At 33.6% G+C, this 72,089-nt stretch overlaps 6 long non-coding RNA genes and 1 pseudogene across 10 annotated transcripts in view; all 7 read left to right on the plus strand.

Annotated features, from left to right (window-relative positions):
- LOC115968199 overlaps positions 1-1,989 on the plus strand; it is a 5,196-nt gene extending 3,207 nt beyond the window's left edge. The window contains exon 2 of the long non-coding RNA XR_004086700.1: positions 1-1,989. This exon is cut by the window's left edge and continues 224 nt beyond it. This is a non-coding gene — a long non-coding RNA (uncharacterized LOC115968199).
- Positions 1,990-10,354: 8,365 nt separating this feature from the next.
- Positions 10,355-16,117, plus strand: LOC115967936. 2 transcript variants are annotated; one of them, XR_004086595.1, is made up of 3 exons: positions 10,355-14,189; positions 14,311-14,492; positions 15,780-16,117. It is a non-coding gene; the product is annotated as an uncharacterized LOC115967936 (long non-coding RNA). The 2 variants fall into 2 exon arrangements; XR_004086594.1 differs by having other exon boundaries at positions 10,355-13,795; positions 14,123-14,492.
- A 5,724-nt stretch (positions 16,118-21,841) lies between these two features.
- Positions 21,842-24,766, plus strand: LOC115967756. Of its 2 annotated transcripts, XR_004086544.1 has the most exons (3): positions 21,842-23,173; positions 23,659-23,786; positions 23,897-24,766. It is a non-coding gene; the product is annotated as an uncharacterized LOC115967756 (long non-coding RNA). The 2 variants fall into 2 exon arrangements; XR_004086543.1 differs by having other exon boundaries at positions 21,842-23,786.
- A 5,967-nt stretch (positions 24,767-30,733) lies between these two features.
- On the plus strand, positions 30,734-34,706 carry LOC115968007. Its single transcript, XR_004086637.1, has 6 exons — positions 30,734-31,437; positions 31,808-32,130; positions 32,230-32,320; positions 32,405-33,972; positions 34,494-34,548; positions 34,658-34,706. It is a non-coding gene; the product is annotated as an uncharacterized LOC115968007 (long non-coding RNA).
- Positions 34,707-34,781: 75 nt separating this feature from the next.
- Positions 34,782-40,261, plus strand: LOC115969595. Of its 3 annotated transcripts, XR_004087009.1 has the most exons (5): positions 34,782-35,739; positions 35,977-36,059; positions 36,181-37,200; positions 37,317-37,367; positions 38,530-40,261. It is a non-coding gene; the product is annotated as an uncharacterized LOC115969595 (long non-coding RNA). The 3 variants fall into 3 exon arrangements; XR_004087007.1 differs by having other exon boundaries at positions 36,181-38,639; positions 39,269-40,261; XR_004087008.1 differs by having other exon boundaries at positions 36,181-37,367.
- Positions 40,262-40,732: 471 nt separating this feature from the next.
- On the plus strand, positions 40,733-45,645 carry LOC115969596. The gene is made up of 3 exons (XR_004087010.1): positions 40,733-41,922; positions 42,080-42,119; positions 45,126-45,645. It is a non-coding gene; the product is annotated as an uncharacterized LOC115969596 (long non-coding RNA).
- A 2,381-nt stretch (positions 45,646-48,026) lies between these two features.
- Positions 48,027-55,625, plus strand: LOC115966825 (annotated as a pseudogene).
- Positions 55,626-72,089: the final 16,464 nt, after the last annotated feature.

Here is a 72,089-nt window from a genome sequence, read left to right on the forward strand (position 1 = left end):
TATTATATCTTGCTATTTGTTGGTAGTCAGAATTCTTGAATCTTGATGTGTCTACAGATTGGGAAATTATGATTTACAATCTTGATGTTTCTACAGCAGGGGAAATGGTGATTTAATTGCACAATAAAGTGCATAAAAGTATTGAATTTTTATATGAGGATCTAAGGCAATAATTTCTTTTTATCAATTTATCTCATCATTCTCTCCCCAACATGTGAAGATTAGTTTTTTTGCTTGAATGTTTCTCTAGTTTGTGCTAACAATGGAGTTTTATTATGTCCTGCTATCTATTGCTAATTCAAAGACTTTAATCATGATGTGTCTACAAGTGGAAAAATTATGATTTACTTTTTCAGCAAGAGTGTTTAAAAGTCTTTCAATTATCCTTCTCTTTTGATTTCACCTTTTTTTACCCTTGAACATGATCTTGTCTCTTGTTCAATTTATTTTATGGGCTTTGTTTCTTTGCAGATTTTTTAAGGCATGTATGTTGGATCGATGTCTGCTTTTCTAAATTTATTTGACCCTCTTTATTAGGAGCCCAAATATGTATACTGTCTCTTCCCTTATTGTTGTCCAGCAGGTTATTATTTATTTATTGATAAATAACGTAAGAACTTTTTATTAGGGAATAGCCCACCCAAGTACACTGGAAATGTACTATATTGGCAGAAATTAGTAACCCAAATTACAATGATCAAGAAGAGCAGGGAGGGACAAAGAAGTGCATGGAGGTAAAACTAAGCACCATTCAAGGAGAGGGTGGAAGAAAAAGGATTGGCAGGTTATTATGTGTTCCAAGTATTTAAAATTCAATTTGTAAATGAAAGTTGCTGACTTTAATAAACTCTAGCATTGCTCATCATGGTTGTCCTGGTTCCTTTTTCTATTGCCATCAACTTGCACTCATGACAACTTTAGAACTTAAGATCATTTTTTTCTATTGCCATCAGCTTTGGTCTATATTGTGAAAAATAAATAATAAATTGTGATTCATTATTGGGAAATATTTGCATTCTTTAAACATGGATGCTCTTTAAATTCCAGAACAGCATGTGTATGCTTCCTTGTGTCTTCTGTATAGGTTTTAAAGTTATAACTTCTATGGATGTGGTTTGTATAGTTGGATTGTGTGGGGGTGATGTTTTGGGGCTTATGGCTCTGTTGCCCCAATTCTTGTGTTTAAAAAATTTCATGCTGTATATCTACTTGGGTGGCAAAGTTTGATGGGGGACCTCAGGTAATAAGCTCTCTTTATGTCTTGATTTCATTATTATTTTTCTTAATTTGAAGTTTTCAGTATTGGAGTTAGAAAAACAATTTGTTGGACTGACATTGGGTTGAGAACAGGCTTCTATTGCAGCTGTGTTTTAGTTGTTGCTTTTGATCCTAATACTCCCTTAACTACTTGCTTGACCCTTAAGAGGTTTTTGGTTTTCTGTTATATATACAATGATAATAATGACTAATTATTTTAATCTACATTTTTATTATTGGAGATTGGATATCTTGCTTGTCTACTTTGTCAGTTTTTTTAATTAAAGTGGTGATGCATTTGTGGTACTTAAGCTAGGTTGATTTTGTTTGGTTGCTTCTTGATGAAATATGCTTTTGAGTAGTCTTGCTCTTTATAAAACTTTTTAGATTTTCCTGTAGAAGTAAAATCTTATAATATATAATCATTCCAAACTATGTAGCTGGAAATCTGTTTTTCAGTTTGCTCGTGTGGTCATCTTTCGCGCTTGTACATTTGTCTTCTTGTCTTGTTTCTATTGATGTTTTCTTGCTTCTACTGGAACCTGGTTTTGTTGTGCCAGCAGCTCTTTCTAATTTGGACTGTCACATTGTCTGCATGCAGTGAGCAAGATGTTTTTTTTTTGGGTGCTTCATAGCTTAAGCAGCTGAGTTTGGCGATAAACTCCCTTTTTCTTCCCCTTTTTTTTTCTCTCCTTCAAGCATAATAATTTTAAGGATACATATTTCTTTTAATTCTGTCTAATACTTGGGTTTGTGACTGAATTTCCTAGGTTTCATTTTTGAGAAGAATTATAATTCCAAGTCTTGCAAAATGAGGGTTTGAAATTTCTATTGCAAATTTTCTTCCTTTTTCTTGTCGTCTTATTTTATTTTTGGTCATTATGTGTTGGCAACATCAATAATGAATTCATAGCTTAATCTGGCAATGCTAGTCTACAATTATAATCGTAGTGTGTCTTGAATATGGTTTGTGTCTTGAATATGGGTTATGAGGGAAATCTTTTGCTTTCTCTTCTCCTGGCATTTGTGGGCTTTCTGGGAGTTACAGTGGTATGCATCGTAATTTGTTAACTTGGATTGTTGCTACTTGATTTCCTTGTCCCCCAATATCTGGCTTCAGAGAAGAGCTTGGCTTTCTGAGTTAGAAAGGATTTATCTTTATATTTTTGCATTCTTTGAAATATAGTTGTTTTTTCATTTGTTGTTTTGCAACTCCTGTGATTCTCTGTGCATGTTAAATTCTATTACCTATATGTATATAGAACTGTTTTTTTTTTTCCTTCTGCTGTACTTGGCAGTTTAAGCAGCCAAGTTTGATTAGGTTGATAAATTTTCTTTTTCTCCTGCTTTCATCTTTCTCTTTTGCAATCATGAGAACTTAAAAAACTTTTGGCTTGTTTAATTTCTTTTGAAATATATAGTTCTTTCATTTTTTGTTTTGCAACTTCTGCAATTCACATGTTAAAAATCTATTCTTTGTTTGTCTACAGGAACTAGGTTTTTTTTTTAATTTTTTGTGTTTGTGCTTAGCAGCTTTAATAAACTGAACTTTTCATTTGGTGATAAGCTCTGTTTTCTGCCAGCTTTCATTATTCTCTCGCAATCATAAGAATTATAAATTTTTTGTATTGTTTTAATTCTTTCTGATACTTGTGCCTGTAAATTCTTTTCTTAGGCTTTGGTTTCCTTGACAGCCATAAATTCATGTCTTACCTAGGGAGGGCTTGAAATATCCCTTGCAATTCTTCTTGTTTCTTTGTCTTCTCTTGTTTAAATGTTGGTCATTCAGTTTGAATGTGGTAATGCCTGTTGATGTTGAGGGACTGGTAGATTAACAAAGTTTTTGACCTTAATATGGTTGCCAGTGAAAAAAAATTATACAGCTTTTCTGGTTCATCCTATAACACGAGTTAGGCTTTCTAGGAATGACTTGGTGCATGGTTTCTTTTTAAGGCATTTGTTGAGGGACAGGTAGATTAAGAGAATGGTCCAGGTATGACTTCATTCCATTTATTTAATAGATTTGGGTGCGAGGTTTATTTATTTTTTTAAAGGTGTTTGTTGCAGCAAGCTTCTGTAGATCAATTTGTTTCTTCTATTGGAGTATAATACGTGAAGTTTCCTTTCCCTTATTGTTGGCTGGCTGGTAATTATGGGTCTAAAATTTAAAGCTTTTTTCTTGTTCTCTTGATTTCACCTTTTGCGCATACATCTTTTAATATATTGTTCCCTCAAAAGGAATCCTTGTTCCTTGTTGCACCAAACTTCTATAGAGATTGATTGATGCTGAATGTGGTTTAATTTGGGGCCATTTTATGTTTGCAAGGTCATCGCTTATTTGAATGTGGTAATTTCTCTTATTGGTATGGTGCACGTAGATTGATGCTGATCTTGTGATTGCCCAGGTTGAGTTCTTCAGGTTATTGGTTTGTCCTATGATTGGCATGACATAGGCTTTTTGTGAATCGAATTCTTTTAACTTACACATTTGGTCTTAGCATTATTATTTGTAAAAATTCTGTGAATCAAATTCTTTTAATCTATGTATTTGGTTTTTGTATTATTATTTGTAAAAATGGTATGTTGATTGATTGATTTCCTGGTCATAGATGTGTTTGAGTAGATGCCATCCATGTCGAACCAAGACTTCCCCCCCTTTCCTTATTAAAAACTGCAGTTTAAAATGGGGGAAAAAATTAAGCACAAGGCATATTAGTTCGATTGGTGGGAAAAAAAAAACATTAAAAATAGCATATTTCTATTATTACACTTGGGTAAGTTAGAAATAGTGACAAGTAAAAGGATTATGAATAGAAATCTTCTTAAAAAATACTTCTTTTTTCCTATAGATAATCTCTCGATGAAGCTGGTTATCGTTTTTTTGAGAATTTTTTGAGAAATTGCAGAGGGAGACGGTATTGATTTATTGCTTTATTGTGTCTGCCTCTTGGGGAAGAGAGTTTTCCTTTTCGAACTATATGGACTTATCTTCTATTGCAACTAAACTACAAGAATTTTCTGTGTCCATGACAGGGTTTGATTTGGCGATAAGCATGTTTTTTGTTATTTTAAAGAAGAAATATACTAATATGGGGATGGTTTTCTGCTTGTTTTAGTCCATTCTAATACTTGACCTGTAACTTCTTTTCTAGGCTTTGGTTTTCAAGAGGACTATAAATTCTGGTTCACTCAGTAAGGGTTGATACTTCCATTGCATCTCTTGTCTTGTATAATATTTCGTAACACTCTTATTGGTGTGGGCTTTCTATGAAATAAATATCATAATCTGGTTGCTGATTGATGTCATAGAAAGTGGGTGAGAAGACACCGTTCTTAGTCTGAACTATTCTGGATTCATATTTATCAACTGAGGTACATATGCTTTTTCAAAAGCTGGAGATGTACGTTTTGTGGTTTTGTGAGGACAATTCTTTATCATTTTGATGATCTTGAAATTTATTGTAATTTGGAGTTGGGCTTTATTTACTTTAACTATTGATTTCACGTTTATTTATTTTATAAGTCTTTCAATATATTGTTCCCTACAATACATTCTCTATTCCATTTATTTTATATATTTTGGTCTTCAGCAGCTGTTTTAAGGTGTTTGCACCATAGGTTACGATTACCAAGGAGCTAATTTGTTCAGAAAGGTTTGCATCATAGTTCGTAACCTTAGATTGCTGCTGATTGATGTCATAGAAAGTGGGTGAGAAGATAGTGTTCTTAGTCTGAAGTATTCTGGATTCATATTTATCAACTGAGGTAACGTATGTTTTTTCAGAAGTTGGAGATGTTTGTTGTGTAGATTTGTGAGGACAATTTTTTATCATTTTGATCTTGATATGTGTACAGCAGTCAAAATTGTAAATTAAAAAAAAAAAAAAAAATCTTTATGTAATTCTATTGATGTCAGGTGTTTTTTTTTTGTCTTCAATATACTGTTCCCTACTATACATTCTCTATTCTATTTATTCTATAGATTTTGGTCCTCAGCAGCAATTTTAAGGAGTTTGCATCATAGTTCTTTTGATAAAAGTTTGAAAGGTTTGCATCATAGGTTTCAATTACCAAGGAGCTAATACCTTCATAAAGGTCTACATCATAGTTTGTAACCATAGATTGTTGATAAATAATTTCTTAGTTGTAGAAAGTTAGTGCGTAGATACTGTCATTGTCCAACCAAGTCCATTTTCAGGCTGAAGTTTTTGCCATTTTGGACTCATATTTGAGCTGATGACGTGCTCTGTATAAGTTGGATTTTATTGTTTTATGTGGACAATGTTTGATTATTTATCTTGATCTGTCTACTGGAGTGGAAACTGATTTGGACTTTCTTGTACTTGAGCAGTTGTGTTTGTGTAGATGTCTTAAATCTTTCTCAAACTTAAACTGTGTGGACTACAACAATAAGAAAACTCATACTGTCTTGAATTTTACATTTTGCTTATAAGTCCTTTGATATAGTGTTCCCAGTTCCCACTAACTGTGATATTATACTCTTCCTTGTTCAATTTATTTATAGGTTTTGGTCCTTGATAGCTGTTTTAAGGCCTTAGTTTTGGTGAAGTTGGCTTTCCTCGATTGATTTGGTTCTTGTCTACAGGAGCACGATTCCTTACTGTTGGCTTGCTGGTAATTATGTGTTCTAAAAAGTTAAAATAACATTGTAAAAAAAAAAACTGGCGCTTCCATTATGTGTATTTTAGGATCCATTTGTTTGGCTTTAACTAATCTCAGCATTACTTGGCATTTTTGTTCCAGTTCCTTTTTCAAACTGCCATCTACATGCACTTATTACAACTTTTAAGAACCTAAGATTGTCAATTTTGTCATTGGGCAGTCATATAAGATAAGAGCTGCCAGCTTTAAAAATGGTTGTTTGAATGCTAGAAAAATATAAGATTTACCTTGTATGGAAGAGTTCTTCTATTTGTTATGCAACTTTTGCAATTGTAGGTGCATGTGAAAAGATCTCATTGGAATTTTTTTTTGGTGCTTTGTTAGCTTAAGTGATGGAGTTTAGTTTGGCGATAAGCAATCTTTTCTTTCCCCTTGTTTTCTTTATTCTCTCCTTCAATCATATGAATTATAAGGATATTTTCCCTATTGTTTTCTAATATTAGGCAATATATGCTTTTTTTTAGGATTTGGTTTCCTTGAGGATTATAAATTTCAGTCTCACTCAACGAGGGTTCGAAAGTTCCATTGAAATTCTTGTCCTTTTGTCCTACTTTCTAGTTTGACTTTAGTCATTCTATTTTGGCAAGCTTGTATCTAATTCGTATGTGGTAATACCTTTTATTAGTGTGGGTGGTTCCTGTGGTGATTTGCATGAGTTGGGCTTTGAATTTTCATCATAGTCAATATCGATTTATTGTCATTGGCAGCCAATATGATATAAGATCTGGATGCCTTAAAAATAGTTGATCTCTAAATACAAGGGAAGTCTAGAGCTGCTTCCTTGTACCTACTCTATAGGTTAGTTGGTTGGGTTTCAAAGTTATGTAGTTTTCTCTTGTATTGTTGTGATTTTGTTACCCCTAATTTAGTCTGTTTAATGTGTGTAGGTATGGTATGTCTACTTGGGATGGAGTTTGATGAGAACCTAAGGCAATCTCTCTTTATCAATTGATTTCACTATTCTCTTCATAATAGTTGAATGATAATGTTTCTGCTTGTGTGTTTTTTTTAGTTAATTGTCCTGCGGCTTCATTTTGTTAATTGAAGTCTTGCTATTTGTTGGTAGTCAGAATTCTTGAATCTTGATGTGTGTGGCGAAATTGTGATTTATAATCTTGATGTTTCTACTGCTGGGGAAATGGTGATTTAGTTGTTCAAAAGAGTGCATAGAAGTCTTGAATTTCTATATGAGGACCTATGGCAATAATCTCTCTTTATCAATTTATCTCATCATTTTCTCCCCAACACATGAAGATTAATGTTTCTGCTTGAATGTTTCTTTAGTTTGTGCTAAACACCGGAGTTACATTATGCCCTGCTAGTTATTGCTAGTTCAAAGACTTCGATCATGACGTGTCTACAGGAAGAAAAGTTATGATTTACTTTTGCGGCAGGAGTGTGTAGAAGTCTTTTGATTATCATTCTCTTTTGATTTCACGTTTTTTACCCTTGAACATGATCTTGTCCCATGTTCAATTTAATTTATGGAGTTTGTTTCTTTGCAGAATTTTTAAGGTGTGTATGTTGGATCGATGTGTTTGGAATTAACTTGTGTCCATGGATTTTTATCATAACTATAATCTTGAATTGTTGCTGATTATTTTGTAGCCATCAAAAGTGAGCAGATACTGTCGAACCTAGTCCGTTGTTAATCTCTGCTACAATCATAAGAATTATAGGGATAATATTTTTCTTGTTTAATTTCTTTCTAATACTTGGGCATGTGAATGCTTTTCTTAGGTGTTGGTTTTATAGAGGTTTTGAAACTTCCATTGCATTTCAGTGTGGTAATGCATCTTAATGGTGTCGGCAGGTAGATTAACTGAGATTGTGTCCTAAATATGGCTGTCGTGGGAAAGTAATTCTAATATTTCTTTATCTCATAGTGATGGGCATGGGGAGTGCTTTCTGGAATTAACTTATCTCTCTGGATTTGCATCATAATTGTAATCATGAATTGTTGCTGATTTGATTTTGTAGTTATTGAAATTGAGAAGATACTGTCAGCGTCCTGCCTAATCCTTTGTTAGTCCGAAGGTTTTGCTATTTGGACTTAAATTCACTAAACAACAACATTTTTATTTATAAGTTGCCAATGTTTGTTTTGTAAATTTGTGAGGGTGATGTTTGGTGTTATTGATAATAATATGTCTACAGGAGGGGAAAATTGTGATTTGGACTTCAACATACCTGAGCAGGAGTTTGTGCTGTGTTGACTACAACAATAAGCAATCTCTTCCCTTCTCTTGATTTCTCCTTTTGCTTATGAGTCTTTTAAAACACTGTTTGCCCAAACATGATACTATTCAGTATTTTTGTTCAATATTTTTTACGGATTTTGGTGCTTGGCTGTTTGTTGCAGCAAAATTGACTTCTCTCAATCAATCTGGTATACACCTTGGGAAATAAAGTTTGTTGGGGACCTAAGGCATTAATTAAGCTCTCTTTATCTCTGTATGTCATTATTCTTATCCTAAAATTTGAAGATATAAGTATTGGATTAAGATATTTATTAGTGAGGAAAACAAATTGTAGGACTGACATCACACTTTTCTTTGGTTTTTGCAATTAATTCATATTGCTACTTTTCCCATTATTCTGACTTTAAAGTTTGATATATTGATTATTGTTGTTTATATAATAACCTTTTTGCCACTGTGTTTTAGTTTATACTTTTGATCTTTATTGTTCTGTACCTACTTGCCTGACTTTTTTCTTCAAATAATACTGTTGGTTTTTTTATTTTTTTATTTATATATATATTTTTAATTTTTTTTCTAGATTTGATTTTGTGCTTCCCAGGCTGCGCACTATTAGGGTTTATTTAATTCTAGGTGTGCTGAATTTGCTTGCGGTCGACCTAAGGTGGATTTGGTTTTTTTGCTTTTGAATGGGACATGCTTTTAAGTACTATTATGTAATTTAATATTGCCCTGAACTGTGTGGTTAGGACTTTGTATTTTCCAGTTTGCTCATGCGGGAAGTCAATGCTAATGCCATCAAGGGTGTGAGGTCCCTACATTTGTCTTCTTGTCTTGTTCCTGTTAATTTTTTTGGCTTTAAGGGGAGCTGATCATCCACCATATCGAATTTGGTTTGTGACTTATTTTGTTTATGCAGGAAGCAGGTTATGTGTGTATATATATATATATATATATATAATCTTGTGGTACTTTGCAGGTTAAGCTGTGGAATCTGATTTGGCAATAGGCTTTCTTTTCCTTCCTTTTTATTTTATTACTGCTACAATGATAAGAGTTTGAAGGATAGTTTTTTATTTTCTTAATTCTCTCTAATACTTGGGTCTGTGACTGGCTTTCGTAGGAGGATTATAATTCCAGTCTCCTTGAGTGAGGTCTTCAACTTCTATTGTAATTCTTGTTTGTTTTTCTTGATGGGTTATTTAAATTTTTGGTCATTCTGCATTTGCAACCTCAATAATGAATTCACAAGCTAATCTGGCAATGCCTCATATTGGATTGAGGAAAGAATATTACTATGCGTGACTTGGATATGGTTGTAGAGGGAAAACAATTCAGGTTCTGCTTTCTCTTCTCCTAGATTAGTTGGACTTTTTGGAATTACATGTAATTAACATTATATTTCTTAATTTGTGTCATATATTTTGAATTGGATTGTTGCTGATTAATATTGCTGTCATCAAATATTTGGCAATAGAGAAGATCGGGGTTTTTAGAGTTGGAATAATTTATATTTATAATTATTGGTTTCTACTGAAATATTGTAGTTTTTTATTAAATGTTTTGCTTTCTTTGTGCATGACAAAAATCTGTTCCTTATATGTCTACAGGATTTTTTTTTTTTTTGGTCCTTAGTCTCTTGCAATCATAAGATCTATACAATTTTTGGCTTGTCTTAATTTTCTAATTCGTGGACCTATAACTGCTATTCTTAGGCTTTGGTTTTTTGGACTGCTATAAGTTCAGTCTCACCTAGTGAGGATTTGAAATTTCCCTTGCAATTCTTGTTCCTCTGTCTTGTTTTGTTCAATTTGAATATGGTAATGCCTCTTTTTGTTGTGGGACAGGTAAATGACAAAGTTTGTGACCTTAAGATGGTTGCCGAGGGTAAATAATACAAATTTTTGCTTTATCTTGTCTTCATTTACATGATTTGGGATTCCTTGGAATGACATGGATCTAACTTATGTCTTTAGGTTTGCATTGTAGTTCTTTTGATAAAAGTTTGAATGGTTTGCATCATAGGTTACGATTACCAAGGAGCTAATTTGTTCAGAAAGGTTTGTATCATAGTTCGTAACCTTAGATTGTTGCTTATTAATTTCCTAGTTGTAGAAAGTGAGTGGGTAGATACTGTCATTTCTGAACCAAGTCCATATCCAGGCTGAAGTTTTTGCCATTCTGGACTCATATTTGAGCTCTGAAGTTTTTGCCATTCTGGACTCATATTTGAGCTCTGAAGTTTTTGCCATGCTTCTGTATAAGTCGGTGATGTCTATTTTGTTGTTTTATGTGGACAATGTTTGATTATTTTTATCTTGATCTGCCTACAGGATTGGAAACTGATTTGGACTTTCTTGTACTTGAGCTGGCGAGTTTGTGTAGAAGTCTTAAATCTTTTTCGAACCTAAACTCTGTAGACTACAACAATAAGAAATCTCACAGTGTCTTGATTTTTCATTTTGCTTATGAGTCCTTTAATATAGTGTTCCCACTAACTGTGATGCTATACTATTCCTTGTTCAATTTATTTGTAGGTTTTGGTCCTCGCCAGCTCTTTTAAGGCATTTGTTTTGGTGAAGTTGACTTTCCTCAATTGATTTGGTTCTTCTCTATAGGAGCACAATTCCATATTGTTGGCTGGCTGGTAATTATGAGTTTTAAAAGTTAATTAACATTGTAAAATAAAAAAAAAGTGCTTGCATTATGTGTATTTTAGGCTCCATTTGTTTAGTTTTAACTAATCCCCGCATTACTTGGCATTTTTGTCCCTGATCCTTTTTCTAACTGCTGTCTACATGCACTCATTACAGCTTTTAAGAACTTAAGATTGTCAATTTTGTCATTGGGCAGTCATATAAGATAACAGCAGCCAGCTTTAAAAATGGTTGTTTGAATGCCCAAAAAATATAAGATTTACCCTGTACCATTCGTTATGCAACTTTTGCAGTTGTAGGTGCATGTGAAAAAATCTCACTGGGAATATTTTTTGGAGCTTGGCAGCTTAAGGCTTGTTGTTGTTGTTGGCGGCTTAGGTGATGGAGTTTAGTTTGGTGATAAGCAATATTTTCTTTCCCCCTTGTTTTCTTTATTCTCTCCTTCAATCATATGAATTATAAGCCACTAAAGGTTTGAGCTTTCTACATCCGTTTGGTCATCCTATGTTGGGAGTTTCATATCCAATTTGGTTTGCCACTTATTATCTTTCTACCGAATGCAGCATTTTTTTTTTAATTATTATTTTTGTGGTATGCCACTCAAGCAGTGGAGTCTGATTTGGCAATAGGCTCTCTTTTCCTCCCTTTTTATGTTACTTCTTTTCCTCTACTACAATCAAAAGAATTTGAAGGATAATTTTTTCTTGTTTTAATGCTTTTCTAATAGGGTGTGTGAATGCTTTTCCTAGGAGAGTTACAAGTTCTAGTATTTATAAAAAAAAAAAAAAGTTCTAGTCTTCTGAATGAGGTTTTGAAACTTCTATTGTAATTTTTGTTCCTTGCTGTCTCATTTAAATTTTGGTCATTTTGTGTTGGCAACCTCAGTAATGATATCCAGTTTAAGCCAGTGATGTCTCTTATTGGTGCGGAGCAGTAATAAAGCCATGTGTAACCTGAATTTGGTTGTAGAGGTAAAACTATACAGGTTTTGCTTTCTCTTCTCTTAGCAGTAGTTGGACTTTTTGGGAATTACAAGGAATTCACTTTATATTTCTTGATTTGCGTCATAATTTGTTAAGTTGGATTGTTGTTGATTCTTTTCCGTGTCACCAAATATCTGGCAACAGGGAAGAGCTAGGCTTTCAGTGTTATAAGTATTTATCTTTATATTTGTTGGATTATTTTTATACTGAAATATAGTAGTTCATTTTATTCGTTGTTTTGAAATTCTTGGTGCATGTTAAAAATCCATTCCTCATAAATCTACAGGAACTGGTATTTTCTTTTTGGGTACTTAGCAGAAGAGGTTGAGTTTGATATAGTGATAAGCTCTTTTTCTGTCCCACTTTCATCTGTCTATTTTCATAAGAATTATACAATTTTTGGCTCTTTTAATTCTTTATAATATTGGGGCCTGCTTCTGTTAGGCTTAGCTTTTTTGGGCAGCCATGAATTCAATGTCCCACCTGGTGAGGGTTTGAAATTTCCCTAGCAATTATATTTCCTCTGTCCTGTCTTGTTTAATTTTTTTCTCATTCAATCTGAAGATGGTAATGCCTCTTATTGTTGTGGGGCAGGTAAATTAACAAAGTTTGTAACCAATGTTTGCCAGGGAAAAATAATTCAGGCTTTTGCTTTATCCTGTTATGATTTGCATGTGTTGGGCTTTGTAGGAATGACATGGATCAAATTTTTGTCTCTAGAATTGCATTATATCTTGTAACCTTAGATTGTTGCTGATTGCTTTCCTTGTCGTAGAAAGTGAGTGGGCAGATACTGTCAATATCAAATCAGGTTCATTTTCAGTCTGAAGTTTTTGTTATTTCTGGTCTCATATTTGAGCAGTGATTGACATGTTTCTTTATAAGCTGTAGATGTCCATCTTGTTGTTTTGTGTGGACAATGTTCATTATTTTAATCTTGATCTATCTACATCAGGGGAAATTGAGTTGGACTTTCTTGTACTTAAGCAGCTGAGGTTGTATAAAAGTCTTTACTTTTTTTTTGAACTTGGCTGCGTGTTGACTGCAACAATAAGGAAGCTCTTTTTTTTTTTTTTTGGGTTCTTGAATTTCACATTTTGCTTATATGTCCTTAGTATAGTGTTCCCACTAACATGATACTATACTATTCCTTGTTCAATTTACTTATAGGTTTTGGTCCTCGACAGCCCTGTGAAGGCATTTGTTTCTGTGAAGTTGGCTTTTCTAGATCGATTTGGTTCTTGTTTGTTGGAGCACATTTCCTTATTGTTGGCTGGCTGGTAATGATAAGTTTAAAAATTCAATTGACATTGTAAACGAAAATTGTTGCTTGCATTGTGTGTTTTTCAGGCTTCATTTGTTTGGTTTTAACTAATTACAGAACTACTTAGCATTTTTTTCCTGGTTCCTTTCTCTATTGCTGTCTACTTGCACTTCTTACTACCTTTAAGAACCTAAGGTCTTCAATATCATCATTGGGCAGTTGTATAAGATAAAAGCAGCCAGCTTCAAACATGGTTGTTTTGAACGTCATCAATTCTAGTCGTTTTTACAACTTTTGCAATTTTGGGTCCAGGTGAAAAAATCTCACTGGATTTTTTTTGGTGCCAGGCAGCTCAGGCAGTAGAGTTTGGTTTGGCGATAAGCTTCCTTTTTCCTCCCTTGTTTTCTTTATTCTATGCTACAATCAAATGAATTATAAGGATATTTTTCCAATTGTTCTAATTCCTTCTAATGCTTGGGACATGTATGCATTTCTTAGGATTTAGTTTCCTTGAGGATTATAAATTCCAGTCACACTCAATGAGGGTTTGAAACTTTCATTGGAATTCTTGTCCCCTTGTCCTGCTGACTCATTCAATTTTTAGTCATTATGTTTTGGCAAGCTGATATATGATTTTTTTGTAGTAGTTACATTTATTGGTGTGGGCAGATCATGTGCCGTGGTGATTGGCATGAGTTGGGCCTTCTGGGCATTACATGAAGAATTTGCATCATAATCTGTAATCTTAAGGTAATTGAAGATTGATTTCCTCATCATAGAAAGTGAGTTGGCAGATCTTGTCAATATTGAACCAAGTTGTTAGTCTGAAGTCTTTGTTATTCTGGACTCTGTACTATTTGGGCACCGAGTAACACATGCGTCTTTATAAGCTGGTGATGATCTCTTTGTGGTTTTATGAACACATGTTGATAATTTTTATTTTGATTGTTTACTGGAGGCAAAACTGATTTTGACTTGTATTTATCTTGTAGAGATAATTTCTTTGAAAGAAAGTTTTTATGGTAACTTCTGCAATTTTGAGTGTGTGTTGAAATCTCAATCCTAACATGTCTACAGGAAGCAGAATTTTTTTTTTGGACTTATGGGGGAAGTTAGATTCTGCAATAAGATCTCTTTTCCTCCTGTTAGTGTCTGCCTCTGATGGTTTGAAACTTCCATTGCAATTCTTTTCCTTTTGTAATACAGTCTTGTTTAGTTTTGATCATTCTGTTTGGGACAACTCATCTCTTTTTTGTATGGGTCAGGTAGATTGACAGTGATGGTGATCCAAATTTGGTTGTGGAGGTAGAATAATACTGGTTTTTGCTTTGACCTGTGATTGGCAATAATTTGGCTTTATAATATATCCGATCTGCATGCTTTTTAAAGACTTGCTGTTCTCTAAATGCCTGAGAAGTGTATCTGCTTCCTTATGTACACTCTATAGGTGAGTTTGTAAGGTCTCAAAGTTATATAGTTTTCTCTTGTATTGTTGGATCGTGATGGATCCAAAAAAAGAAAAAAGAAAAAAAGAAATAGATACATAGACAAAGTAATTGTAAGTAAACTTAGTGTTTTATTTTTAGGACCCAATATAATAATGACTGTTAATATATATATATTTATTTTAAGTGAAAGTATAAGTAAATAAAGAGATTATATTCTTATTAAAAATAAAGCAATTAAATGGTCTTTTTTTAAATGAAGACATATTGGGTATTTTGTAAAGTATGAACCTTGAAAGAAGGTTCCTATTAAATTACTTTTACTATTCCCAATCCCATCCGTGATTGATATTTATCTTGCCTCTACTCTTCCTATTAAATCACTTTCCTTTCCTCCATTACTCTTCTTCAGTTCTTTACTTCTTCCTCGTTAGTGGGCCTTTGTGAACTCCCTTCCCATCATCTTTTCTTTTCTTTTTCTTTTTTTTTTTCTTTTTTTTTCCTTTTCACTGTTCTTCTCTGCCAACATTTTCAAGTTTCAGTGTTTTGTTTTATTTATTTATTTATTTGGTCTCATCAAAAAATGGCACATGAAAAATATTCTCACCTTTCGACTTGCTGCTGTAAATCCAACGACTTTCTTTCCTAAGTAAATTATTTTTGCAGAAGAGCATAACCTTAATTTGGAACCTTTAACACTGTTTTCGCAGGGAAAAAAATGGTTCAAAATGGAAGATGGCTGTTGTAGTTAATTTCACAACTACTTAGGATCACGTTGTTTCAGATTTTTATGAATTGGCTGAAAGAATTTTAGGCAGTGTTTATTGATAAAAGTTGGCAGCTAACAGTCCACTTAAGCGTTTTTTCTTTTAATTTAATGGTTTGCTAAAGCATTTTTCTTTCAATAGGGAAGGGGTGCAATGCTTGATTTTTTAAATCTTGAAGACCCGAAAGGCAAAACCTTTCACTTTTTATTCCGCGTTTTTTGACTAGTAACATGGCAGATTTCTAATTGGGTTTTTTTCTTACATGTCAGCACATCCTTAATTGTAGGGCCTTACTCTCTCTTAGATTCTGCTATTATATATAGTATTTGATATGATATAATATGATTTTTAGTTTTTCAGCCTGCAATGCATTTCTTGGCATTGGTTTATGAAAGGAGTAGATAGATTTAAATTTTCTTCGTCATTTGACTAGTGGAGGTTTAAGTATTAGATTAAGGTATTTTTGAATTCCTATTCACCGGGTGACATTAGATTTTGATCATGCTTGTTGGTATTGGACAGGTAGATTCCTCTTATTGGTGTGGGGCGAGTAGATTGATGCCGACGCTTTTGTTGCCAAGGGAGAATTATATAGGTTATTGGTTTGTCCTGTAATTGCCATTAGTTGGGGTTTTCTGTGAATGAAATGCTTTTAACTTACGTATTTGAATTTTGCATCATTATTCATAAAATATGTTGCTAATTGATTTCCAATTCAAAGAAAATGAATGAGCAGATGCCATCAAGACTTCTTTATAAGTTGATGTTTATTTTGTGGTTGTGACGACTACTTTCCTAGCTCCTACAATTGTTTTGTATGTTGAAACAAAAATGTTTGATTATTTAAACTTTATATGTATGCGGGAGGGGAAATTGTGATTTGGGCTTTCTTGTACTTAAGCAACAGAGTCTTTGTAAAAGTCTTGCTTAAAGATGGTGCTTGAGCTGTGTAATTGAATGCGACAATTGAAAACTCCTTTTTTTCTTTCGTCTTCGTTCTTCTCTTATTAATCTTTTGATATACTCTTCCTCGAATGTGTTTACTATTCCTGGTTGTTCAATTTGTTTTATAGATTTTGGTGCTAGGCTACTTTTCAAGGCATTTTTTGCAGCAAATTTGGCATCTAGGTCAGTTTGGTTCTCTTGTATAGGAGGGTAAATATGTGAAATTTCGTTTCCCTTATTATAACTTAAAAGGCTTATATATTTTTTTGTTAAGTAACTTAAATGGCTTATATTGACTATAGTTATTTATCATTTAACCTTTTTGCTTTTGTATTTTCGATTGACAGTAATTTACTCTTTAACTCGCATTAAAAAAAAGGTAATTTCCTCTTTAACTACTTGCTTGACTCATTTTTTTTTTTCTTCTTCTTCTTCTGGACACATATCAGTTTGTATTCTTAGGATTGTGTGTATTGTCTGTCTGCATTATGTGGATTTATTTATTTGTTTGGGTATATGATGTATTTCAGATGCACTTGTGGTGCCTTAACTAAGGCTAATTTGATTTTGTCTATTTTCAATCATACATATGATTTTGTGTTCTAAGTAGTGTTGCTCTTTTCTTTTCTTTTTTCTTTCCTCTTTGAATTTTTTTTTTTTATAACTTAAGAGTTGTCCGGAATTGTAGCTTTGGAATGCAAGTATTTTCAGTTTTCTCTTGTGGGAAATTAATGCCTGCACAACTGAGGGATTGCACTTTCATTCAGTGCTTGTGCATTTGTCTTAGTGTCTTATTTCTGTTGTTAATCTCTGCTTCTAGTGATACTTGCCCTATATCTAATTTGTATTTAATCTGGCATTGCTACTTATTGGTTACAGGAAGTTGGATTTTCCCCCCTTTGGGCAGCTTCAGTAGTGGAGTTGATTTGGCAATAAGATCTCTTTTCCTCCTGTTTTTGTTTTTGTCTCCTATAATGGTTAGAATTATAGGGAAGAACTTCTTGATTTAATTCTTTCTAATATTTGGGCCTGTGATTGCTTTTCTAGGCTTTGGTTTCCGAGTGGATTATAAAGCTTTCTTAGAAGTACATGGATTTAACTTTTGTCTCTGGATATTGTAGATTTTTTTTTTTTTTTGATTGATATCCTTATAACTGAATAGGAGTCGCCAGATGCATCCCATGTTGAACCGAGTTTTTTATTAGTCTGAAGATTTCACAACTATATACTGGAGCAACAGATGTTGTGTAACATCTTATGTCTTTCTTGTACCTTTTCACCTTTTGTTTATAAGTATTTGAAGTTTTTCCCTTGAATATGGTCGTATTCCATTTTAATTTATTTTAGTGATTTTGGTACTTGGCAGTTTTTAAGGAATTTGTTGCTGCAAAGTTGGTTTTATAGATTGATCTGGTTTGTCTTCTTTAGTGGCACAAATAAGAAAATTTTCCTTTCCCTTATTGTTGGGTGGTTGATTCTTGTATTGTGTGCATTTCAGTCTGCATTTCTGTAGTCATAACTAATTCCAGCAGTACTCGGCATGTTTGTTAGTGCCATCTACTTGAACTTTTTACAACTTTTTAGAATTTAAGATAATTGATAAATTCATTATTTATTAAAAACCTCTTTTGTGGTTTTGGGAGCTTTGGTTGATATGGTGATTTATTGTCTCTGGTTAATTATGTAAGATAGCTGTAGCTTGGTTTAAACATGTCTGCTATTTAAATGCCTTTAAAGTATAGGTTTATGCTTCTGTATGAGTTGGGCTTTCTGGGAATTATATGGAGAACTTGCATCATAATTTACAATCTTATGTTATTGTCAATTGATTTCCTCATCATAGAAAGTGAGTGGCTTATCATGTGAAAATCGGACCAAGTTGTTAGTCTTCAGTCTTTGTTATTCTGGACTCTGTATTATATGAGCACTGAGTAACACATTCTTTATAAGCTGGTGGTGCTCTCTTTGTGGTTTTATGAACACAATGCTGATAATTTAATTTTGATTGTTTATAGGAGGCGAAACTGATTTCGACTTTCTTGTATTTATCTTGTGGAGATGAGTTCTTCCTTTTTTTTCTTTTAAAATTTTTTTTGTCTACTTCTGCAATTTTAGGAGTGTGCTAAATCTCAATCCTTACATGTCTACAGGGAGCAGAATTTTTTTGGACTTAATGGCGGAAGTTTGATTCTGCAATAAGATCTCTTTTCCTCGTGTTAGTTTCAGCCAGTGGCGGTGTGAAAATTCCTGTGCAATTCTTTTCCCTTTTTACCACAGTCTTGTTTAGTTTTGATCATTCTATGTGGGACAACTCATCTCTTATTCAAATGTGTGAACTCATCTCTTATTCAAATGTGCGAACTCATCTCTTGCTTGTATGGGACAGGTTTATCGATGGTGATAGTGACCCATATTTGGTTGTGGAGGTAGAATAATATAGATGATTTTGCTTTGTCCTGTGATTGGCAATAGTTTGGCACTTTGGCTTTATGTGAATTGGTTTTAACTTGAGTCATGGTATTTGCATCATAATTCATAACGTTAGCCCTCGTTCCTTTTTTTACTACCATCTACTTGCACTTGTCACAACCTTTTAGAACTTGAGATTTCAATCGTGAATTTGGTCATTTGCTAAACCTCTTATGATTTTTGTAGCTTTTGTCAATATGGTGATTTATTGTAATTGGCAGCCATATAAAATATAAGATATGCATGCTATAAAGACTTTCTTTTCTCTAAATGCCTATGAAGTGTGGGGCTGTGCTTCCTTATGTCCGCTCTATGGTTGAGTTGGTAGGGTTTCAAAGTTATAGTTTTCTCTTGTATTGTTGGATCATTATGTCCTGCTGTTTGTTGTTGGTCTGAAGTCTTGAATCTCGATGTGTCTACTACAGGGGCACGATTCCTTATTGTTGGCTTGCTGGTAATTAGAAGTTTTAAAAAGTTAAAATGACATTGTAAAAAAAATACTGGTGCTTCCATTATGTGTATTTTAGGATCCATTTATTCAGCTTTAACTAATCCCAGCATTACTCGGCATTTTTTTTCCAATTCCTTTTTCTAACTGTCATCTACATGCGCTTATTACAACTTTTAAGAACCTAAGATTGTCAATTTTGTCATTGGGCAGTCATATAAGATAAGAGCTGCCAGCTTTAAAAATGGTTGTTTGAATGCTAGAAAAATATAAGATTTACCTTGTATGGAAGAGTTCTACTCGTTATACAACTTTTGCAATTGTAGGTGCATGTGAAAAAATCTCACAGGAATTTTTTATTGGTGCTTGGCAGCTTAAGGCTTGTTGTTCTTGTTGGCAGCTTAAGTGATGGAGTTTAGTTTGGCGATAAGCAATCTTTTCTCCCCCCCTTGTTTTCTTTATTCTCTCCTTCAATCATATGAATTATGAGGATATTTTCCCTATTGTTTTCCAATAATGGACAATATATGCTTTTTTTTAGGATTTGGTTTCCTTGAGGATTATAAATTTCAGTCTCACTCAACGAGGGTTCGAAAGTTCCATTGAAATTCTTGTCCTGCTTTCTAGTTCGACTTTAGTCATTCTATTTTGGCAAGCTTATATCTAATTCGTATGTGGTAATACCTTTTATTAGTGTGGGTGGTTCCTTTGGTGATTTGCATGAGTTGGGCTTTGAATTTTCATAATAGTCAATATCAATTTATTGTCATTGGCAGATTGATAAGATAAGATCTGCATGCCTTAAAAATAGCTGTTCTCTAAATACAAGGGAAGTTTAGGTTTGTGCTTCCTTATACCTCCTCTATAGGTTGGTTGGGTTTCAAAGTTATGTAGTTTTCTCTTGTATTGTTGGATCATGCTCTGGGATAGGAGGGTTTTATTGATTTTGTTACCCCTAAATTAATCTGTTGAATATGTGTAGGTATGGTATGTCTACTTGGGATGGAGTTTGATGAGAATCTAAGGCAATAATCTTTCTTTATCAGTTGATTTCACTATTCTCTTCATAATAGCTAAATGATAATGTTTCTGCTTGTGTGTTTTTTTAGTTCGTTGGCCTGCAACTTCATTTTGTTAATTGAAGTCTTGCTATTTGTTGTCTATTTCACCATCAATGTCATTTTTGTTAGCCTACAACTAGAGGTTTATTATATCTTGCTATTTGTTGGTAGTCAGAATTCTTGAATCTTGATGTGTCTACAGATTGGGAAGTGCTTAGAAGTCTTGAATTTTTATATAAGGATCTAAGGCAACATTTTTTTTTTTTTATCAATTTGTCAATTTATCTCATCATTCTCTCCCCAACATGTGAAGATTAATGTTTCTGCTTGAATGTTTCTCTAGTTTGTGCTAACAATGGAGTTTCATTATGTCCTGCTATCTGTTGCTAATTCAAAGACTTTAATCATGATGTGTCTACAAGTGGAAAAATTATGATTTACTCTTTCAGCAAGAGTGTGTAGAAGTCTTTCGATTATCATTCTCTTTTGATTTCATGTTTTTTTACCCTTGAACATGATCTTGTCTCTTGTACAATTTATTTTATGGACTTTGTTTCTTTGCAGATTTTTAAGGCATGTATGTTGGATCAATGTCTGCTTTTCTAGATCAATTTGATCCTCTTTATTAGGAGCCCAAATATGTATACTGTCTCTTCCCTTATTGTTGTCTGGCAGGTTATTATTTATTTTTTGATAAATAACGTAAGAACTTTTAATTAGGGAATAGCCCACCCAAGTACACTGGAAATGTACTATAGTGGCAGAAATTAGTAACCCAAATTACAATGATCAAGAAGAACAGGGAGGGGCAAAGAAGTGCATGAAGGTAACACTAAGCACCATTCAAGGAGAGTATGGAAGAAAAAGGACTGGTAGGTTATTCTGTGTTCCAAGTATTTAACATTCAATTTGTAAATGAGAATTTGCTGACTTTAATAAACCAAAGCATTGCTCATCACGATTGTCCTTGTTCCTTTTTTTATTGCCTTCAACTTGCACTCATGAAAACTTTAGAACTTAAGATCATTTTTTTCTATTGCCATCAGCTTTGGTCTATATTGTGAAAAATAAATAATAAATTGTGATTCATTATTGGGCAGTCATATATGTTAAATATTTGCATTCTTTAAACATGGCTGCTCTTTAAATTCCAGAACAGTACATGTGTATGCTTCCTTGTGTCTTCTGTATAGGTTTCATAGTTTTACTTCTATGGATGTGGTTTGTATAGTTGGACTGTGTGGGTGTGATATTTTGGGTCTTATGGCTCGGTTGCCCCAATTCTTGTGTTTAAAAAATTTCATGCTGTATATCTACTTGGGTGGCAAAGTTTGATGGGGGTCCTTAGGTAATAAGCTCTCTTTATGTCTTGATTTCATTATTTTTTTCTTAATTTGAAGTTTAAAGTATTGGAGTAAGATATTTATGAGTTAGAAAAACAATTTGTTGGATTGACATTGGGTTGAGAATAGGCTTCTATTGCAACTGTGTTTTAGTTTTTGCTTTTGATCCTAATACTCCCTTAACTACTTGCTGGACCCTTAAGAGGTTTTTGGTTTTCTATTTTATATATATATATATATATATATTCTTTCTTTGTAGTCTTTAATAATAATAATAATAATAATAATAATAATAATAATAATGACTAATTATTTTAATCTACATTTTTATTATTGGAGATTGGATATCTTGCTTGTCTACTTTGTCAGTTTTTTAAATTTAAGTGGTGATGCATTTGTGGTACTTAAGCTAGGTTGATTTTGTTTGGTTGCTTCTTGGTGAAACGTGCTTTTGAGTAGTCTTGCTCTTTATAAAATTTTTCATTTTTCCTTTAGAAGTAAAATCTTATAATTTATAATTATCCCAAACTACGTAGCTGGAATTCTGTTTTTCAGTTTGCTCATGTGGTCATCTTTCATGTAGCACTTGTACATTTGTCTTCTTGTCTATTGATGTTTTTTTTGCTTCTAGTGGAACCTGGTTTTGTTGTGCTAGCCGCTCTATTTCTAGTTTGGATTGTCACATTGTCTGTATGTAGGAAGCAAGAATTTTTTTTTTTTTTGGTGTGGTACTTCACAGCTTAAGCAGGTGAGTTTGGCAATAAACTCTCTTTTTCTTCCCCTTTGTTTTTCTCTCTTTCAAGCATAATAATTTTATGGATACATTTTTGTTGTTTTAATTCTGTCTAATACTTGGGTTTGTGACTAAATTTCCTAGGTTTCATTTTCGTGAAGAATTATAATTCCAAGTCTTGCAAAGTGAGGGTTTGAAATTTCTATTGCAATTTTTCTTCCTTTGTCTTGCTGTCTTATTTTATTTTTGGTCATTATGTGTTGGAAACTTCAGTAATGAATTCACAGCTTAATCTGACAATGCTTATTATTGCTGTAGTCCACGATTATAATCGTAGCGTGTCTTGAATATGTTTTATGAGGGAAAGCTTTTGCTTTCTCATCCTATAACACGAGTTAGGCTTTCTAGGAATGAGTTGGTGCATGGTTTCTTTTTAAAGCATTTGTTGAGGGACAGGTAGATTAAGAATGGTCCGGGTATGGCTTCATTCCATTTATTTAATAGATTTGGGTGCGTGGTTTATTTATTTTTTTAAAGGTGTTTGTTGCAGCAAGCTTCTGTAGATCAATATTTTTTGCTACAAATCTGTAGATCAATTTGTTTCTTCTATTGGAGCATAATACATGAAGTTTCCTTTCCCTTAGTGTTGTAGCTGGCCGGTAATTATGGGCCTAAAATTTAGAACTTTTTTCTTGTTCTCTTAATTTCACTTTTTGCGCATACATCTTTTAATATATTGTTCCTTGAATGGAATCCTTGTTCCTTGTTGCACCAAACTTCTGTAGAGATTGATTGATGCTGAATGTGGTTTAATTTGGGGCCATTTTATGTTTGCAAGGTCATCGCTTATTTGAATGTGGTAATTTCTCTTATTGGTATGGTGCCGGTAGAATGATGCTGATCGTGTGGTTGCCCAGGTAGAGTTCTTTGGGTTATTGGTTTGTCCTGTTATTGGCATGACTTAGGCTTTTTGTGAATCAAATTCTTTTAACATGCACATTTGGTTTATCAATTATTTGTACAAATTCTGTGAATCAAATTCTTTTAATCTATGTATCTGGTTTTTGCATCATTATTTGTAAAAATGGTATGTTGATTGATTGATTTCCTGGTCATAGAAATGTTTGAGTAGATGCCATCCGTGTCGAATCAAGACTTCCCCCTCCTTTCCTTATAAAAAACTGAAGTTTAAAATGGAGGAAAAAATTAAGCACATGGCATATTAGTTCAATTTGTGGAAAAAAAACACTAAAAATAGTATATTTCTATTATTACACTTGGGTAGGTTAGAAATAGTGACAAATAAAAGGATTATGAATAGAAATCTTCTTAAAAAATACTTTTTTTTTCCTATAGATAATCTCTTGATGAAGCTGGTTATCGTTTTTTTGAGAAATTGCAGAGGGAGACGGTATTGATTTATTGCTTTATTGTGTACGCCACTTGTGGAAGAGAGGTTTACATTTAGAACTATATGGACTTCTCTTCTATCGCAACTAAACTACAAGAGTTTTCTATGTTTGTGACAAGGTTTGATTTGGCAATAAGCTTCTTTTTTGTTATTTTAAAGAAGAATTATTGGGATAGTTTTCTGCTTGTTTTAATCCATTCTAATACTTGACCTGTAACTGCTTTTCTAGGCTTTGGTTTTCAAGAGCACTATAAATTCTGGTTCCCTCAGTAAGGGTTGATACTTCCATTGCATCTCTTGTCTTGTATAATATTTGGTAACACTCTTATTGGTGTGGGCTTTCTATGAAATATATATCATAATCTGGTTGCTGATTGATGTCATAGAAAGTGGGTGAGAAGATACTCTTCTTAGTCTGAACTATTCTGGATTCATATTTATCAACTGAGGTACATATGCTTTTTCAAAAGCTGGTGATGTCCGTTTTGTGAGGACAATTTTTTATCATTTTGATGATCTTGATATGTATTGTAATTTGGAGTTGGGCTTTATTCACTTTAACTATAAATAAAACTATGTTATTCTATTGTTTTCATGTTTTTATTTTATTTTTTTATAAGTCTTTCAATATATCGTTCCCTACTATACATTCTCTATTCCATTTATTTTATAGATTTTGGTCTTCAGCAGCTGTTTTAAGGTGTTTGCACCATAGGTTACGATTACCAAGGAGCTAATTCGTTCAGAAAGGTTTGCATCATAGTTCATAACCTTAGATTGCTGCTGATTGATGTCATAGAAAGTGGGTGAGAAGATAGTGTTCTTAGTCTGAAGTATTCTGGATTCATATTTATCAACTGAGGTAACATATGTTTTTTCAGAAGTTGGAGATGTTTGTTGTGTAGATTTGTGAGGACAATTTTTTATCATTTTGATCTTGATATGTGTACAGCAGTCAAAATTGTAAATTAAAAAAAAAAAAAAAAATCTTTATGTAATTCTATTGATGTCAGGTGTTTTTTTTTTGTCTTCAATATACTGTTCCCTACTATACATTCTCTATTCTATTTATTCTATAGATTTTGGTCCTCAGCAGCAATTTTGAAGATTTTGCATCATAGGCTTCGATTACCAAGGAGCTAATACCTTCATAAAGTTCTACATCATAGTTTGTAACCATAGATTCTTGAGAAAGTTAGTGGGTAGATACTGTCATTGTCAAACCAAGTCCATTTTCAGGCTGAAGTTTTTGCCATTTTGGACTCATATTTGAGCTAAGGACATGCTTCTGTATATGTTGGATTTTATTGTTTTATGCGGACAATGTTTGATTATTTATCTTGATCTGTGTACAGGAGTGGAAACTGATTTGGACTTTCTTGTACATGAGCAGTTGAGTTTGTGTAGATGTCTTAAATCTTTCTCAAACTTAAATTGTGTAGACTACAACAATAAGAAAACTCATACTGTCTTGAATTTTACGTTTTGCTTGTAAGTCCTTTGATATAGTGTTCCCACTAAATGTGATATTATACTTTTCCTTGTTCAATTTATTCATAGGTTTTGGTCCTCGTTAGCTGTTTCAAGGCATTAGTTTTGGTGTGGTTGGCTTTCCTCGATTGATTTGGTTCTTGTCTATAGGAGCACGATTCCTTATTGTTGGCTTGCTGGTAATTATGAGTTTTAAAAAGTTAAAATAACATTGTAAAAAAAAAACTGGTGCTTCCATTTTGTGTATTTTAATCTCAGCATTACTTGGCATTTTTGTTCCAGTCCCTTTTTCTAACTGCCATCTACATGCACTTATTACTACTTTTAAGAACCTAAGATTGTCAATTTTGTCATTGGGCAGTCATATAATGTAAGAGCTGCCAGCTTTAAAAAAGGTTGTTTGAATGCCAGAAAAATATAAGATTTACCTTGTATGGAAGAGTTCTTCTACTCGTTATGTAACTTTTGCAATTGTAGGTGCATGTGAAAAAGTCTCTATGGAATATTTTTTTTGTGCTTGGCAGCTTAAGGAGTGTTGTTCTCGTTGGCAGTTTAAGTGATGGAGTATAGTTTGGCGATAAGCAATCTTTTCTTTCCCCCCTGTTTTCTTTATTCTCTCCTTCAATCATATGAATTATAAGTTTATTTTCCCTATTGTTTTCTAATATTAGGCAACATATGCTTTTTTTTAGGATTTGGTTTTCTTGAGGATTATAAATTTTAGTCACTCAACAAGGGTTTGAAAGTTCCATTGAAATTCTTGTCCTGTTTTCTAGTTCGACTTTAGTCATTTTATTTTGGCAAGCTTATATCTAATTCGGATGTGGTAATACCTTTTATTAGTGTGGGTCGTGGGAAAGTAATTTTGATATTTCTTTATCCTGTAGTGATGAGCATGAGGAGTGCTTTCTGGAATTAACTTATCCCTCTGGATTTGCATCATAATTGTAATCTTGAATTGTAGCTGATTTGATTTTGTAGCCATTGAAAATGAGAAAATACTGTCAACGTCCTGCCTAATCCTTTGTTAGTCTGAAGGTTTGGCTATTTTGGACTCAAATTCACTAAACAACAATATTCTTCTTTATAGGCTACCAATGTTTGTTTTATAAATTTGTGAGGGTGATGTTTGGTGTTATTGATAACAATATGTCTACAGGAGGGGAAAATTGTGATTTGGACTTTAACATACCTGAGCAGGAGTTTGTGCTGTGTTGACTGCAACAATAAGCAATCTCTTCCGTTTTCTTGATTTTTCCTTTTGCTTATTAGTCTTTTAAAACACTGTTTGCCCAAACATGGTACTATTCAGTATTTTTGTTCAATTTATTTTATAGATTTTGGTGCTTTTTCAGAAGTTGGAGATGTTCGTTTTGTAGTTTTGTGAGGAAAATTTTTTATCATTTTGATCTTGATATGTGTACAGCAGTCAAAATTGTAAATAAAAAAAAAAAAAAAATTATGTTATTCTATTATTTCACTTTTTTTTTTTTTTGGGTCTTTCAATATACTGTTCCCTACTATACATTCTCTATTCTATTTATCCTATAGATGTTGGCCCTCAGCAACTATTTTAAGGTGTTTGCATCATAGTTCTTTTGATAAAAGTTTGAAAGGTTTGCATCATAGGTTTCGATTACCAAGGAGCTAATTCGTTCAGAAGGGTTTGCATCATAGTTCATAACCTTAGATTATTGCTAATTAATTTCCAAGTTGTATAAAGTGAGTGGGTAGATATTGTCATTGTCCAACCAAGTCCATTTTCATGCTGAAGTTTTTGCCATTTTGGACTCATATTTGTGCTCTGAATCACATGCTTCTGTATAAGTTGGTGATGTCTATTTTGTTGTTTTATGTGGACAATGTTTGATTAGTTATCTTGATCTGTCTGCAGGAGTGGAAACTGATTTGGACTTTCTTGTACTTGAGCAGTCAAGTTTGTGTAGAAGTCTTAAATCTTTCTCAAACTTAAACTGTGTAGACTACAACAATAAGAAAACTTATATTGTCTTGAATTTTACATTTTACTTATAAGTCCTTTAATATAGTGTTCCCACTAACTGTGATATTATACTATTCCTTGTAGGTCATCTTTCACGTAGCACTTGTACATTTGTGTTCTTGTCTTGTTTCTATTGATGTTTTCTTGCTTCTAGAGGAACCTGGTTATGTTGTGCTAGCAGCTCTATTTCTAGTTTGGATTGTCACATTGTCTGTATGCAGGAAGCAAGAAATTTTTTTTTTTTGGCTGCTTCACGGCTTAAGCAGCTGAGTTTGGCGATAAACTCTCTTTTTCTTCCCCATTGTTTTTCTTTCCTTCAAGCATAATAGTTTTAAGGATACGTTTTTTGTTGTTTTAATTTTGTCTAATACTTGGGTTTGTGACTGAATTTCCTAGGTTTCATTATCGAGACGAATTATAATTCCAAGTCTTGCAAAGTGAGGGTTTGAATTTTCTATTGCAATTTTTCTTCCTTTGTCTTGCTGTCTTATTTTATTTTTGTTCATTATGTGTTGGCAACTTCAATAATGAATTCATAGCTTAATCTAGCAATGCTTATTATTGTTGTAGTTCACAATTATAATCGTAGTGTGTCTTGAATATGGTTTATGAGGGAAAGCTTTTGCTTTCTCTTCTCCTGGCATTTATGGGCTTTTTGGGAGTTACATTGGTATGCATTGTAATTTATTAACTTGGATTGTTGCTACTTGATTTCATTGCCTCCCAATATCTGGCAACAGAGAATAGCTTGGCTTTCTTGAGTTAGAGAGGATTTATCTTTATATTTTTGCATTCTTTGAAATATTGTAGTTTTTTCATTTGTTGTTTTGCAACTTTTGTGTTTCTCTGTGCATGTTAAAATTCTATTGCTCATATGTCTACAGAACTGTTTTTTTTTTTTTTCTTCTGCTGTACTCGGCAGTTTTAGCAGCCAAGTTTGATTAGGTTGATAAATTCTCTTTTTCTCCTGCTTTCATGATTCTCTTTTGCAATCATGAGAACTTAAAAAACTTTTGGCTTGTTTAATTTCTTTTGAAATATATAGTTCTTTCATTCGTTGTTTTGCAACTTTTGCAATTCACATGTTAAAAATCTATTCTTTGTTTGTCTACAGGAACTAGGTTTTTTAAACTTTTTGTTTTTGTGCTTAAGAATTATAAATTTTTTGTATTGTTTTAATTCTTTCTATTACTGTGCTTGTAAATTCTTTTCTTAGGCTTTGGTTTCCTTGACAGCCATAAATTCATGTCTCAGCTAGAGAGGGCTTGAAATTTCCCTTGCAATTCTTCTTGTTTCTTTGTCTTCTCTTGTTTAAATTTTGGTCATTCAATTCGAATGTGGTAATGCCTGTTGATGTTGAGGGACAGGTAGATTAACAAAGTTTTTGACCTTAATATGGTTGCCAGGGAAAATAATACAGCTTTTTTGGTTCATCCTATAGCACGAGTTAGGCTTTCTAGGAATTACTTGGTGCATGGTTTCTTTTTAAGGCATTTGTCGAGGGACAAGTAGATTAAGAATGGTCCAGGTATGACTTCATTCCATTTATTTAATAGATTTGGGTGTGTGGTTTATTTATTTTTTTATAGGTGTTTGTTGCAGCAAGCTTCTGCAGATCAATTTTTTTTGCTACAATTCTTTAGATCAATTTGTTTCTTTTATTGGAGCATATAATACATGAAGTTTCCATTCCCTTATTGTTAGCCGTCTGGTAATTATGGGTCTAAAATTTAAAACTCTTTTCTTGTTCTCTTGATTTCACTTTTTGCACATACATCTTTTAATATATTGTTCCCTCAAATGGAATCCTTGTTCCTTGTTGCACCAAACTTCTGTAGAGATTGATTGATGCTGAATGTGGTTTAATTTGGGGCCATTTTATTTTTGCAAGGTCATCGCTTATTTGAATGTGGTAATTTCTCTTATTGGTATGGTGCAGGTAGATTGATGCTAATCTTGTGGTCGCTGTGGTAGAATTCTTCAGGTTATTGGTTTGTCCTGTGATTGGCATGACTTAGGCTTTTTGTGAATCAAATTCTTTTAACTTGCACATTTGGTCTTAGCATTTTTATTTGTAAAAATTCTGTGAATCAAATTCTTTTAATCTATGTATGTGGTTTTTGCATCATTATTTTTAAAAATGGTATGTTGATTGATTGATTTCCTTGTCATAGGAATGTTTAAGTAGATGCCATCCATGTCAAACCAAGACTTCCCCCCCTTTCCTTATAAAAAAAACTGAAGTTTAAAATGGGGGAAAAAAATTAAGTGCATAGCATATTAGTTTGATTGGTGGAAATAAAAAACAAAATATATTATATTTCTATTATTACACTTGGGTAGGTTAGAAATAGTGACAAATAAAAGGATTATGAATGGAAATCTTCTTGAGAAATACTTTTTTTTTTTCCCTATAGATATTATCTCAATGAAGCTGGTTATCGTTTTTTTTTTTTTTTTTTTTTTTTTTTTTTTTTTTTTTTTTTTTTTTTTTGAGAAAATGGGAGATGGTATTGATTTATTGCTTTATTGTCTATGCCTGTTGTGGATGAGAGTTTTCCTTTTAGAACTATATAGATTTATCTTCTATCGCAACTAAACTACAAGCGTTTTCTGTGTCCGTGACAGGGTTTGATTTGGCGATAAACTTCTTTTTTGTTATTTTAAAGAAGAATTGTAGGGATAGTTTTCTGCTTGTTTTAATTCACTCTAATACTTGATCCGTAACTGCTTTTCTAGGCTTTGGTATTCAAGAGGACTAGAAATTCTGGTTCACTTAGTAAGGGTTGATACTTCCATTGCATCTCGTCTTGTATAATATTTGGTAACACTCTTATTGGTGTGGGCTTTCTATGAAATACATATCATAATCTGGTTGCTGATTGATGTCGTAGAAAGTGGGTGAAAAGATACCGTTCTCAGTCTAAACTATTCTGGATTCATATTTATCAACTGAGGTACATATGCTTTTTCAAAAGCTGGAGATGTCCGTTTTGTGGTTTTGTGAGGACAATTTTTTTTTTTTTTTATCATTTTGATGATCTTGATATGTATTGTAATTTGGAGTTGGGCTTTATTCACTTTAACTGTAAATTGAACTCTTTATGTTATTCTGTTGATTTCACGTTTTTTTATATTATAAGTCTTTCAATATATTGTTCCCTACTATACATTCTCTATTCCATTTATTTTGTAGATTTTGGTCTTCAGCAGCTGTTTTAAGGTGTTTGCATCATAGGTTAAGATTACCAAGGAGCTAATTCATTCAGAAAGGTTTGGATCACAGTTCATAACCTTAGATTGTTGCTAATTGATGTCATAGAAAGTGGGTGAGAAGATAGTGTTCTTAGTCTGAAGTATTCTGGATTCATATTTATCAACTGAGGTACATATGCTTTTTCCGAAGTTGGAGATGTTTGTTTTGTGAGGACAATTTTTTATTATTTTGATCTTGATATATGTACAGCAGTCAAAATTGTAAGTAAAAAAATAAAAATCTTTTTGTTTTTCTATTGATGTTACGTTTTTTTAATAAGTCTTTCAATATACTGTTCCCTACTATACATTCTCTATTCTATTTATTCAATAGAATTTGGTCCTCAGCAGCTATTTTAAGGTGTTTGCATCATGGTTCTTTTGATAAAAGTTTGAAAGGTTTGTATCATAGGTTTCGATTACCAAGGAGCTAATACCTTCAGAAAGGTCTACATCATAGTTCGTAACCATAGATTGTTGCTAATTAATTATTTAGTTGTAGAAAGTGAGTTGGGAGATACTGTCATTGTCCAACCAAGTCCATTTTCAGGCTGAAGTTTTTGCCATTTTGGACTCATATTTGAGCTAATGACATGCTTCTTTTTAAGTTGGATTTTATTGTTTTATGTGGACAATGTTTGATTATTTATCTTGATTTGTCTACAGGAGTGGAAATTGATTTGGACTTTCTTGTACTTGAGTAGTCGAGTTTGTGTAGAAGTCTTAAATCTTTCTTGAACTTAAATTGTGTAGACTACAACAATAAGAAAACTCATTTTGTCTTGAATTTTACATTTTGCTTGTAAGTCCTTTGATATAGTGTTCCCACTAACTGTGATATTATACTATTCCTTGATATAGTGTTCCCACTAACTGTGATATTATACTATTCCTTGTTCAATTTATTTATAGGTTTTGGTCCTCGATAGCTGTTTTAAGGCATTAGTTTTGGTGAAGTTGGCTTTCCTCGATCGATTTGGTTCTTGTCTATAGGAGCACGATTCATTATTGTTGGCTTGCTGGTAATTATGAGTTTTAAAAAGTTAAAATAACATTGTTAAAAAAAAAAACTGGTGCTTCCATTTTGTGTATTTTAGGATCCATTTGTTCGGCTTTAACTAATCCCGGCATTACTCGGCATTTTTGTTCCATTTCCATTTTCTAACTGCCATCTACATGCACTTATTTTAACTTTTAAGAACCTAAGATCGTCTATTTCGTCATTGAGCAGTCTTATAAGATAAGAGCTGCCAGCTTTAAAAATTGTTGTTTGAATGCCAGAAAAATATAAGATTTACCTTGTATGGATGAGTTCTTCTATTTGTTATGCAACTTTTGCAATTGTAGGTGCATTTGAAAAAATCTCACTGGAATTTTTTTGGTGCTTGGCAGGTGCTTGGCAGCTTAAGGCTTGTTGTTGTTGTTGTTGGCAGCTTAAGTGATGGAGTTTAGTTTGGCAATAAGCAATTTTTCCCCCCCTTGTTTTCTTTATTCTCTCCTTCAATCATATGAATTATAAGTATATTTTCCGTATTGTTTTCTAATATTGGGCAATATATGCTTTGTTTTAGGATTTGGTTTCCTTGAGGATTATAAATTTCAGTCTCACTCAACAAGGGTTCGAAAGTTCCATTGAAATTCTTATCCTTTTGTCCTGCTTTCTAGTTCGACTTTAGTCATTCTATTTTGGCAAGCTTGTATCTATTTCATATGTGGTAATACCTTTTATTAGTTTGGGTAGTTCCTGTGGTGATTTGCATGAGTTGGGCTTTGAATTTTCATCATAGTCAATATCGATTTATTGTCATTGGCAGCCAATATGAGATGAGTTCTGGATGCCTTAAAAATAGCTGTTCTCTAATTACAAGTGAAGTTTAGAGCTGCTTCCTTATACCTCCTCTATAGGTTGGTTGGGTTTCAAAGTTATGTAGTTTTCTCTTGTAATGTTGTGATTTTGTTCCCCTAAATTAATCAGTTTAATATGTGTAGGTGTGTCTACTTGGGATGGAGTTTGATGAGGACCTAAGGCAGTAATCTCTCTTTATCAATTGATTTCACTATTCTCTTCATAATAGTTGAATGATAATGTTTCTGCTTGTGTGTTTTTTTTAGTTCATCGGCTTTCTGCTTCATTTAGTTAATTGAAGTCTTGCTGTTTGTTGGTAGTCAGAATTCTTGAATCTTGATGTGTATGGCGAAATTGTGATTTACAATCTTCATGTTTCTATTGCAGGGGAAATGGTGATTTAGTTGCGCAAAAGAGTGCATAGAAGTCTTGAATTTTAATATGAGGACCTAAGGCAATAATCTCTTTTTATCAATTTATCTCATCATTCTTTCCCCAACATGTGAAGATTAATGATTCTGCTTGAATGTTTCTTTAGTTTGTGCTAAATACTGGAGTTTCATTGTGTCTTGCTAGTTGCTGCTAGTTCAAAGACTTTGATCATGATGTGTCTACAGGTGGAAAAGTTATGATTTTACTTTTGCAGCAGGAGCGTGTAGAAGTCTTTTGATTATCATTCTCTTTTGATTTCACGTTTTTTACCCTTGAACATGATCTTGTCCCTTGTTCAATTTATTTTATGGACTTTGTTTCTTTGCATATTTTTTAAGGCATGTACGTTGGATCAATGTGTTTGGAATTAACTTGTGTCCATGGATTTTATTCATAATTATAATCTTGAATTGTTGCTGATTATGTTGTAGCCATCAAAAGTGAGCAGATACTGTCGAACCGAGTCTGTGGTTAATCTCTGCTACAATCATAAGAATTATAGGGATAATATTGTTCTTGTTTAATTTCTTTCTATTACTTGGGTGTGTGAATGCTTTTCTTTGGTGTTGGTTTTATAGAGGTTTTGAAACTTCCATTGCATTTCAGTGTGGTAATGCGTCTTAATGGTGTCGGGCAGGTAGATTAACTGAGTTTGTGTGCTAAATATATCTGTCATGTGAAAGTAATTATGATATTTCTTTATCCTATAGTGACGGGCATGAGGAGTGCTTTCTGGAATTAACTTATCTCTCTGCATTTGCATCATAATTGTAATCTTGAATTGTTGCTGATTTGATTTTGTAGTCATTGAAAATGAGAAGATACTGTTTACATCCTTCCTAATCCTTTGTTAGTCCGAAGGTTTTGCTATTTTTGACTCAAATTCACTAAACAACAATATTCTTCTTTACAAGTTGCCAATGTTTGTTTTGTAAATTTGAGAGGGTGAGGTTTGGTGTTATTGATAACAGTATATCTACAGGAGGGGAAAATTGTGATTTGGACTTTAATATGTTTGAGCAGGTTTTTGTGTTGTGTTGACTGCAACAATAAGCAATCTCTTCCCTTCTCTTGATTTCTCCTTTTGCTTATGAGTCTTTTAAAACATTGTTTGCCCAAACATGATACAATTCAGTATTTTTGTTCAATTTATTTTACAGATTTTGGTGCTTGGCTATTCGCTGCAGCAAAATTGACTTCTCTAAATCAATCTGGTATCCTACTTGGGAAATAAAGTTTGTTGGGGACCTAAGGCATTAATTAAGCTCTCTTTATCTCTGTATGTCATTATTCTTATCCTAAAATTTGAAGATATAAGTATTGGATTAAGATATTTATGAGTGAGGAAAACAAATTGTAGTACTGACATCACACTTTTCTTTGGTTTTCGCAATTAATTCATATTGCTATTTTTCCCATTATTGTGACTTTAAAGTTTTTTATATTAATTATCGTTGTTTATAATAACCTTTTTGCCACTGTGTTTTAGATTATACTTTTGATCTTTATTCTCCTGTACCTACTTGCCTTGCCTGACCTTTTTTCTATCTTCAAATAATATTGTTGGTTTTATTTTATATATATATATATATATATATATTTTTTTTTTAATTTTTAAAATTTTTTTCTAGCTTAGATTTTGTACTTCCCAGGCTGCGCGCTATTAGGGTTTATTTAATTCTAGGGGTGCTGAATTTGCTTGCGGTGGACCTAAGGTTGATTTGGTTTTTTTGCTTCTGAATGAGAGATGCTTTTAAGTACTATTATTTAATTTAATATTGCCCTGAACTGTGTGGTTAGGACTGTATTTTCCAGTTTGCTCATGCGGGAAGTCAATGCCAATGCTACCAAGGGGGTGAGGTCCCTACATCTGTCTTCTTGTCTTATACCTTTTGATTTTTTTGGCTTTAATGGGAACTGATCATCCACCATATCCAATTTGGTTTGTGACACTGTTTATGCAGGAAGCAGGCTAAGCCGTGGAATTTGATTTGGCAATAGGCTTTCCTTTCCGCCCCCGCCCCCCCCCCCCTTTTTTTTTTTTTTTTTTTTATAAATATTTCTGCTACAAGGATAAGAGTTTGAAGGATAGTTTTTCATTTTCTTAATTCTTTTTAATACTTGGGTTTGTGACTGGCTTTTGTAGGAGGATTATAATTCCAGTCTCCTTGAGTGAGGTGTTCAACTTCTATTGTAATTCTTGTTTCTTTTTCTTGATGGCTTATTTAAATTTTTGGTCATTCTGCATTTGCAACCTCAATAATGAATTCACAAGCTAATCCAACACTGCCTCTTATTGGATCAGGGCAAGAATATTACTATTCGGGTTATGCTTTCTCTTCTCCTAGATTAGTTGGACTTTTGGGAATTACGTGGAATTAACATTATATTTCTTAATTTGTGTCATATATTGTGAAATTGGATTGTTGCTAATTGATATCGCTGTAATCAAATATTTGGCAATAGAGAAGACCGGTGTTTTCAGAGCTAGAATAATTTATATTTATAATTATTGGTTTCAATTGAAATATTGTAGTTTTTTATTAGTTGTTTTGCTTTCTTAGTGCATGACAAAAATATGTTCCTTATATGTCTACAAGATTTTTTTTTTTGGTCCTTAGTCTCTTGCAATCATAAGATCTATACGATTTTTGGCTCATCTTAAATTTCTAATTCATGTTTCTATAACTGCTTTTCTTAGGCTTTGGTTTTTTGGACTGCTATAAGTTCAGTCTCACCTGGTGAGGATTTGAAATTTCCCTTGCAATTCTTGTTCCTCTGTCTTGTTTTGTTCAATTTGAATATGGTAATGCCTCTTATTGTTGTGTGACAGGTAAATGACAAAGTTTGTGACCTTAAGATGGTTGCCGAGGGTAAATAATACAAATTTTTGCTTTATCTTGTCTTCATTTACATGATTTGGGATTCCTTGGAATTACATGGATCTAACTTATGTCTTTAGGTTTGCATCGTAGTTCTTTTGATAAAAGTTTGAATGGTTTGCATCATAGGCTACGATTACCAAGGAGCTAATTCGTTCAGAAAGGTTTGTATCATAGTTCGTAACCTTAGATTGTTGCTTATTAATTTCCTAGTTGTAGAAAGTGAGTGGGTAGATACTGTCATTGCTGAACCAAGTCCATATCCAGGCTGAAGTTTTTGCCATTCTGGACTCATATTTGAGCTCTGAAGTTTTTGCCATGCTTCTGTATAAGTTGGTGATGTCTATTTTGTTGTTTTATGTGGACAATGTTTGATTATTTTTATCTTGATCTGCCTACAGGATTGGAAACTGATTTGGACTTTTTTGTACTTGAGCTGGCGAGTTTGTGAAGAAGTCTTAAATCTTTCTCGAACTTAAACTGTGTAGGCTACAACAATAAGAAATCTCACATTGTCTTGATTTTTCATTTTGCTTATTAGTCCTTTAATATAGTGTTCCCACTAACTGTGATGCTATACTATTCCTTGTTCAATTTATTTGTAGGTTTTGGTCCTCGGTAGCTCTTTTAAGGCATTTGTTTTGGTGAAGTTGACTTTCCTCAATCGAATTGGTCCTTCTCTATAGGAGAACAATTCCACATTGTTGGCTGGCTGGTAATTATGAGTTTTAAAAGTTAAATTAACATTATAAAAAAAAAAGAAAAAAAAAAGTAAGTGCTTGCATTATGTGTATTTTAGCTCCATTTGTTTGGTTTTAACTAATCCCAGCATTACTAGGCATTTTTGTCCCTGATCCTTTTTCTAACTGCTGTCTACGTGCACTTATTACAGCTTTTAAGAACTTAAGATCGTCAATTTTGTCATTGGGCAGTCATATAAGATAACAGCAGCCAGCTTTAAAAATGGTTGTTTGAATGCCAGAAAAAATATAAGATTTACCCTGTATACTCTTCCATTCGTTATGCAACTTTTGCAATTGTAGGTGCATGTGAAAATATCTCACTGGGAATATTTTTTGGTGCTTGGCAGCTTAAGGCTTGTTGTTGTTGTTGGCAGCTTAAGTGATGGAGTTTAGTTTGGTGATAAGCAATATTTTCTTTCCCCATTGTTTTCTTTATTCTCTCCATCAATCATATGATTATATGCCACTAAAGTCTTGAGCTTTCTACATCTGTTTGGTCATCCTGTGTTGGGAGTTTCATATCCAATTTGGTTTGCCGCTTATTATCTATCTACCAAATGCAACAATTTTTTTTTTTTTAATTATTATTTTTGTGGTTTCATATCCAATTTGGTTTGCTGCTTATTATCTATCTACCGAATGCAACATTTTTTTTTTTTAATTATTATTTTTGTGGTATGCCACTTAAGCAGTGGAGTCTGATTTGGCAATAGGCTCTCTTTTCCTCCCTTTTTATGTTACTTCATTTTCCTTTACTACAATCATAAGAATTTGAAGGATAATTTTTTCTTGTTTTAATGCCTTTCTAATAGGGTATGTGAATGCTTTTCCTAGGAGAGTTACAAGTTCTAGTCTCCTGAGTGAGGTTTTGAAACTTCTATGGTAATTTTTGTTCCTTTTACTTGCTGTCTCATTTAATTTTTGGTCATTTTGTGTTGGCAACCTCAGTAATGAATACCCAGTTTAAGCTAGTGATGTCTCTTATTGGTGTGGAGCAGTAATATAGCCATGTGTGACCTGAATTTGGTTGTGGACGTAAAACAATACAGGTTTTGCTTTCTCTTCTCTTAGCAGTATTTGGAATTTTTGGGAATTACAAGGAATTCACTTTATATTTCTGGATTTGCTTCATAATTTGTTAAGTTGGATTGTTGTTGATTCTTTTCCGTGTCACCAAATATCTGGCAACAGGGAAGAGCTAGGCTTTCAGTGTTTTAAGTACTTATCTTTATATTTGTTGGATTATATTTATTCCGAAATATAGTAAGTTTATTTTATTCATTGTTTTGAAACTCTTAGTGCATGTTAAAAATCTATTCCTTATAAATCTCCAGGAACCGGTATTTTCTTTTTGGGTACTTAGCAGAAGTGGTTGAGTTTGATATAGTGATAAGCTCTCTTTTTGTACCGCTTTAATCTCTTTCTTGCCATCATAAGAATTATACAAATTTTGGCTCTTTTAATTCTTTATAATATCTGGGCCTGCTTTTGTTAGGCTTAGCTTTTCTAGACAGCCATAAATTCAATGTCCCACCTGGTGAGGGTTTGAAATTTCCCTAGCAATTATATTTCCTCTGTCCTGTCTTGTTTAATTTTTTTTCATTCAGTCTGAAGATGGTAATGCCTCTTATTGTTGTGGGGCAGGTAAATTAACAAATTTTGTAGCCGATCTTTGCCAGGGAAAAATAATACAGGCTTTGGCTTTATCCTGTTATGATTTGCACGTGTTGGGCTTTGTAGGAACAGCATGGATCAAATTTATGTCTCTAGAATTGCATTATAGTTTGTAACCTTAGATTGTTGCTGATTGCTTTCCTTGTCGTAGAAAGTGAGTGGGCAAATACTGTCAATATCAAATCAGGTTCATTTTCAGTCTGAAGTTTTTGCCATTTCTGGTCTCATATTTGAGCACTGATTGACATGTTTCTTTATAAGCTGTCGATGTCCATCTTGTTGTTTTGTGTGGACAATGTTCATTATTTTAATCTTGATCTATCTACAGCAGGGGAAATTGAGTTGTACTTTCTTGTACTTGAGCAGCTGAGTTTGTATAAAAGTCTTACTTTTTTTTGAACTTGGCTGCGTTGACTGTAAATATAAAAAGGCTCTTTTTTTTTTGGGTTCTTGAATTTCACATTTTGCTTATAAGTCCTTAGTATAGTGTCCCCACTAACATGATACTATACTATTCCTTGTTCAATTTTCTTGTAGGTTTTGGTCCTTGACAGCTCTGTGAAGGCATGTGTTTCTGTGAAGTTGGCTTTTCTAGATCGATTTGGTTCTTGTCTGTAGGAGCACAATCCCTTATTGTTGGCTGGCTGGTAATGATAAGTTTAAAAATTCAATTAACATTGTAAACGAAAATTGTTGCTTGCATTGTGTGTTTTTCAGGCTTCATTTGTTTGGTTTTAACTAATTACAGAACTACTTAGGATTTTTGTCCTGGTTCCTATTCTCTATTGCTGTCTACTTGCACTTCTTACTACTTTTAAGAACCTAAGGTCTTCAATATCATCATTGGGCAGTCATATAAGATAAAAGCAGCCAGCTTCAAACATGGTTGTTTTGAATGTCATCAATTCTAGTCGTTTTTGCAACTTTTGCAATTTTGGGTCCATGTGAAAAATTCTCTCCAGATTTTTTTTGTTGCCAGGTAGCTGAAGCAGTAGAGTTTGGTTTGGCGATAAGCTTCCTTTTTCCTCCCTTGTTTTCTTTATTCTATGCTACAATCAAATGAATTATAAGGATATTTTTCTAATTGTTCTAATTCCTTCTAATACTTGGGACATGTATGCATTTCTTAGGATTTGGTTTCCTTGAGGATTATAAATTCCAGTCACACTCAATGAGGGTTTGAAACTTTCATTGGAATTCTTGTCCCCTTGTCCTGCTGACTCATTCAATTTTTAGTCATTATGTTTTGGCAAGCTGATATATGATTTTTTTGTAGTAGTTACATTTATTGGTGTGGGCAGATCACGTGCCGTGGTGATTGGCATGAGTTGGGCCTTCTGGGCATTACATGAAGAATTTGCATCATAATCTGTAATCTTAAGGTTATTGCCGATTGATTTCCTCATCATAGAAAGTGAGTTGGCAGATCTTGTCAATATTGAACCAAGTTGTTAGTCCGAAGTCTTTGTTATTCTGGACTCTGTACAATTTGGGCACTGAGTAACACAGGCATCTTTATAAGCTGGTGATGATCTCTTTGTGGTTTTATGAACACAATGTTGATAATTTTTATTTTGATTGTTTACTGGAGGCAAAACTGATTTTGACTTACCTGTATTTATCGTGTAGAGATGAGTTCTTTGAAAGAAAGTTTTTATGGCAACTTCTGCAGTTTTGAGTGTGTGTTAAAATCTCAATTTTAACATGTCTACAGGAAGCAGAATTTTTTTTTGGACTTATGGGGGAAGTTAGATTCTGCAATAAGATCTCTTTTCCTCCTGTTAGTGTCTGCCTGTGATGGTTTGAAACTTCTGTTGCAATTCTTTTCCTTTTGTAATACAGTCTTGTTTAGTTTTGATCATTCTGGTTGGTACAACTCATCTCTTATTTGTATGGGTCAGGTAGATTGGTAGTGATGGTGATCCAAATTTGGTTGTGGAGGTAGATTAATACTGGTTTTTGCTTTGCCCTGTGATTGGCAATAAGTTGGCTTTATAATATATCCAATCTGCCTGCTTTAAAGACTTGCTGTTCTCTAAATGCCTGAGAAGTGTGAGTATCTGCTTCCTTATGTACACTATAGGTGAGTTTGTAAAGTCTCAAAGTTATATAGTTTTCTCTTGTATTGTTGGATCGTGATGGATCCAAAAAAAGAAAAAGAAAAAAATGAAATAGATGTATAGACAAAGTAAATGTAATTAAACTTAATAAATTTAATAGTGTTTATTTTTAAGACCTAATATATAATGGTTGTTAATTTTTTTTTTGAGTGAAAGCATAAATAAATAAAGTGATTGGATTCTTATTCAAAATAAAGCAATAAAATGGTCTTTTTGTATATAAAGACACATATTGGGTATTTTGCAAAGTATGAACTTTCGAAGAAGGTTCCTATTAAATTGCTTTTACTATTCCCAATCCCATCCGTGATTGTGATTTATCTCACCTCTACTATTCCTATTAAATCACTTTTCCTTTCCTCAGTTCTTTACTTCTTCCTCATCAGTGGGCCTTTGTGAACTCCCTTCCCATCATCTTCTTCTTTTCTTTTCTTTTTTCTTTTTTTTTTTGGTCTCATAAAAAAATAGCATGTGAAAATTATTCTCACCTTTCAACTTGCTGCAGTAAATCCAGCAACTTTCTTTCCTGAGTAAATTATTCCTGCAGAAGAGCAAAACCTTAATTCAGAACTTCTATCACTGTTTTTGCAGGGAAAGAAATGGTTCAAAAGGTAAATATAAATTGAGGTTTTGAATGGAAGATGGCCGTTGTAGTTAATTTCGCAACTATCTAGGATCACGTTGTTTCAGATTTCTATGAATTGGCTGAAAGAATTTTAGGCAGTGTTTATTGATAAAAGTTGGTAGCTAATGGTCCGCTTAAGTGTGTAAGCTTTTAATTCGCTAAAGCATTTTTCTTTCAATAGGGAAGGAGTGCAACGCTTGATTTTTTAAATCCTAAAGGCCCAAAAGGCAAAACCTTTCACTTTTTATTCAGCGTTTAACGTGGCAGATTTCTAGTTGGGTTTGTTTTTCCTACATGTCAGCACATCCTTAATTGTAGGGCTTTACTTCCTCTCAGACATGTCAACACATCCTTAATTGTAGGGCCTTACTTTCTCTCAGCTTTTACTATTATATATATGATATGATTTTTAGTTTGTCAGCCTGCAATGCATTTCTTGGCATTGGTTTATTGAAGGAGTAGATAGATTTACATTTTCTTCTTCATTTGACTACTGGAGGTTTAAGTATTAGATTAAGGTATTTTTTGAATTCCTATTCACTGGGTGACATTGGATTTTGATCATGCTTCTTGTTGGTATTGGATAGGTAGATTCCTCTTATTGATGTGGTGATGCCAATGCTTTTGTTGCCAAGGGAGAATTATATAGTTTATCGGTTTGTCCTGTAATTGCCATTAGTTGGGGTTTTCTGTAAATGAAATGCTTTTAACTTACGTATTTGAATTTTGCATCATTATTCATATAATATGTTGCTAATTGATTTCCAATTCAAAGAAAATGAGTGAGCAGATGCCATCAAGACTTCTTTATAAGTTGGTGATGTTTATTTTGTGGTTGTGACGAGTACTTTCCTAGCTCCTACAATTGTTTTGTATGTTGAAACAAAAATGTTTGATTATTTAAACTTGATATGTATCCTGGAGGGGAAATTGTGATTTGGGCTTTCTTGTACTTGAGCAACAGAGTTTTTGTAAAAGTCTTGCTTAAAAATGGTGCTTGAGCTGTGTAATTGAATGTGACAATTGAAAACTCCTTTTATTCTTTCGTCTTCATTCTTCTCTTATTAATCTTTTGATATACTCTTCCTCGAATGTGTTTACTATTCCTAGTTGTTCAATTTGTTTTATAGATTTCGGTGCTAGGCTACTTTTCAAAGCATTTTTTGCAGCAAATTTGGCATCTAGGTCAGTTTGGTTCTCTTGTATAGGAGGATAAATATGTAGACTTCCATTTCCCTTATTATAACTTAAAAGGCTTATATATTTTTTTGTTCAAGTAACTTAAATGGCTTATATTGACTATAGTTATTTATCATTTAACCTTTTTGCTTTTGTATTTTAGATCGACAGTAATTCCCTCTTAAATTTGCATAAAAAAGAAGGTAATTTCCTCTTTAACTACTTACTTGACTCTTTATTCTTGTTATCTTTTGCTTTTTTTTTTTTTTTTTTTTCAGGACACATGTCAGTTTGTGTTCTTAGGATTGTGTGTATTGTCTGTCTGCATTATGTGGATTTATCTATTTGTTTGGGTATGATGTATTGCAGATGCACTTGTGGTGCCTTCACTAAGGCTAATTTGATTTTGTCTATTTTCAATCATACATATGATCTTGTGTTTTGAGTAGCGTTGCTCTTTTCTTTTCTTTTTTATTTCCTCTTTGAAAAAATATTTTTTATAACTTAGAGTTGTCCGGAATTGTAGCTTTGGAATGCACGTATTTTCAGTTTTCTCGTGTGAAATTAATGCCTGCACAACTGAGGAATTGCACTTTCATTCAGTGCTTGTGCATTTGTCTTAGTGTCTTGTTTCTGTTGTTAATCTCTGCTTCTAGTGATACTTGCCCCATATCTAATTTGGATTTAATCTGGCATTGCTTCTTATTGGTTACAGGAAGTTGGATTTTACCCCCCTTTGGGCAGCTTAAGTAGTGGAGTTGATTTGGCAATAAGATCTCTTTTCCTCCTGTTTTCGTTTTTGTCTCCTATAATGATTAGAATTATAGGGAAGAAATTCTTGATTTAATTCTTTCTAATATTTGGGCCTTTGATTGCTTTTCTAGGCTTCGGTTTCCGAGTGGATTATAAAGCTTTCTTAGAATTACATGGATTTAACTTTTATCTCTGGATATAGTAGATTTTTTTTTTTTTTTTGATTGATATCATAACTGAATAGGAGTAGCCAGATGCATCCCATGTTGAACCAAGTTTTTTATTAGTCTGAAGATTTCACAAATATATACTGGAGAAACAGATTTTGTGTAACATCTTATGTCTTTCTTGTACCTCTTCACCTTTTGTTTACAAGTATTTGAAGTTTTTCCCTTGAATATGATCCTGTTCCATTTTAATTTATTTTAGTGATTTTGGTACTAGGCAGTTTTTAAGGAATTTGTTGCTGCAAAGTTTGTTTTATAGATTGATCTGGTTTGTCTTCTTTAGTGGCACAAATAAGAAAATTTTACTTTCCCTTATTGTTGGGTGGCTGATTCTTGTATTGTGTGCATTTCAGTCTTATTACAACTTTGCATGTTTGTTAGTGCCATCTACTTGAACTTATTACAACTTTTTAGAATCTAAGATAATTGATTAATTCATTATTCATTAAAACCTCTTGTGGTTTTGGGAGCTTTGGTTGATATGGTGATTTATTGTCTTGGTTAGTTATGTAAGATAGCTGTAGCTTGGTTTAAACATGTCTGCTATTTAAATGCCTTTAAAGTATAGGTTTGTGCTTCTGTATGAGTTGGGCTTTCTGGGAATTACATGGAGAACTTGCATCATAATTTGTAATCTTATGTTATTGTCGATTGATTTCCTCTTCATATATGAGCATTGAGTAACACGTGTCTTTATAAGCTGGTGGTGCTCTCTTTGTGGTTTTATGAACGCAATGTTGATAGTTTAATTTTAATTGTTTACTGGAGGTCAAACTGATTTTGACTCTCTTGTATTTTTATCTTGTAGAGATGAGTTCTTCCTTTTTTTCTTTTAATTTTTTTTTTCTACTTCTGCAATTTTAGGAGTGTGTTAAATCTCAATCCTTACATGTCTACAGTAAGCATAATTTTTTTGGACTTAGTGACCCATATTTGGATGTGGAGGTAGAATAATAGACGTTTTTGCCTTGTCCTGTGATTGGCAATAGTTTGGCACTTTGGCTTTATGTGAATTAAGTGGTTTTAGCTTGAGTCTTGGTATTTGTCACGACTTTTTAGAACTTAAGATTTCAATCATGAATTTGGTCATTTGCTCTACCTCTTATGATTTTTGGAGCTTTGTCAATATGGTGATTTATTGTCATTGGCAGCCATATAGAATATAAGATATGCATGCTTTAAAGACTTGCTTTTCTCTAAATGACTATGAAGTGTGGGGCTGTGCTTCCTTATGTCCGCTCTATGGGTGAGTTGGTAGGGTTTCAAAGTTATATAGTTTTCTCTTGTATTGTTGGATTGTTATGTCCTGCTGTAAGTTGTTGGTCTGAAGTCTTGAATCTTGATGTGTACTACAGGAGGGGAAGTTGTGATTTACTTGCACAACAGAGCGTGTGGAAATCTTTAATCTTTCTTGCTCTTACGTTATAAGAAAACTTTTTGGTGTTTTGTTTTTTTTCTTTTGAAGGGCATATCCAGATTGTGAGGATATCCAATTTGGAGTCTCATGGAAAGTGATGCTATTATGTTGTTGGATTGATCTTTACTTAAGTGCCATGTGTCCTATGAGATTGCCTTATAAGGACAAACATTATCAACAAACGGTGTAAATTTGATTGAAGTGGAGGGAACTAATAGTATCACGGTTCCCATGGATACCTTACTTGCTTTGGTTTACAATTTACAATTTGTGCTCCTTTGCATTGAATGGTGCACTTACCCTATCAGTCTAATAAAGGATTAATTTGGTGTTCCTTTCTCTATTCTCAGAGGCCTTTAAACTTATAGTAATGTTTTTGGTCTTTAGATAAGAGTTGTATTGTGTTCATGTGAAAGATATTTTTTTTGTCTGAATTTTTTTTTGGTCTGTTTTAAGCAGCTGTGTTTGGCTCCTTTCATGCTTCCTTTAATATTTTAGTTTTTAAATGCAGTATATGTCTATATGTAATTATTCTAAAATATTATGTCGAAGTTTTGCTATATTGCAAATGAGTGGATTATGGACATTTGGTTTGAAAAATTGAGAATTCCTTGGAAATTTTGGCTTGGGAATGAACATGCTGGTTTTTGTTTATTTTTGTAGAATTCTTAAATAGGGGCTTCTTTCTTTGGCTAAGCATGATGTGATTGTAGTTATGTTGTGATTCTTAGTCATGTACTCTTCATCGGTTATTTCTAATTCCTGCAATCTGTTTTTATGAAAGTAGCACTTATCTTTCATTGATCCCCCAGGTCCACTGAAGGAACAATTTTGTGGTTACTCTCTTGAAAGATGGTTTTGGTGAAGTGGGATCGGGTCTTGTACAGTGGTGCTTTAGTTAGTTTTAGTATTTAGCAAGAGATTATTTTACTTGCCCATTTACGTGGTATGGTATCTTTTGTTAGGGTTCTTTCTATTTTCTTTAACCTCATATGTGGTTATGCTTTCTGAGGCACCAGTATGTGCCATGCTCTATAAATTGTGATTTTATTGTCTTATATTTTCTTTCATTATATAAAAGGAGATTTTTTTATCTTGTAGAGACAGCTTTAGAAGTTTTATTGGGAGCTTGTCTATATTCGCCTCCTTACTCTATCAAGCATACATTATTTGACATTTTGGTGCTCTTTTGGGCTTAAAATAGTATTAATTGTTATATCTATTCCGTTTGAATTTGTTCTTTGGATCTGCATCAGCTACTAGGTGTTTCAAGCAGTGTGCTTGGAGCAGGTTTTGCAAATTCTTGCCCGCGGTGCTTGGCAAAGTTGTAGATATTTATTACTTAAGTGTAAAAGGCGTAAATACATTTTTGATCCCTACATTTTGGGCCATTTCTTGGTTTGGTCCTTAAACTGATTTTGCTGGTCAATCCTTGATTTTTTTAAATTGTTTTTAAAATGGTCTTTGCCATCAACTTAGTAATAGAAAAATATGAGGTGGTAAACGAGTGCATAGGTGGCATGTTGGATGTTGATGTGGCTAATAAAATAACATTAATAAATATCACATTAGCAACCATGTCAGCATTGTAATAAATAAAAAAGCGATCTCAGAAAATTAAAAAACAAATAATGAAATAATTTTTTTTAAAACACCTTAATTTTTTTATTCTTCCCCAAGACATGAACTTCATGCTTCATGGTCTTTCCCAAATCAAACTCAATAAATCCAAAAAATCAAACCCATAAACATCCAATAAATCAAACCTAATAAATCCAAGAAATCAAACCCATAAACATCTAGTAAATCAAACCCAATAAATCCAAGAAATCAAACCCATAAACCTCTAGTAAATCAAACCTAATAAATCCAATAAATAAATATACAAATCCAAATAAAAATAAAAAATAAAAAAAAACCACGAACACGAAACCAAACTCACCGAGACATCTCCATCTCTGAAACACAAACACGGCCACACCGATCTCCACCTCCACTATCAACTACCCAACCCAGTTGAAAAAAAAAATAAAAAAAATAAAAAACCCACCTACAACCAAACTTGCAAACACAAATCCAAGACACACCCCAATCTTCATGGCCACAACCTATCCCTACTGAAACCCAGAAAAACCCAACCTCTCAAACCAAACCCAACCATCTCCATCTTCATCTCCAATCAAACCCATAATTCAAGACTAATGGATTACCAATCTCCACCCCAACCACACCGATCTCCACCTCTATTATCGACCATCCCACGGAAAACTAGAAGAACCCAGAGATTAGAGTTAGGTTGAGAGAGCCTGAACAAAGAAAAAAGAAAAAGAAAGATACAAAAACAAATATGCACCAAAAGATAGAGAGAGAGGATCTTGAAAAAAAAAGAAAAAAGAAAGAAGATAAAGACACAAACACAGAGAAAGAGAGGATTTGAAAAAGTTTTTTCTTTTTTTGTTTTTGATTTTGAATTTTTTCAATTTAATTTTTTAAAATTTTTTATTAATTAAAATGCTGATTTGTCATTAAAATACTAACTTGGATGCTGAGGTGATATTTTTAATATTATTTTATTTGTCATTACCGGCATCTAACATGCCACCTATACACTCCGTTCGCCACCTCAGATTTTTCTGTTACTAGATTGATGGAAAGGACCATTTTAAAAACAATTTTAAAAAATCAAGGACTGACCAAGGAGCAAAATTAGTTAAGGGACTAAACCGAGAAATGACCCAAAATGTAGGGATCAAAAATGCATTTACGCAAAAAAAAAACTGTGCTATTGTTCTAAACCTCATTCTTTGTAGACATTAACTATGTTGTAACAGGTTATGTAAGTTGTTTTGTCTTATAATGTTTTGTCTTGGATTGGACTATTAGGAAATAAGTTTTTGGGCTCTTGGTAGATATGTGACCTTTCGTGGATTTTGTTTCTGTTGGTTCCGGGGAATGTGGAGTTTCATAGCAGGCTTATTATATGGCCTGCTAGGTTGGCCATTTGATATACTGCTCAGTAGGAATGGCAAATGGGTGGGTTGGGTTATAAATGGGTTGGGTGTATAATTACCCATTAACTATTTATGACTCATTTATATATAAATTAATTATACATTACTTGCTTAACCCATTTAATTAGTAACTCGCGCATTTAACCCAATATGATCTAAATAAATAAATAACTTGTTAAAAACTTTAAAAATAAAAATTAAAAAAGTTCAAAAATCACTTTTCCTATTCTTTCCTTTCATTTTTCCTTCACAAAATTCATTTCTCAGCAACCAAACAAAGCCACACAGAGAGAAAAAAATGACTTTTCTTTTTTCTTGGCAACGAAACAGAGTCTCAAGCAATATTATCATAAGGCTCCAAATGAAAGTCATAAAATTCCTTTCATTTCCTCTTTCCCTTCTATTCCCCCTATTTTACTCGGCAACCAAATAGACCATAGGAGAAAGAAAGAGAAAAAGATGTCAACTTCAAAAAACAAAAAAAAAGCTCAAAAATCTGAGTGAGAATAGACCTGGACCTGAAGCATGTCGAGCTTGATTTGTTCCTCTTCGAGCCCCCTGGACTTACACACTAAATCAACAATCTTGTAAACAAAATTGGAATTGGAATCGAAATTAGAGTTGGGATCGGGGTGCTTGATCTCAACCTTGACAAGGTTGAGGGAGAACAATTTGAAGACGTAATCCAGAGCTTCGTCATACATGAATGCCACGTTCGATCTCAACGGGTTGGAGGTCATTCACGATGTGTTTTACTTGCTTGAAGATTTGGCCAAAGGGGTGATCCCTTTCGATACTGATACCCAAGTCAATGGCGTGTTAGGATTCTTCTTCTTCAAATCTGAGGGAAAGTATTTGGGAGAGTGTTTGGTTACTGATAAAATCTGAGGGAGAGTGAGACTGAGGTCATACTGTTTATTTAAGTTTTAGATTTTAGAAGTGTTTAGTGGGTATTAGTGGGTTTATTTAACTTTAAATTTTAGATGAGTTTAGTGAGTATTAATGGATTTATCTATTTAGACTCATCTAATTAAATAACCAAATGAGTATTTATCCATTTAACCCAAATATTCAAATGGGTTAGGTTTAGACTTATTCAAACAAAGTGGGTAATGAGTAGGTTCATGGATATGAATAAAAATTGCCACTCCTACTGCACATGGATATGCTATATATAAATTATCTTCGTATAGTGAGTTTGTAAATGAAGCAGTGGATGCCTTACGCATTATTTCCTAAGTTATGTGAGAAACCTGTATGCCTTTATCAAAGCTAAGGAATCTTAAATCTATGTAAAAGTATGAAGTTTGGTATTTTTTTTTTGCCCTTTATTAATTGCTTGACTGTTACCTCTATGGATTTTGAAGTGATATTACAATCAATTTAACTGGGGCTTTCAAGATTTGTTTTTGGGGGGAGTTTGAGCAGGGTGGAGCGGTGTTGAGTTTAGTGGCGGCTCCACTTGTATGTCCTGTGAACATCTTGACTTGAAAAAATATTATATATTAAATTAACCTATTTTGACCACCTTAATAAAATTGTTAAAACATCTTGACTTGAGAATTACAAGAATTTGAGTTTAATAAAAATAAGAGTAATGCCACATCCATAATATTTTTACAATAAATATTATGTGGTAAGCTGTTATTAATTCTGATTTGGGCTCAACATTCACATGTTTTATCCACCAATAACTGTTTGTTGCATAATATTTGTTATGAAATTATTGTGGTCATTTTATTATTCTCATTTCAGTATTTTCAATTTCCATTTTATTTCTTATTAGTATTTTTTTCCCCTTTCAATTTGTTAGTACAAAAAAATTGTAATCTTTCATGTATTTGAGTGTTTGTTTTTTTTTTTTTTTTTTTTTTTTTGAACTTGATATATTCAAGTTGTCTTTTTATTAGATTTTGTATAATTTAAATTTCCTAGTGACCACTATAAAAAAAATTCCTAAAGCCTATCAAACCATTTTAAAAGCCATATTGTGAGAATTTTACCACTGATCACTGAAATATTATAATATTCTTTGCTCTAATTTTTTATTTATAAAATTTGGAGATTGGCTTTTTTTTTTTTTTGGGATGGAATCAAAGATTGTTTGTTGTAGCAAGGTTTGGTTTCTCTAAATCAATTTGGTACTCTTCTATAGGAGCACAAATATGTGAACTTTTTTAGTTTCCCTTTTCTTTTGAGCTGGTTGGTTACTATGGATTAAGAAATTAATTTTTTTTTTTTTTTTGTAAATGAAAATGGGTGTTTCTATTTTGGATATTTCGGGCTACGTTTGTGCGGATTTAACTAATTCCAACACTCAACATGTTTGTCCTGGTTTCTTTTTCTTACTTACATCCATTTGCACTCATCACAACTTTTTAGAACTTAAGATTTATAATTTTAAATTTGTCATTAGCTCTACAGCTTCATATGATATTTTGCATTAGTTGTTGGTGATTTATTGTTATTGGCAGCCATATAAGATATGATCGACATGCTTTATACATGGTTGTTCTCTAAATACCAATTTATGTCTGTGCTTCCTTATTTGCACTCCATAGGTGAGTCGGTAGGGTTTCAAAGTTATGAAGTTTTCTCTTGTATTGTTGGGTCATGCTCTGTGATACTGAGGATTTTTATGATTTTTTTTACCCCTAAATCAATCAGTTTAATATGTTTAGGTATGGTATGTCTACTTAGGATGGTGTTTGATGAGGATTGAAGGAATAATATTTCTTTATCAATTGATTTATTCATACTCTTCATAATGGTTGAATAAAAATGTTTCAAATAGTTGAATGGTAATGTTTCAGCTTGTGTGTTTTTTCTTTGTTAGTTAGCCTGCAGCTTCATTTTTGTTAATTGAAGTCTTGCTATTTGTTGTTTATTTCATCATTGATATCATTTTCTGTCAACCGGCAACTGGAGTTTTATACTTCTATTTATGTCTTGCTATTTGTTGTTAGTTAGAAGTTTTTGAATCTTGATGTGTCTATGGAAGGGGAAATTGTGATTCACAATCTTGATTTGTGATGATGTGTCTACACTCTATAGGGAGGGGAAATGGTGATTTTCGCAACAGAGTACGTAAAGTTCTCGAATCTTTATATTTGAGGACATAAGGCAATATTCTCTTTTTATAAATTGAAATCATTATTCTTTCCCAAACATATGAGTGTATTGGTTAAAAAAAAAAAAAAAACAATGGTGTCTTTAGTTTCTCAGCTTGCAACTTCATTTCTACTAAACACTGGTTTTTCATTATGTTTTGCTATTTATTGTTAGCTCAAAGACTTTAACTCATGGTTTGTCTACGAGTGGAAAAATTGTGATTTACTTTTGCAGCAAGAGTGTATAGAAGCGTTGAATCTTTATTGTTCTTGGGCAATATGAAATCCTTTATCATACTCTTATGATTTCACATTTTTTACCCTTGAACCTTGTCACTTGTTCAATTTATTTTATGGATTTTGTTTCTTGGTAGTTTTTTTAAGGCATGTATGTTTGATCTGCTTTTCTAGATCTACTTGGTCCTCTTTATTAGGTGCACAAACATGTAAACTGCCTCTTCCATTATAGTAAACTGCCTCTTTAGGTGCACAAAAATAATTAGGAAAAAGTTAATGGACATAGATTGAGTAATTCTTATGTACTCTTGGAGCATAAAAAATGGTGCTCCTCTCATATTCATGGAGGAGTCCATTTTTTAAATTCATGGTGAGCATGAATTTGATAGTAAAGAGTACCATTTCTTCGTACTTCAGGAGTAAGAATTTTCTTGGATTTTGAATATAGTTTTAGAAACTTTGTAGAGGATAAGAAAAAATCAATTATTTTTATGACGGTTTTTAATATTTTTCATAAACGCGGTGTTATAACTTAAAATTTTTCTAAAATGGTTTATTAACTATTACCTTAAGGGCACTTGTTAACATGACCTAAATAATAATATCAATATAAAAATACTTTTAACCTTTTGTTGACCAAGGATTGAAAGTTGAATGTGTGAAATAATCATAGGTTTTGTCATTCTGAACGTATTATCTCATTTTTAATTAAAAAAAAAAAATTCTAAATGGCAAGCTAATCGAATTAACATTTACTCATTTTATAATTCATTTAAAATAATTTTTTAAAAACATATATCTCCAAATCACGATAATTGATTTGAATTTTCCCTTTTGCTTTTGGGAAAGTGCTAAAAAGAAGCTGAGACATTACAGGTCTGTTTGTATTGCGCGGCCACATTTTAGGCCTTTTTTTTTTTCTTTTTCTTTTTTAAACCAACGTGTTATGCATTGTTCATTGGCCATGAACAGTGTATTTAGGCCAATGAACAGTGCCAAACAGTAATAAATAGTAAAAAAATTATTTTTTATTGTTTTTTGTTTTTTGTTTTTTGTTTTCAGCTAAATAAGTTGTATCCAAATGCATACGACATGTGATTGTATCCATTAAATTTATTTTTATTTCTTTACTAATAATATGTCCACACATAGATTAATTAAAAATTATATATAAGTATAAAAGTATTAATTATATGTAGATATCTTCTATAAAAAATTATGTGTAGATAAAGATAATATTTTATTAATATTATTAAAACTAATTATATGTATAAAAGATAATATTATTAAAATAAAAATAATTATATGTAAATATAAAATAATTTTTTTAATAATATCAAAATTATCTGAGTCCATTCAAAATTTTATAGACTTTTACATAAAATAAATTAACTGTGTTAATAATTTTTAATTAAAGAGCTAATGACAAAAATACTTTAATTATAATAGTGTAATACACACACAAACTATTGAGTTATTTGGTGCAAGGTCTGTAGCGAGCATGTTTCGAAATCTAAACAGTTTTTAAAATTTATTTTTAAATTAAATTAACTTAAGCATCTGAAATTTTTTTACTAATAGAGGTTTACTTTGAAAATTATGCAATGCTTGTGGACAAGCCTTGGAAAAATTGAAAAAAAAAAAATGGTTTTAATTTGAGTCTTGGTATTTGCATCATAATTCATAACATTAGTACTGGTTCCTATTTCTACTACCATCTACTAGTACTTATCAATACTTTTTATAACTTGAGATTTCAGTCAGTGAATTTGGTCATTTGCTCTACCTCTTATGATTTTTGTAGTTTTTGTCATTATAGCAATTTGTTGTCATTGGCAGTCATATAAAATATAAGATCCGCATGCTTTAAAGACTTGCTGTTCCCTAAATTCCTGAGAAGTGTGGGGCTGTGATTCCTTATGTCCGCTCTATAGGTGAGTTGGTAGGGTCTCAAAGTTATATAATTTTCTCTTGTATTGTTGGATCTTTATGTCCTGCGGTTTGTTGTTGGTCTAAAGTCTTGAATCTCGATATGTTTACAGGAGGGAAAATTGTGATTTAGTTGCACAACAGAGTGTGTAGAAGTCTTTAATCTTTCTTGCTCTTAGGTTATAAGAAAGATTTTTTTATTTTTTATTTTTTATTTTATCATTCTCTTTTGATTTCATGTGTTGCTTATGAGTATTTTAATGTAACGATCCTTTGAACATGATCATATCCCTTTTTCAGTTTATTTAATGGATTATCTTGCTTGGCAGTTTTTGAAGGCCTGTATGTTGCAGTAATAGATCGATTTGGTTCTCTTTATTAGGAGTACAAATATGTAAACTTTCCTTTGCCTTGTTGTCTAGCAGGTTATTATGCGTTCAAGAATCTAAATTCATTTTGTAAATGAAAATTGGTATTGCATTGTGTGCATTTCAAGCTACATTTGTCTGGCTTTAATTAACTCTAGCACTGCTCAGCATGATTGTCCTGGTTCCTTTTCTATTCCCATCGGCTTTTACTTATGAAAACTTTTTCATACTTAAGATAATCAATTTATGATTCATTGTTATTGGCAATAATATGATGAGCAGTTGTATTCTTTCAACATGGCTGCTCTTTAAATGTCAGAAAAGGTCTGTTCTTCCTTATGTGTTCTGTATAGGGTTTCAAAGTTATATGGATTTTTATTACTTGAAAAAAAATGTTTGGTAGGACTGTGCAAGGGGATATTTTGGGGTTCTATGACTTGTTTGACTTAATTCTTGTGTTCAAAAAAATTTAATGCTATATATCTTCTCAGGCAACGAAGTTTGATGGGGACCTTAGGCAATAAGCTTTCTTTATTTCTTGATATTTTTGTACTTTCTCCTAAAATTAGAAGGTTTAAGTGTGGAATTAAGATATGTATGAGTTAGAAACAATTTGTTGGACTGACATTGGGGTTGGGATCAGGCTTCTGTTTTGTTTTCTCAATAATCTTATATTGGTAGTTTTCCCATTAGTATGACTGACTTTTATATATTTTTTTGAAAGGAAAGAATTTTGTATTGATTATAGTTACTTACCATAACCTTATTGGCTTTGCTGCGCAGATTTTTTTTTTTTTTGGGATTTTCGCTTATATATATTTTCTTTGTTGTCATTTAAAAAATAATAATTATGCATATTTTTAACTTAACAATTTTTTTATATATAAAAAAATCTATATTACTATTAGTGCAGCTTGGATGTCTTCTCAGGCTGCATTGTCTGGTTTATTTACTTTTAGGGGTAATGGTGCTTTGGTTATGTTTGATTTGGTTTTGCTCCTCTTTCCTTCTTCTTTATAATTTAAAGTACTCCCGAACCATGTAGCTGTGATTCTATGATTTTCAGTTTGCTCATGTGGGAAGTCAATGTTGGAGCCATCAAGGATTTGAGCTTTCATCTAGTGCCTGTACATCTATATTATTTTCGTGTTTTTATTGATATTTTCTTGCTTTTCGGGGAACCCAGTTATCATGTATTGGCAGTTCCATTTCCAGTTTGGATTGCCACTTAAATGTCGGTATTTTGGAAGCATGATTTTTTTATTTTGGTGCCTTGTAGCTTAAGATACATAGTTTGATTTGGTGTTAGGCTCTCTTTTCCTCTTGCTTTCATTATTTACTCTTGCAATCATAAGAACTGTAACTGCTTTTCTTAGGCGTTGGTTTCCTATACAGTTATAAATTCCGGAATTATTCAATGAGGGCTTGAAACTCTCAGTGCTATTCTTGTCCTTTTATCTTGCGTTTTTGTTTGATTTTTAGTTTTTCTCTGTTGGCAAGCTCATATCTAATTTGTATGTTGTAATGCCTTTTATTGGTGTGAGGGAGGTAGGTTAACAGAGATTGGGACTTAAATATGATTGCTGAGGGTATCCTGTCTCAGCAGCTCACAGAAACCACGTATTTAATTTATTTACTGGAAATCAAACGCTTGATCAAAGAGAGAGAAGTTTCAAGGTTCTAAGCTTCATCTTAATATATTTGACTTGGTCTAGGGCAATAGATGCTCATTCTCATTTAAAAGATGAATTGAAATACAGAACTCTCTTGAATTTTTTGTGGAAACTGGAAACTCCTTTAACCATAAAACGTGATGAATTTTGAACCCTATACATACACTGAAATTATTTTCCTTGTATGCTAGGCATTGCTCATTTCATTAGAAATTTTTTTACTTACAGGTGAATGAAACTGCTGTGGTACATTGTGATTTTTACTGTGACTATGGAGGGTTTAAAATTTCTAATGAAGACAAAAATTACATGGAACGTTGTGAAGTAGTTGTGTCTACTTGTGCATTTGGTGGTGGAGATAATTTTCATCAACCTATTGGAATGTCAGGAGCATAAATTAGAAAGGTTACATCTAGAAGTCTGTCTTAATAGCTATGTAGCTTGCAATTTCATTTAACTTATATGCAGAATGTTTTGAATGGATTCAGGTTTGCTATGTTGCTTTCTGGGATGATATTACTCTTGAGTGCTCAGGAATCAGAGAGGAAGAAAATTGGTCAGGATGGATTTATTGGGAAATGATGTGTTGTGGTTGCTTTTTGGGATGATATTACTCTTGAGTGCTCAGGAATCAGAGAGGAAGAAAATTGGTCAGGATGGATTTATTGGGAAATGATGTGTTGTGGTTGTTAAGGAACTTCCATTCACAGATCAAAGATTGAATGGTAAAATCCCAAAGGTAGGAAGTGCAAACATTGGCCCTGAATTTTTATTGAAAATATAGTGTAAAGTGGTGCATTCTTTGTTGATATACAAAGACACAGATACACACACAAACATGCACACATATACATATAGCTGTCTTCCTTATCGTAGGCGTTACATATTATCTCATTCCATGTTTTGCCTTTTATTTCCTTTCTATCTATTTGCAGAGCTGATATATATGTGTTTAGTCAGTTAACTTTCAGAAGTTAATGTAGGAGTCACAAAGTAGGTACCAACTATGTGGCTATACATTTATTCTGGATAAGGGAACTGTAACGACTCAAGGAAAAGCGCTAGTCACATCTGCGCTACAATTCAAAAAGACTAATCAAGACTCCTTATAGTTGTTAATAAAGCTTAAATCTACCCAGTAAATACCTGATGTAAGACTCATCACACACCCACACATATCACACAATTAATCAAATTGGGGCATCACAATCTCTCCCACTTAAATCCCTAACGTCCTCGTTAGGGCCCACTTTGTGGGGTAGTGTCTCTGAGCCCACATGAGATTATCGGGCCGGCTCTGATACCATATGTAACGACCCAAGGAAAAGCGCTAGCCACATCTGCACTATACCTCAAAAGGACTAGTCACAATTAAGACTCCTTATAGTTATTAATAAAGTCCAGATCTACCCAGTAAATACCTGATGTAAAACTCATCACACACCCACACATATCACACAATCAATCAAATTGGGGCATCACAATATTATGATACCCCAATTTGATTGATTGTATGATGTGTGTGGTGATGAGTCTCACATCGGGTATTTACTTGGTAGATCTGGGCTTTATTAACAACTACAAGGAGTCTCAATTGTGACTAATCTTTTTGAGGTGTAGCGCAGATGTGACTAGCGCTTTTCTTTAGATCGTTACCTATGGTATTAGAGCCAACCTGGTAATCCTTTTGTAGTGACCCAAAAGGGAGTCTTGCAATCCATGGAATCCCACATCGCCTAGGGAAGCACATGGGGATGTGCTTATAAAGAGTGACCTTCCTTTAATGTGCAGAGGCTTTTTCCTCCACTGCTATGTGCTTTGAGGGAGAACAAAACTGTGAGGGGCATGGGCCCCAAAGCGGAAAATATCTACACAAGTGGGGCGATGTCGTTACAAATGGTATTAAAGCCATGCCACTTCCGGATAGGGCATGGCTTCCGGCTAAGGCATGGCTTTGATACCATTTGTAACTCCCACATGCGAGGGCGCGTGTGCTCATAAGGGAGGTGGATTGTAGTGATCCAAAAGGGAGTCTTGCAATCCATGGAATTCCACATTGCCTAGGGAAGCACATGGAGATGTGTTTATAAGGAGTGACCTTCCTTTAATGTGCAGAGACCTTTTCCTTCACTGCTGTGTGCTTTGAGGGAGAACAAAACCGTGAGGGGCATGGGCCCCAAAGCGGACAATATCTACACAGGTGGGGCGGGGTCGTAACAGGAACCTTTCTAAAGAAGAGCCATTTGGACTCGCTTCTCTAGCTAGTAAAACTTACAAGCAACTGACCCCCCTGCTAGAACCAGTTGTATATGAATGTTTAAGTCCATTTAATCATGCATTCTTGCTTTCGTAGCTAGGAAATTCTTAAGTTAATTTAGTCATCGAGTGATTGGTTAATACCATTTTGTTATCTTGATAACAAATAAAAATGCAAAAAACTATCTTCACATAGGGTTTTTTTTTTTAATTGAAACAACGGAGCGTTAAGGAAAATAATATATGAATTTTCAATCAAAAAAGGTTTGGCTCCAAATATATTTGGAGCTTTGAGCTCCAACCACCAATAGAAAAATGATGTGTCCCGTCATGTGCAGTGCATATGGTTCACTTGGTTGGTTGGGTTAAATAAGTAATGTGTATTGCACATATAAGTGCTTGGAGCCAAACTTGTCTCATTTAGTTGATTATTTACTCAATACACTACATGTTTGTTCTTTAAAGTTTTCTTTAATATTTTAATTTCGTTGTAGAGTTTCAAAAGCATAAATTGAAGCATAAATTGGTCCTTATATAATATGGACTTGAAATAAGATTTGAAACTTACAAAGTTGTGTGGTTCTTTCAATCCATTTGGTTTCAAAATATTAAATAAGTAGATTATAGATTAACTTTTTACATATAATCTAATTTACTTATTAATAAAAATCATGCATATTCCACTAGAGTCATCCACATAAAATAAATGTAATAAAAAAAAAAAAAAAACTAGCATAGGTGAAAAAAATGCAATAAAATTCAAACCTTTTGATAATACTTTTTATATTAATTAGGAAATACATATAAAAGAAATACCTTAGGTCTAAAGACTAATATTTACAAATTTAAAAATAATTTTTTTGTGCATTATTCCATTCCAATTTCTTCCCGATACCTCCTAAGGAAAATCCCGAATTGGATCCCAAATTGACGGGTTAGTGTGAGTTTATCCACGTGGTAAATCTCTGTCTAGCGGATCCTAAATTGACGGGTTAGTGTGTGCTTATCCATGTGGCCAATCTTTATCTAGCTCGAGGAAACCTTTGCACGCCTTCGTCACATTTTGGGAGGCTTACACTCCATATAAACTGTATACTTGAGATTGTCCCTTGGCCCATAGGTCCTGACACAAGGTTAGAATTCTAGCTCTTTAATAACTAATATATTGTAGTATACACTCTAATGAGCCATACTAGCCTATTCTTTTGGTCTATTTGGTTCATTTTGGTCCTATTTCGTCCACTTCAGTCCTATTTGGTCCATTTGGTCTTATTTGGTCCACTTTGGTTCTACTTAGTTCATTCTATACACTTTGGTTCTATTCAGTCTGCTTTGGTCCTATTCAGTCGATTCGGTCTTATTTGGTCCAATTCGGTCTTATTCAGTTCTATTTGGTGCACTTCGTTCCATTTTGTCCACTTCAGTTTAATTTGGTCCATTTCGATCTACTTAGTCCTATCCTGTCAATTTCGGTCCACATTGGTCTAGTTCTATCTTTTCGGTCCATTTGGGTCCAATTCGGTCCATTTTACTCCTATTCAGTCTTATTCAGTCCACTTTGGTCCCATTCCATCTTATTTGGTCCACTTTGATCCTATTCGGTCCATTTGTGTCAACCTTGGTCCATTTGTTCAATTTGGTCCATTCGGCATTTTTGTGCACTTACATAGTGGGAAAAGATAGGTTTGAGTTGAAAGTATTCTAAATCCAATATTTAAAAAGAAAATATCTCAAATTTGTAATATCTAAAATGTTAAAGCATATTCTTCTAAACAAAAAAAAAAAAAAAAAAAAAAACTTAAGCATATTATTTATTGTTATTATGTTCCTGTTGAGTCACATTAAAATAACATTTCGATCCACTTTGGTCCGGCTAAATTTAAGTGAAAGTCTAAGCATGAAAGTTATGAATATACAAATGTAATCTTTAAGGTAATAACCCATTTATTTTAACCTCATTGCTTTTAAATGAATTGCATGAGGTTGATTCAACATAAATAAATAAATATATATAATTTTTATTTAACTATTCTGTGCAAGAAAATGGATAGTGACTAGTTTATATTAAAAGAGGAAGTTGGATAGAATTTGGTTATATGTCCATTATCGAATCTATTAATTGTAGTTTCTCTATATTTTTTATAACTCGTTTTTTTCTTTTTTTTCTTGAGTTAAGATTACCGATTACAATGGTAACTTTCAATACATGTCTTTTAGAGATTAGGATTTATTTCTCAAAACCTTGCGAAGGGATTAGGGTTTATTTTGGTGATCTCTCTAGGGTTCAAGAGCTTAAGCTTGGATTGTTGCTAATTGATACCCTTGGCACCAAATATTTGGCAATAGAGAAGATAAGGGATTTTAGAGTTAGAATAATTTATCTTTATAATTGTTGGATTCTAGTGAAATATTCTAGTTTTTCAATTAATTGTTTTTCCAGGAACTTTTTTATTTTAACTTTGGTGCTTAGCAGCTTAAATGGTGTCACAAGGTCAAAATTTTCACTCAATTTTTTGCCTGTGATGGCCCTAAGTCCCTGACTTAGTCTCAGCCAACACCACACACACACTTTAGGAAGACTTAAAACATATTATATAGGGACTCACACACATAGCACGCATACACACAGCACGCACTATGTTTATAGGGAACCCACCCTCAACCTTTATTATTCAATCTCAAGTACAAAGGAAACCTTTTACAAGCCTAGAGAAATACACAGAATTTTCCTAAAGGCCAAATCTGCTGTTGACACTCCTAACAACATTAGGATAATATACACAGAAATAACTACTGTGGCAATTACTGTCTGGTAACTACCTGGGTCTTGGATAATCTGCCACTTGTGTTTTAACTTACGACACCTTCAACTGATGTTGTCTTGGTCTGCTTTCCATGTTTTTAGCTCTTACACAGCAGGTTTGAACATTAGGGTAACTAGGAACTGCTTGATAATAGCTCGTAATTGCCATTGCACATGCACAACCCATGTCTCAGCAGATTAGGGGCTTCTACTCATCATCCAACAACCCACACAACATGTTCTCGCACATTTTGGGAGGCTTGGCCCATGCCCAAGCCCTCCCTCATCAGCAACACAGCCCACATAGCATGCGCACATGTAGCACACTAAGTAATTGCCATCGGCCCACTATCATCTGTCCATGCATTTAGCCAACACCCACTAGTCCAACGCCTTGCACACAACATCTGATCATCATGGCAGCCCAGCCCTACCTTGCACACAAGCCACCAAGCTCACACACAAGCAATCAGCCAACAAGCCACCAATGCCATGCACCACCACATAGGGTTGACACCACCTACTACTGCCCATCATGAAAACCAACTCTGCCCATCATGACACTCCTTTGCCATGGCCTTGGGGCATCATGTGGAGTAAGGTGCCTTCACATGTTGCCCCCTTACACTGCTTATCAATCCAACTCAAGTAGGGAGATTGGGCATGTCTCCCTTAAAGAGCCCTTAGGAGCATTACTAATCTGGCATGAGAAGCCAACAATGTGTTGAGAAAACATAAAGCCAAGTGACTAGCCTAATGCTGCCCAAGCACCTTCATTCCTTATGCCATCATCAACAATAAGTAAAGCTCCTAACAAACGGCTAAGTTTGATTTAATGTGTTAGGGTTAGTTATGGTTGTTTATTTTAGTATATTAGTAATGGTATTTTTGTAATCATGTTATAACCCTAATATAAATATATGCTATGCGTTAGGGTTAGTTCTAGTTTGATTTAATGTGCTTTCTGGAATTAACTTATCTCTTTGGATTTGCATCATAATTTGTAATCTTGAATTGTTGTTGATTTGATTTTGTAGTCATTGAAAATGAGAAGATACTATCACATCCTACCTAGTCCATTGTTAGTTTGAAGGTTTTACTATTATTTTGGACTCAAATTCACTATACAACAATATTCTTCTTTAGAAGCTGCCAATGTTTGTTATGTAAATTTGTGAGGGTGATGTTTGGTGTTATTGATAAAAGAATTGGGGCACAAAGCCATAAGCCCCAAAATATCACCCCCACACAATCCAACTATACAAACCACATCCATTGAAGTTATAACTTTGAAGCCTATACAGAACACACAAGGAAGCATAAACCTGTACTGTTCTAGAATTTAAAGAGCAGCCATGTTTAAAGAATACAAATGTTTAACCTATATGATTGCCCAATAATGAATAACAATTTATTACATTTATTTATCACAATATAGACCAAAGCTCTAACAGACATAATAGGTGCAACAAAGATGATCATAAGTTCTAAAGTTGTCATGAGTGCAAGTTGATGGCAATAGAAAAAGGAACCAGGACAATCATGTTGAGCAGTGCTGGAGTTTATTAAAGCCAATCAAATGCAATTTAACATACAATGCAAGCAGCAATTTTCATTTACAAATTGAATTTTAAATACTTGAAACACAAAATAACCTGCCAGACAACAATAAGGGAAGAGACAGTATATATATTTGTGCTCCTAATAAAGAGGATCAAATTGATCTAGAAAAGCGGACATCGATCCAACATACATGCCTTAAAAAATTTACAAAGAAACAAAGTCCATAAAATAAATTATACAAGGGACAATATCATGTTCAAGGGTAAAAAACGTGAAATAAAAAGAGAATGATAATCAAAAGAATTCTACACACTCTTGCTGCAGAAGTAAATCATAATTTTTCCTCCTGTAGACACATAATGATCAAAGCCTTTGAGCTAGCATTAAATGGCAGGACATAATGAAACTCTAGAGTTTAGCACAAACTAAAGAATTCAATTAGAAACATTAATCTTCACATGTTGGGGAGAGAATGACGAGATAAATTGATAAAAAGAGATTATTGCCATAGGTCCTTATATGAAAATTCAAGACTTCTATGCACTCCGTTGTAAACTAAATCACCATTTCCGCTATTGTAGAAACATCAAGATTGTAAATCACAATTTCCCCATTTGTAGAAACATCAAGCTTCAATCATTCTGACTACCAACAAATAGCAAGATATAATAGACCTCTAGTTGTAGGCTGACGAAAATGACTTTGATGATGAAATAGACAAAAAAATAGCAAGACTTCAATTAACAAAATGAAAACGCAGGCCGACCAACTAAAAAAACACACAAGTAGAAACACTATCATTCAGCTATTACGAAGAGAATAGTGAAATAAATTGATAAAGAAAGATTATTGCCTTAGGTCCTCATAAAACACCATCCAAAGTAGACATATTAAACAAATTAATTTAGGGATAACAAAATTATAAAAAGCTTCTCTTGTATTTAGAGAACGGCTATTTTTAAGGCATAAAGACAAGATAAAGCAAAAATATGTATTATTTACCCTCAGCAACCATCTTAAGGTCACAAACTTTGTCATTTACCTATCCCACAACAATAAAAGGCATTACCATATTCAAATTGAACAAGACAAGACAGAGAAACAAGAATTGCAAGGGAAATTTCGAACCCTCACTACATAAGACAGAATTTATAGCAGTCCAAAAAACCAAAGCCTGAGAAATGCAATTATAGGTCCATGAATTAGAAAATTAAGACGACCAAAAATTGTATAGTTCTAATGATTGCAAGAGACTACGGACCAAAAAAAAAATTCTTGTAGACATATGAGGAATAGACTTTTGTCATGCACTAAGAAATCAAAACAACTAATAAAAAAACTACAATATTTCAGTAGAAACCAACAATTATAAAGATAAATTATTCTAACAATAAAGCCTCGGTTTTCTCTATTGCCAAATATTTGATGACAGCGATATCAATCAACAACAATCCAAGTTCACAATAATGACACAAATATAATGTTAATTCCACGTAATTCCCAAAAAGTCCAACTAATCTAGGAGAAAAGAAAGCAGAAGCTGTATTGTTTTCCCTCTACAACCATATTCAGGTCACACAAACCCTAATGACACAAATATAATGTTAATTCCACGTAATTCCCAAAAAGTCCAACTAATCTAGGAGAAGAGAAAGTAGAACCTATATTGTTTTCCCTCTACAACCATATTTAGGTTACACATAGTTATATTCTTGCCCCAATCCACTAAGAGGCTTTGTCGGATTTGCCTGTAAATTCATTATTGAGGTTGCAAATGCAGAATGACCAAATATTTAAATAATCCATCAAGAAAAAGGAACAAAAATTGCAATAGAAGTTGAAAACCCTCACTCAATGAGACTATAATTATAATCCTCCTATGAAAGCCAGTCATAGACTCAAGAATTAGAAAGAATTAAAACAAGAAAAAATATCTTTCAAACTCTTATCATTGTAGCAGAAATAAAACAAAATAAAATAAAATGGGAGGAAAGGAAAGCCTATTGCCAAATTAGATTCCACGGCTTAACCTACTAAGTACCAATATATATATATATATATATATATATATAACCTGCTTCCTGCATAAACACAATAAGTCTCAAACCAATTGGATATGGTGGATGATCAGTTCCCCTTAAAGCCAAAAAAATCAACAGGAACAAGACAAGAAGACAGATGTAGAAACCTCATACCCTTGGTGGCATTGGTATTGACTTCCCGCATGAGCAAACTGGAAAATACAGAGTCCTAACCACACAATTCAGGGCAACATTAAATTACATAATAGTACTTAAAAGCATGATTCATTCAGAAGCAAAAAAACCAAATCAACCTTAGGTCCATCCACTGCAAGCAAATGCAGCACCCCTACAATTAAATAAACCCTAATAGTGCAGCTAGGAAGCACAAAATCCAAGCTAGAAAAAAAAACAGCATTATAATTTTAGAAAAAATTATTGGAAGAAAGAAAAAAGTTAGGCAAGTAGGTACGGGGGGGGGGGAATAAAGATCAGACGTATGATCTAAAACATAGTGGCAAAAAGGTTATGATAAAAAACAATAATCAATATAGAAAAACTTTTTAAGTCGCAATAATGGAAAAAGTAGCAAAGTATGTAATAATTGAGAAACCAAAGAAAAGTGTGATGTCACTCCAACAATTTGTTTTCCTCACTCATAAATATCTTAATCTGATATTTACATCTTCAAATTTAAGGATAAGAATAATGAAATAGAGATATAAAGAGAGCTTAATGCCGTAGATCCCCAACAAACTTTGTTTCCCAAGCAGGATCCAGATTGATTTAGAGAAGTCAATTTTGCTGCAACAAACACCTAAAAAGGCAGCCAAGCACCAAAATCTACATTAAAAAATTTAGAAAAAAAAAAAAAAAAAACTGAATAGTATCATGTTTGGGCAAACAGTGTTTTAAAAGACTCTTAAGCAAAAAGAGAAATCAAGAGAAGGGAAGAGTTTTCTTATAGTTGCAGTCAACACAACACAAATAGATAGCAAAAGAGACCAAGGTCAACCCAAGGCAAGAGCCTCACCAAAAAAAGTAGAGAAAGAAGTGAAGAAGACAAGAAGAACAAGTCACCCGGAGAAGTTCGAGGCAAGAGCCCCGGATGGACACCACAAAGACTATATCCTTTTGTTGTTTGTTGGTTAGCTCGCAAGAGCACCCTTTGTTTATTTTCTTTTTTCTTTTTAAGTGACTCTAGGATAGTGAGTCACTTGCCATTTGCTTGCAAGTGGCAAAACAGGTTCTGGGATAGCAAACATGTCGTTGCTCGTTTCTCGAGCAACAAAGGTGGGACTTTGGACATACGTATCCCATGCAGCTTTTCGGAGTTGCACCCCACCCCATGAATGCATGATGTGTGTCATGTGCGTGGGTTAGGCCTAAGCCATACGTTGAAACAAAATGTTCTGTCTCTTATTCTTTTGATTTCGTTAGCGAAACTCACGAATCAAAAGAGGGGCATTTGTAGACACCGTATTTTGTATCCCTTACGACTTGAGCCCCTGTTCCCCAGTGATGCTCAAATTCTAAGGCCCAAGGCCAGTTTAAAGCCCAATTAGATATCAAATTGACTTGCAAAGTATTAAAATGGAAAATATAACTTTTTAAATGAGCAAAAATCTATTTTTGAAAATAAAATGACCAAAGTGGCCTTCGGCCCACATACGTGGGCCAAAACATGCGTACACAAGCACATTCCCGTATACGCAGCTAGGATTTCAGAAACATAAGAAAGGCAAGTTTTCTGTAATAATAGTTGAGGTTTGGAATGAATCCCACATCATTTGAGAGTCGATCCAAACCCATTTTTTCTACTATAAAAAGCCTTATATGTTACATTTTCAAGACATAGAAATATCTCACGGGAAAAACCTAAGATTCACTAGAAAATAGTGAATCAAAAGGGAGTTTTTCACAAAACACATTCAAGTCAATTTTATTTGATTGTGACCTTTTCTGGCCCCAATCCTTTTATTTTAACGTTGCTAATCAATTTCTTATTGGTTTGTAAATAGACTTGACTGAGGGGAACGGTAAAAATCAAAGCTTGGGAATTCCTTTTTTGAGGTATCAAGCTTCAACCTTTCTCTTCTCTTTTTAGCCTTTCTTTTGCTGTTTATCTGTTTTTCTCACTTCATTTGTGTTATAACCTATTTATTTAGAGTAGGTTTATGTTTTCTTTTATATTCTAAGTATGTTTGGCTGCTAAAATTAGGGTTTTCATTTCTGCTATGCTTTTCTGTTTATTTGTTTTTGGGTTAGGGTTTAGGCGTGTCTGCGTACGCATACTTTTGTATGTGCACGCAGGCTCAAATTATGCATATGCATACAATTGGCCTGCATACGCAGGCCTAGCCCAAAAACCCTAAATTTAATTTTCTTGTGTCATTTGCTTTGTTTATTTTACCTAATATGCCTTTGCTTTAACCTTTTTATATGCTTTTGATTTGCTTTTTATTTGTTCACATTTTTGTTTGTTATTGTATGCTAGATTAGGGTTTAGCTCCATGTTTCTTAATATTAATACCATGCCATTCATTCACATGCATGCCATAATTGCCGTGTCGCTGCAAGGTAAGTAAAGGGTAAGTCATGCATTAAAAATGTTTAGGCATTTATGTTATGGTTTTATTTTGGTGATATGATGGAGCATGCTTAGATGTATGACAAGGGTTTGTAATATGTTAATGCCTTGCTCCCATGTTTAAGTTGTTGCCTTGTTTTAGATGTATGATAGGGTTTCCATATGCTAGATGAATGTTAGGGTTTCTTTTGTGTGTTTGGCTCTTTTTTACTTGGTAGATAGATAAGTATGCTTGTTGGGGATAAAGATGTCATGATTGTATGTAAGATGCATGCTAGTGTGTGTGTGAGTTTAGCATACAAGTGTTGAGATTGTTTTAAATAAAGTTAAGGTATAGGATACAATGATGAGAGGCCAACCTTAGGGTTAGGCGATCTTAGGTGTCTAACACCTTTCCCAGAGCATACCTAAACTTTGAACCCATACTTTGGTAGTAAGATCAAAAGGTCCTTCCTCGAAGGGATGCTATTTATATGGTTCCTAGGCCATTCAAAAAACTAGGTGGTGACTCCCTTCTTGTGTCCACACCTATCAAACATGATTCATCATATTACATCATAGCATACCCTTACATCTCATCATCTCATCTTAACATTCATCTAGCATGACATCACATCATATTCAAGGCAGCAACATGTATAATCCAATCAAGACGGAAGCATAAGAAGAGATCCAAGCAACATGTGATTCATCTAAACATCAAGATAAGATCATATCACAAATGCATGACTTACCTTTTACTTAACTTGCAGCAACTTAGCACCTGTGGCATTTATGCGTGAGCATGTGAATGCATGTTCATGTCATTCAAACAAGATTATGCGTAAGCAAGATCTTACCTAGAAACCCTAAGAACACAAAACCGGGCAGAACCTTAAAATGGAAAATCTAACAACCTAACATGCATTTTAAGCACACAAAAACATAAACCTAATCTAGAAAAGCATATTAAAACACATTATAACATTCAAACAAAGCAAACAAAAGATTTAAAAGTAGAAAACGCAAAGAAGGAAAAAAGAAAAGTTTAGACTAGATACCTCAAGAAAAGCTTTTTAAGCTTGATTTTTGACCATTCCCCTCAGTCAAGTCTATTCACAAACCAATCAGAAAGTGACTAGCAATGTTAAAATAAAAGGATTGGGGCAAGAAAAGGTCCCAATCAAATAAAATTGACTTGAGGGTATTTTGTGAAAAAATCCCTTTTTATTACTATTTTCTAGTGAATCTTGTATTTTTCCTGTGGGATTTCTGTATGTTTTGAAAATATACCATGTAAGGATTTATATAATGGAAAAAATGGGGTTTGGAACAACTCTTAGATGATGTAGGATTCATTCCAAACTTCAACCATTGCAGAAAACTTGTCTTTTTTATATTTCTAAAACCCTAGTTGCGTACGCAAAAGTGTGCCTGCATATGAATGCTTTGGCCCACGTATGCAGGCTGCTGCCCATGTATGTGGGCTGAGGGCCACTTTGGTCATTTTATTTCCAAAAATAGATTTTTGCTCATTTAAATGTTATATTTTCCATTTTAACACTCCTCAAGTCAATTTGATATTTGATTGGCTCTAAACTAGCCTTGAGCCTTATAGTTTAGGCATCATTGGGGAACGAGGATCCGAGTCGAAAGGGGTACAAAGTGCAGTGTCTACAGCATGTTGTTCACATAGACTTCCATGTTCCTACTTATTTGCTTGTTGAACATTTGGTTTATCAGTCTCTGGTATGTGGCTCCTACGTTCTTTAGCCCAAAAGACATGACTTTATAACAGTAAAACCCCTGGCTGGTTACAAATGCAGTTTTTTCTTAGTCTTCTCATTCATGAGAATCTGGTTATAACTTAAAAAAGCGTCCATAAAAGTTAGCAGTTTATGTCCAGTTGTCGAATCAACAAGCTAGTCAATTCTGGGAAGAGGGAAATGTCTTTTGGGCATGCATTATTTAAATCTGTAAAATCTACACACATCCTCCATTTTCCGTTGGATTTCTTCACCATGAAGACAGTAGCGAGCCATTCGGGGTAGTAGATCTCTCAAATAAAGCCTGTAGTCAGGAGTTTCTCTACTTCTTCCATGACTACTTTATTTCGCTCTGGAGCAAATACTCGTCGTTTTTGTTGGATAGGCTTCTTTGTCGAATTGACACTAAGACTATGCTCTATCACAACACTGTCTATTCTTGGCATATTCTCGTGGCTCCATACAAAGACATCTAGGCTCTTTTTCAAGAACTTTATCATTTCTTCCTTCAAGGATGACTAGAGCTCCCCTCCTACTTTGAAAGTTTTCGAAGGATCAACCTCTATTAGCTTTACATTTTCTGCCTCTTCATAGGCTTTGTTGGTTCTCCCTCCACCATCTAGGTATGGCTTTCTTTGGACGCCAACACTGCTTGGTAACACTCCTTGGCTAAAAATTGGTCTCCACAGATTTCTCCAATCCCTTGAGAGGTCGAGAACTTCACTTTAAGGCAATACGTAGAAGTTCCACCCTTGAGACGATTAAGAGTTGGTTGTCCTAAAATCACATTGTAAGATGAAAGGCAATCAATAATTACAAAGTCTACCTCCTTTGTTACCTGTGCAAGATAACTCACTGCTGTAATCGAGAGAGAAATGATGCCCTTTGGGAATACACGGTCCCTATTGAAACTGACTAGGGGGGATCCAAAAGGTTAGAGTCTTTTTGGGTCCAATTTCATTTGTTGATATGCCGTCATGTACATCACGTCCGCTGAGCTTCCATTGTCAACCAAGACCCTTCTAGTATTGTACCCTTCTATTGTCAGCATGATAACGAGTGGGTCGTTATGTGGTTGCCTGACTCTCCTCGCATCCTTATAGACACCGCATTTTGTACCCCTTATGACTCAGACCCTTATTCCCTAATGATGCCCAAACTCTAAGGCCTAAGGCCAGCTTAGAGCCCAATCAGATATCAAATTGACTTAAGGAATGTTAAAATAGAAAATATAACCTTTTAAATGAGAAAAAATCTATTTTTGAAAATAAAATGACCAAAGTAGCTCTCGGCCCACGTACTGGGCAGTAGCCTGTGTACGTGAGCCAAAGCATGCGTACACAGGCACACTTTTACGTACATAGCTAGGATTTCAGAAGCATAAAAAAGACAAGTTTTCTGCAATAATGTCTGAGGTTTGAAATGAATCCCACATCATCTGAGAGTTGTTCCAAACCCTATTTTTTTCACTATATAAAGCCTTACAAGGTACATTTTTAAAACACACAGAAATCCCACTAAAAAAAAAAATACAAGATTCACTAAAAAATAGTGAATCAAAAGAGAGTTTTTCACAAAACACTCTTTAAGTCAATTTTATTTAATTGAGACATTTTCTGGCCCCAATCTTTTTAGTTTAACATTGCTAATCACTTTCCTATTGGTTTGTGAGTAGATTTAATAGAGGGAAATGGTCAAAAATCAAGCTTGGAAAGCTTTTGTGCGAGGTATCTAGTCTAAACCTTTCTTTTTCCTTTATGTCATATTTTTCTTTTAAATCTTTCTGTTTGCTTTTTTGTTTGTTATAATATGTTTTAATGTGGTTTTCTAGATTAGGTTTATGTTTTTGTATGCTTAAAATGCATGTTAGGTTGTTAGAATTTTTGTTTTGAGGTTCTGCCTATTTTTGTGTTTTTGGGTTTTCTAGGCAAGAGGTTGCGTACGCATAATCTTGCTTGCGCACACAGGATTTATTATGCGCATGTAGGCTTGTTCTTGCGTGCACAAGCCGTGCCCAGAAACTGTAATTTTTTTTTTTTGGCTTTTGATTTAACATGTTTGTTTGTTTAGTCTCTTTTCCATGCTTTTATGCTTCCAATGCTTTGTTTCACATGTTTATTTGTTTGGGTTTGCCATCACATGTTACAACTAGGGTTTGTCTAGTATTTTCCTTGTTTGGATGACATGAACATGCATTCACATGCTCACACATAAATGCCATAGGTACTGAGTTGCTGCAAGGTAAGTAAAAGCTAAGTCATGCATTGGAAATGTTCATGCATTGGAAATGTTCATGCATTTGTGATATAATCTTGTTTCGATGTTAGAGATGAATGTGAATGTTAGGATGAGATGTATGCTATGATGTAATATGGTGAATCATGTTTAGATTTATAACACTAGGGTCTATGTTAATGCTTTAATGCCATGTTAGATGAATGCTAGGGTTACATATGTGTGGTTGGGTTTCTTATGCTTTATGGATAAATATGTATGTGCTTTGGGATGATGATGCCATGCTGTATGCTTAGATGTATGCTAGTGTTTGTGAGTTAGAATACAAGTATTGAACGTAATTTTGTCGAGGTTAAGACATAAGACACAATGGTGGGTGGCCAACCTTAGGGTTGGGCGGTCTTGGGTGCCTAACACCTTCCCAAGAATGTACCTAAACTCCGAACCTATTTCTCTGGTAGTAAGATCAAAAGGTCCTTCATCGAGAGGACACTATATATATGGTTCCTAGACCATTGCAAAAACTAGGTGTTGACTCCTGACGCACTTCCGTTGTGTCCACAGTGGCGACTCTACTGGAGATAGTGAGTTTCATTCCCACATGTTTCATTTCTTAACCTTGATAAAAACTATTTCAATACTTGTTTGCACACACATCACTTGGTTTCTTTTGTCCCTTAACCTTGGTTGGTGATGAGTGGGAAGATGGAAGGCTCCATTCGGGCCCAAATATTCTAGAGTTCATCCCACCAACTCATAATCGGTGCTATCGCCTATAATGGGCTTTGAGTATGTTAAAGGTTTGCTACCAATCCATTATGGGGTCCACTTAGGCCCTTGGTTGGAATCATAGCCCACCAAGTTGTGAGTGACCTACTTATCTATTCATTTAGCCTTAAGGAGCCTACCGACACTAGATAGATCCTAGACCCTATCACAAAGGATACCTTTTATATCTCTTTTTTGTTCAACCATATATCATGTGTTCACCTAATTCTAAAGAACAAATAAAAGATGTAAAAGTGGAAGGGATGGCCCTAAAGTAATGGTATACCCCAGGATGTTTTGGGATAAAAGAAAAAAAGTTCTCACATATAAGAGGCTTGTCCTTAAGTCCGAAGCTATATCTTAACTTGAAAGGTTTATAACACTATAGCCTAATTGCTATCATAGGCCCAAGTGGAAAAAACCCTTTTGAAGAAAAGGACTTTGGGCCTAAGGTAACAAATATGCTATGGATTTAGCATCCAAAATCCTACAAAGCCAACATGAACTTCCCTAATCTTAGGCCTCCTTGTTGTATGCCTAGGCCCAAAATGATGAGAACTTCATCGACTTTGAGAGGAAGGCTACAATATATCCTAACTAAAGGGCTACTTCAAGAAAAAAAAAATGAAATGATGAATAAAAATGAAAAACCCAAAAGTGATGAATACATTGTAAGCTCATGTTTGAGACAAAGGGTTGAGAATATCTAAGTGCATTCTAATGAAAGCCCATGAGAGTAAGATGAGAGTTTTTTTGTAAATGGACCAAAGCCCAAAGAAACAAGGGAAAAAAATCCATGAGAGGGAAGGGAGTGATATTGTAATTAGGCCTTCATTAAAATGAACTTAAAATTTTTCCTAAGGACATCTAAAAGTTAAAGAACCTTTAATTGGGACATGAATTTAATGAAAATGAGACTTCTTTTCAGACATCACATCCCCACTCCAATCCAAGTCCAATGGAAGGTGAGACATTCAAAAGGAAGACCCCCTCAAGAGGGGAAGATGGATGCTTCAAGTGAAAAGTTCCTCATGCAAAAGATGCTCGAGTGTGTGGAGGCGTAAGTTGAAGTTCTTAAGAAGATAATAAGCCACCTCTCTGAGATAAAAGAAGAGAAAGAAGACAAGGCTAACCATGGACAAAGCGAGCTAACTCAAGAAGACATCAACTGCATGATGACAGAAGTGAAGGTCCACCTACTTGTACCCAACTTTATGCCAAAATTGAAGAGTACTCTTGGACCATGGACTTTCAAGAGGGCCCATGTCAACTACTTCTCTAAATTGGGGGATGCAGGATCGTGGGAAAATCATGATTGGCTGGAATGGACCTTGAAGGTGGGAACAAGTCAAGTCACCCTAGCTCGCTTCATGCTTGAAAACAACATGGACCCTTCTTCGGACAACGACCAATACCTTGTGCTGACTTAAAATGAAGAAAAAGAAGGAGATGATGAAGTGATCAGCT

Source organism: Quercus lobata, chromosome 11, assembly GCF_001633185.2.
Source record: "Quercus lobata isolate SW786 chromosome 11, ValleyOak3.0 Primary Assembly, whole genome shotgun sequence".
Taxonomy (NCBI): domain Eukaryota; kingdom Viridiplantae; phylum Streptophyta; class Magnoliopsida; order Fagales; family Fagaceae; genus Quercus; species Quercus lobata.